This window comes from Vulpes vulpes, chromosome 4 (genome assembly GCF_048418805.1).
Source record: "Vulpes vulpes isolate BD-2025 chromosome 4, VulVul3, whole genome shotgun sequence".
In the NCBI taxonomy this organism is placed as follows: Eukaryota; Metazoa; Chordata; class Mammalia; order Carnivora; family Canidae; genus Vulpes; species Vulpes vulpes.
The window spans coordinates 25,981,808-26,053,896 of NC_132783.1; the positions used below are offsets into that span (position 1 = coordinate 25,981,808).

Consider the following 72,089-nt stretch of genomic DNA (forward strand, 5'->3'; position numbering starts at 1 on the left):
TCTCCGTCTACACGCTGGCATGATTCAGAAATGTACAGTTCTGTAGTTCTAAATAGCTCACTTGATGCCTAGTTTGATTCTCTGTTCTGAGACTGGTAGTGATTTAGGTTTTCTTAATTGTCCCCATGAGTGTGTCTATGTTCCGGAGTCTTCTGGTGCAGGACAAGTTGTAAAATGGTGAAGTGCCACTTATCTAATTGCTCTGTGTCATTGATGTATATAAATAGGTGCTGAGGTGTCCAAACTGCTCTCTGGTCCTGGGAAAATGGCCTGTGCTCCTATTGCTGAGGCATGTCTTTCACACCCAGTGGCTTTTTATTTCTTCCATACTATTCTGGGACTGATGGAGATACATGTTCCATGTTGAGGTATTAGAAACTCTGCATGGACATAGAGGGCCCCATAGTTCTTAGACATGTCAGCTCACTATTCTGTGAGGATTTTCTGCTTCCATTTGGTTTCCATGCAGGAAATGGTGCAGATATCCCATGTACCTACCAAAGGTTTTAGGCTTTTTTCCCGTGAGATTGCCACCCAAATCTTCTACTCTATGCCATGAATCATTTCTGTTTCCTAGAAAGCTAACACTGTAAAACTCATAAGCAACATGAAGATCCCTTTTCCTCATATTCTCCTCTTGCTTCTATGCCGGGAGGAGGTGATTTAATTGTCTCTTAAGGCAGCTTAAGGTAGGAAGCAGGATGAGGGAAGGAATATCTCAGGTAAAAAAAAAAGTATTTCAAAGATTCTTACTACCCTACTTGGAATACCCTTTTGGAAATGCTGGTGTACAGAACTGAGGATGAAATCCCAGTGAAGGAAAGGATATGTGTTGTAGTGGTGCTGATGTGAATTTTATGATGTGTGGTCTCAAGAAATAATGCCTCCTTCTCTAGAAAACCACATCCTTTGGCGTGGTCCTTTGCACAGTCCTCTCCCACATTAACTCTTGAAAAGTCTCTCTTGCCTCTGGGAACTCTTCCTCCACCATATGAAAGGAGGAGAAGCTACCTTATGGAAGACATGGGGACCAATTGAGAGCCAGCGCCAATACACAGACACCTAGGTTAGCTCGATAGGAGCTGCAGGCTACCTGCAAGTGCACAGGTGACCTCAGCTGAAACCAGAACTGATCAAATGAACTTCCACTGAAGTGTTATGTGAATCATAAACAAAGAAATGGTTGTCTAACCTACTGAGTTATGGAATTATTTTTATTATCCATATAAAAGTATACAACACAACACAGTACACTACAATTCAAAAAGTAGGTCATAGGATATGGTAGGCATTGAAGATAGAGGAGATAAATTGTGGGAAGATTTCTCCAATATCAATATATGGGACCAAGGAAAAAACTTTAAATGGAAATAGCTGGGTCTTGGAAGGGGTTCATTTCTCATTCATTGGAAAAACAGATAAAGAGGAAGTGTCAAGGGTCATTATGGAGTCCAGTCTTCAGTGCCTTACTAAACTGTAGACATGTAGGTGGATGGACCACATGGGGACTTGGTAGCATTCTGCAGTTGTGCTCTTCTGGAAATCACTATCACTCTCACTGGCTTGGATTCAACAGTTTGATATTCTGTCACTGACGACATGAAAAACAAACACTTGTCTTGCACCAGCATATTATCAGACATGGTACTAGACTCATCTTAACTCCTGATGACACGGATTATCCAAAAGCTTCCCTAAACACAATGAGGTTTATGTCGTAAAACGAAGACATGTCAAAAGTATGGAGGGATTGATGATATGTGTCTCCAGGTTCTGAATCTAAACTCCATTTTACAAAAAATGGGGTGTTACCAGTGAGCTGTGATTTGCTAGGCGCCAATACTACTCGCACTAGTCTCAGGGGAACTTCTCCTAGTTCTATGAATTACGTTTTAGAAATGTGTTTTACACCCTTTATGTTATTCAATCTTGACAAGATTTCTAAGATTTAGACATTATTTTTATCCACATTTTAGGCATGAATAAAGTGATACAGAGCTAGAGTAATTGGCCAAAGGTCCTATAGCTGATAAATGGGGGCACTGGAGTTTGTACTATGGAGAGGTTGTGTGACATCAAGTCAAGTCCTTTTCTCTCAATGATGCTGGTTCTTTTCAACTTATTTTAAAGAGCACTGGAATCCTGTGGTGCCTCAAGAGCCACTGATCATAAAGAGGATGGAGCAGGAATAAAAGTCCCATGCTATGGTTTCAACCAGAGCACATTTATATATTATTAGTAGAAATAAATAATTATGCATTATATGCTTACCTACATATATAATACAATATAGATGTGGGATCCATTTAAAATTGTGTTTAAAAAAATCCCCAAACACTGTATCATACCATGCTATCTCCTAATACTGCCAAAAACGTCTTGAAGTTTCTAAGCTTTCGTGGGTCTCCAACAGTGTGAAACCTCCCTTGACCTGCTAGCCAGCCTTTAGAAGAAGGAGCAGCTGGGAATCATTACCCTGGGGATGCTCTGGGCTCCAGAACAGGGCTAAGTATCTGCCATCACCCCTGGCAACCTTGCTGTCTGTGTCTCCCTAAAGCCTATTAAATTATCCACAGTACCTGCAGCCTTCCAATTGTAATGACAACTCTTTGAATTATCTCCCATGAGAGAACTGATGTCTTCGCCAAATATCTTCAGGCAATTTTCATACAAAAATTGTATAAGAGAAGCCTGTAATGCAAAAAGAACACAATGGGGTGCTCTTTTTCATATGGAAGAGTTATAAGTCACATTTTGTTTATAAACCTTGGATCTAACCAAAACTGTGAAAGACTTCTATGAAAAATTCAGAGTTGATAAAAATATATAGAAACCCAATTTCTCTAATAAAATAACATAGAGTGATACTATCCATTGTACTTTGAATACAGATTTTAAAATACTACTAGTCAGTGGGCTAAAGTCCTAATTTGTGGCATAATTTAATAGCTAATATTGTGATACCAAAGGTTACACCTTAAAACTAGGATAGCTTTCAAAGTAATCTACCTTCTGAAAGTTTACTTATTTTGTAAATATTTGCTTCCAGAAAATATTGGGATGTAACTTAGTATAATATATGATTAAAATGTATAAAGCAGAGACAAATTCCTATGAAATCCATTTCTTAAATAGGGCAGAATATTTTTTGGAAAGTGCATATTCCTGTGGATTTTTTTTTCTATGTTTTCTTTTGTTTTGTTTTTGAGTAAAACCTCACAGGGCTGGGGAGAAAACATGTCTGTCTCTCTAACTGAATTCCCTTCTCATGTCTCGCTTTGCCTAAAGCTGGCTCGTGGCATGAGCTTGGGGAAAAGCTGTCATCTTATTAGGCATGTGTGGTTTATTTAGGATGTTCTGGAATATCTCTCTAGTTTCTGTCTGATGTAGCGGAGGCAAAACAGTAGCCAAGTATTTTTCTAAATGAGCCACAACTTGCAGAGCAAAGTCAATGTGTTTGGAGCCATGGGTGCTCATAGAGCCTGAGGCACCTAGGATGTGCCAGTAAGGACCACGGAAGCTGGGGGTTGTTATCATTGTGTCATGAAGAAACCATGGCTTTGCCCAAGGTTACAAGCTCCCGCCTCAAGGATAAGGCTGACATCTGACCTTGGCTTGTCAAATTCTGGAGCCCAGGTCTTTTCTACCATATTACATCATTCTTCTCTCTCTTTTGTTTAGTCAGTCTAGTATTGAATCTCCTGGATGGGAAAGAAGCAACTCAACTGCCCTGCGTTTCCCACTTTAACAACACCCCTTCCCAGATTCCACCAGAGAAGGATAACAAACTCTGCAATTCCAAGGAAGCCTATGAAGATGTGCACTTCTCAGAACTGATCCATCCAATTGACTACTACACATTTCAGGTTCAAAGCATGGATTCTAAACCTCAGGGGACACATATGAGAGCTCTCCCTACCTTTTTTATGAAGTTCTCTTCCAATTCCAAGCTGCCACAATTAGGTGGACAAAGAATGCTTGGGGCTATACACACTGATAAATCATAAGCTGATATCTGGTTGGGTGAGGATTCTTGCTCAATGTTGCGTAGCACTCCGAAAAGGTATCGCAAGACAACCACATTCACATTTGGCAGCTGAGCTAGAAGCCTAAAGTCAGAAAGATGTACTTTTGAATAAGGCAAGTCATTGCACTTAGCAGCTGGAAGTATAGAGATGGAGAGCACAGAACATCTTTCTAGATCTAGTACACAGCCTGCTGTAGCAGAGTTCCAGGCATGAACGTATACAAAAATGTTTTACCGAATTCAATTTCTGAGATAACCCACTCTGTTTAAATCATTGACAAACTGAAGGTTATACCACAGACTGTTGATGCTCTGGCATCTCTTTTAGGCCACTGACTTTTGTTTACCAGTTTCATATATACAGAAGTTGTATAATGGCTAAGGAGTCCACCACGTTAATAAGGTCTGGAGAAGAGCAATAATAGCCATAAGGCATGCCTGTATTCTGAAACTGGCCTCCATGTGTGTGAAGAATTGAAACTATTTGGCATTGAATATTGTTTTAGTGGTCAAAGAGGCCAGAAGGAAGCCAATATTTTCCTAATAGTATATTGGCTGTATTTCTGAGCCATGACCAGAGTACAGTACTTATTGCATCATTACCTCTGGGCTGCATTTATTTTCTCCTCCTCGGTCATTTCGTCAAGAACACCAAGCCATTTTTCGTAGAGTTCCGATGAAAGTAAACTTCCTTCAATATTTTCAAGAAAATCCTTATGTGGATAGAAAAATAAATCAATACATGCAAACAGACACACTCACACAGACGCAGACACACACACACACACACAAATATATAGGTATATATGATACAAAATATATATTGGAAATATCACAGAGAAAACACTTAGTTCAAAACTTCAGTTCAGTCCCTAATTTCTTCCTAGATACCCGAACTGTGACCCACACGGAGTTCACCTCATACTCTCCATTGACTTGCACGTGCAAAAGCAGGTTGTGGATTTTCTCCAACAAAAACGAAAGCATCAAAGCAGAGCCTACGCTTCAGTGGAAAGGAAGACAAAGCTCCCTTCTATCATATGGCACTTACTCTCTTGTGTGCTTTTTTGCAAACTACTACAAAAGCTACTCTCATAATTGCTTCATTCTTCCTTTCCTTAACTATACAAAAGTAGATGGTCTAATGGCAAACTCATGATGTTCCTGTGGATGTATTCATTTCTAGTGTAGACCAATTCTCCAGATAGTTTGACATCATACTATTCAGGCCAAGGTTGCAGAGTCTGTTCCTCCACAAAGATTAGTCAACTTTAAGTAGGGAAAGCTTCAGAAATGTCTAAGAACTCTATGCACACGTGGTCACCATCCTCCTAGGCTGTGCCTATAACACGGAAATAGAAAAGACCCTACTAAACCTTGCTAGAAACATCAATTGCAGGTGTGCACCTTCAAGAGGGCAACACTTATCATGCTATTCGAGTACCTAATGTATCATCATTCTTTCTCCTGTGTCTTGATGCCTATATTTACTGGTGTGTTTTACTGTAGCCCGGTGTAGTAGTGGTCAGGGACTTTTGCTATTTATCATATAGTTGGACAGTAATGGGGGACAAGGAAAGACCACTTGTGACAAGGAAGGACCACATATGACCTTGGTTCTAAGAGTGCCATCATTACTGCCTTCACGTAGTTTTGTTCAGAGCTGTTAGCAAGTGCCAAGCTAGATGGATTAAATTCTTTGTTCTAGTTCTCACTTCTTTTTCCATTACCATTTTAGCAATAGAATGGGATATCTGTGATGTAGCTGTATAATTTCCAAATTAATCTAGTTCTTGAGGCATTCTACTGAATTTTCAGAATACCAAAGTACTTTTGTCTCCTGCACCTACTCCAAAAGTTAGATTTATCAAAAGAGGCATGTAGCTAGAGCTGGTTACCGTGTCATTATAACCTTGGATGGTGGCCTAGACATCACAAATATTAACAAAAGGATACCTAAGATCTGGTGAAAGGAGACACAAATGGCGAAATCCTTCCTCCATGACTTATAAAGTAAAAGGCACTAAGAAACAGGAGACAATGATGGCTAAGAATGATTTGGTCGCCTCACTGAGCCTTTTTGTATTCCTCATAAAGTAAACTTTTGCTTACTATTGTGAACTTCTAGATCTATTCTCAAATTTTTCATGTGATTTTTCTTTTGGAAACTGCCTTCATTAGGAGTGTGGTGAGGTAATCATCAGGAACAGGATGTTTTCTTTGGTAAACGTTATGTGTCAATGTATATTTTGAAATTTCTTATTATTATAGTAGTCACATTAGTACTAGTATTTTGCATGGAGTCACCCGGTGGGAGGTGTGTGGTGAAAACAGAAAGTATCTCTAATGAAAGGGGCTTTTTCCTTCTACAGTATCTTCCTTAAATTTTTATTTCATGAAGTGTTTTCCATCTGACCAGTTCTTAATCAGTTATGCCTATGTTGGTTCTTGGGCAATCATAATGAAAGACACCATCACAGCTTGAGTAACTCATATGTGGATAAAGCTAGAACTTTCCCCACCTTTAAAACACATGCTACCAGAAGATCAGATTCACTGTTCAAGTTCACTCTGTGCCTAGAATTTAGTTTCTCTTTTAGGATTCTGCATGATTTTATACTGGCTGATTATCTGAAGATGCCTTCCATGAGTGGTCCTTTTTGATTGATAAAGGAAAGGATATAATGTAGGAAAAAAAGAAGAGTATATGGCATTTCATATCTCAACCCCAGAGCAAAAGCTTGCTTCCTTTTTGAAAGAGCTAGGCTATTGGATGGTATACAGTTTTAGAGCTGCAGAAGTAAAGTCAATTTAGATTCTTTAGTCAATGTGTCTCTATAGTTTCTACCCAAAATCCACGTTGCAGTCATACACTGAAACTTTTTAATCACTTATTTAAATCAGATTTTTTCATTGAATTTACTTTTAAATCAAGCTTCCGTGATTCAAGGTCTTGTGGAATCCTCACTGGTCTCCTACTTTATCAGTCTTTTTTCTTTATTCCCTTCCATAGACGCACTTCCCCATATCTGGAAATCTTTTCTATACTCATTTCCCATTAGTTGATTCATCTTTAAGTGATTGTATCCTCCAATCCTACTATCTCTATTTCCCTTCCTCTTTAAAAGAAAAGCTCAAATGCTCTCTTATTCTCTGATTACATTCCCTTCATGAGTCTTTCAACCGTCCTTTGCTCTATCTTCATGCCCTCTCCCTGCAGTGTAGAAAGATAATAAGGGCTGGAGTCAGATGGACCAAGGGTTCAGAAACCTACTCTGCTTCTGATCTATTGTGTGACCTGGGGCACATGCGAACTGTACTGAAAACTTTCTAATCCATTTATAATGTGTGGAGGATGACAGTTATAGCTACCCCCTAAAATTGCTGTGATGCAAGGACTGGGGTAGTAGCAAGCATGGAACTAACATGGTTAATTTCTTCACACCTAGGATAACATTCCCAAATCTAGTGCAGGGTTGCAGAGGTCCTGGATACTCCGCAGTTTCCATACCGACAATTCAGTATACCGATTTCAGATAACACAGGCCAAACTCTGTGGCTGTCATTTAACATGCTCTTTTAGAATTAGCAGATTCATATATGCCTCAGGGTGAGTCTTTATGCTTAGGTAAGATGTTTTCAGTTGTTAGATTAAATAGACTCCATTGAAGGAGACCTGAGACTAAGGTGAGTTCAGGAAGACAAGAGCAGAATGTGAAGATGATTCATGCACACAGAGTCCATTTTGACTGATCTGAACAGGCCTACATGGGTCTCTGTGGAAAGAAGTGGAATGGACAAAACGTCGTTCTGTGTATTGGCCTCATGACTCTGTAGGAGGTAAATCAAATGACACTAGCAAAGGTTCTCAGCCAAAGCCAGGTGCTGTCTAATGATTTCTCCATTTGTGGGTAGGTTTGCATGAGGACACTTGGCCTCTCCGAGGTCTCTCTCCTCAGGAAGGCAATAAAAGACCATACTGAGACCTACCAGTATTGGGAAGGGGAAGTTGTCCTTATGAAAGATATCCGTGAGGGAAACTCCAAAGAGCAGTCCTGGTTTTTCAGACAGTGCAGCTCTGCACTGGTTGTTCTGGCAAGTGCCAGCACAGTGGCAAAATGCCAAGTTCGTAAAAGCACGGCTTTCCTTGGTGTTCTGGTCTGAATCTAAGGAAGAAGGGAGATTAGTGTTTTTTTAATTCACTTAGACATATTTTCACCATTGCCATTATACAGCATGTTCATTGTATAGGCTAGAAGAGGGAAACTGAGTCATTTCTTGTGCAGAGCTCTCCACGTTCTGATATTGGCTAACAGCATCCTCATGGCATTGGTGAGTTCTTGCCAATAACATTCAGACTGATGGGTAAACCTGGGACTTGATCAGACTCAAGGTGATTATTTCCTTGGCCATCAGTTACTGCCATTACACTGATGTGGAGGCACTGAAACTGTAGATGTTTGCTTTCTACTGGTGTGATCAGTGGGTTCAGGTATCAGACCTGATTTTATTTTTTTATTTTTTATTTTTTTCTGATTTTAAAAGCTATAAGTTTTTGGTATGCAAATCAAGCTGAGTTTGGTAATCCTGTGCTTTCACAGCCAGGCTCCCCTCAGCCTCAGATTCTCTCCTTGGCTTTCTGAGTGCTCAAGTTTCTACCAACCAAAGGAATTGCCTCTCAGGACACAATCTGCCTGACCCCTACTTCTCTGGTTCCTCTGCTCTGGGCCATCTTCAAGGACGACTTTCTGCAGTCAGGGTCCTTGGGAAGTAGTCATCACATGCTGGCTATGTGGTGGCTGTGTTCTCTTGTCATACCCCACCAACCCACCCATAGATGATGTTTTTGGTTAAATAGGTTTAACATTTACTGCAAAGAGCCTAAGCCACAATGAAGTGTGGAAACACACTTCCTCACACACACACTCAAACATACATGTATATATACACCTACACACAAGTACAAGGCTTGAAAGAAAACATAGAAAATGCAAAACAATAAGAGGTTAGGAATGCATTTATAGACCACCAGTTTCCAGAGATGATTTTCAACTACTCAACATTCCCTATTGAAGGAAGAACTTTCCAAAGAAAAGGAGATCAGCAGTGAAAAGCAGAGTTCAAATTTCTACTGCTCAGCAGTGAATGTTTCCCTTTGAAGATACCTTAACATTGCTTAAATAACCGATTGCTTTAAGAGTCAACAGATGAGCCAAGCTGGGAATCATGGCACTGGGCATGCTCTGGGCTCCAGAACAGGGCTAAGTATCTGCCATGACCCCTGGCAACCTTGCTGCCTGTGTCTCCCTAAAGCCTATTAAATTATCCACAGTACCTGCAGCCTTCTCATTGTAATGACAATTCTTTGAATTCTCTCCCAAGAGAGAAGTGATGTCTTCGCCAAATATCTTCAGACAATTTTCAATCAAAAACTGTATGAGAGAAGCCTGTAATGCAAAAAGAACACAGTGGGGTGCTCTTTTTCATATGGAAGAGTTATAGGTCACATTTTGTTTATAAACCTTGGATCTAACCAAAACTGTGAAAGACTTCTATGAAAAATTCAGAGTTGATAAAAATATATAGAAACCCAAGTTCTCTAATAAGATAACTTAGAGTGATACTTTCCATTGTACTTTGGGTACAGATTTTAAAATACTAGTAGTCAGTGGACTAAACTCCTACTTTGTGGCCTAGTTTAATACCTAACATTGTGATACCAATGGTTTCATCGTTAAAACTAGGACAGCTTTCAAAGTAACCTGCCTTCTTAAACTTTACTTATTGTGTAAAATTTTGCTTCTAGAAAATATTGGGTTGTAACTTAGGATAATATCTCATTAAAATGTGTAAAACATACATGAAATCCTATGAAATCCATTTCTAAAATAGGGAAGAATGTTTTTTGGAAAGTGGATATTCCTGTGGATTTTTCTTTTTTGATGTTTTCTTTTGCTTGGTTTTTGAGTAAAAATCACAGGTCTGGAGAGAAAACATGTCTGTCTGTCTAACCACAGTCCCTACTCATGTCTTGCTTTGCCGAATGCTAGCTCTCAGCATGAGCTTGGGGAAAAGCTGTCATCTTATTAGGTATGTGTGGCTTCATTAGGATGTTTTGTAATATCTCACTAGTTTCTGTCGGATGTAGCAGAGGCAAAACTGTAGCCAAGTATTTTTCTAAAAGAGCCACAACTTGCAGAGCAAGGCCAATGTGTTTGGAGCCATGGGCACTCATAGTGCCCAAGTCACCTAGGATGTGCCAGTAAGAACCACAGGAGCTGGGGTTTGTTACCATGGTGTCATGAGGAAGCCATGGCTTTGCCCAAAGTTCCAATCTCTCTCCTCAAGGATCAGGCTGAGAGTTGAACCTTGGCTTGTCAAACTCCGGAGCCCAGGTCTTTTCTATCATATTATGCCACTCTTCTCTCTCTTTTGTTTAGTCAGTCTAGTATTGAATCTCTTGGATGGGAAAGAAGCAACTCAACTGCTCTGCATTTCGCAATTTAACAACACCCCTTCCCATATTCCACCAGAGTAGGATAAAGAAGTCTGCCATTCCAAGGAAGGCAATGAAGATGTGCACTTTTCAGAACTGTTCCTTCGAATTTACTACTACATATTTCAGACTCAAAGCATGGATTCTAAACCACAGGGGACACATATGAGAGATCTCTCTACCTTCTTAATCAAGTTGTCTTCCAATTCCAAGCTGCAGGAAACGGGTGGACAAAGCAGACTTGGAGCTATACACATTGATAAATCATAAGCTGTCATCTGATTGGATGAGGATTGTTGCTCAATGTTGTAGAGCACGCCGAAAAGGTATCGCAAGAGGACAACATTCGCTTTTGGCAGCTGTGTTAGAAGCCTAAATCAGAAAGATGCACTTTTGAATAAGGCAAGTCATTGCACTTAGCAGCTTGAAGTATAGAGACGGAGAGCAGAGAACATCTCTCTAGATCCAGTATACAACCTGCTGTAGCAGAGTTCCAGGCATTAACGTATAGAAATATGTTTTACCGAATTCAATTTCTGAGCTAACTCTCTCTGGTTAAATGTTTGACAAACTGAAGGTTATACCACAGGCTGTTGATGCTCTGGCATCTCTCTTAGGCCACTGACTTTTGTCTACCAGTTTCATATATAAGAGAAGTTGTACAATGGCTAAGGAGTCTACTTAATAAGGTCAGGAGAAGTACAATAATAGCCATAAGGCATGCCTGTATTCTGAAACTGGCCTCCATGGGTGAGAAGAATTGAAACCATTTGGCATTGTATGTTCTCATTGATTTGGGGAATATAAATAATAGTGAAAGGGAATATAAGGGAAGGTAGAAGAAATGTGTGGGAAATATCAGAAAGGGAGATAGAACATAAAGACTCTTAACTCTGGGAAATGAACTAGGGGTGATGGAAGGGGAGGAGGGTGGGGGGTAGGGGTGAATGGGTGACGGGCACTGAGGGGGGCACTTGATGGGATGAGCACTGGGTGTTATTCTGTATGTTGGCAAATTGAACACAAATAAATAACAATTAAATATATTATTAAAAAAAGAAACCATTTGGCATTGAATGTTATTTTAGTGGTCAAAGTGGCAAGAAGGAAGCCAATATTTTCCTAATAGTATATTGGCTGTATTTCTGAGCCATGACCAGAGTAGAGTAATTATTGCATCATTACCTCCGGGCTGCATTTATTTTTTCCTTCTCAGTGACTTCGTCAAGAACACAAAGCCATTTTTCGTAGAGGTCCGATGAAAGTAAACTTCCTTCGATATTTTCAAGAAAATCCTTATGTGGATAAAAAAACACACACACACACACAAATATACACAGAAACACACACACACACACATATGTATATTTAATACAAAATATATATTGGAAATATCACAGAGAAAACACTTAGGTGAAAACTTCAGTTGATTCCTACTTCCTTCATAGATACCCAAACTGTGACCCACATGGGGCTCAGCTCTGACTCTCCATTGACTTGCACGTGCAAAAGCAGGTGTGTGGCTTTTCTCTGACAAAAATGAAAGCATCAAAGCAGAGCATAGCCTTCAGTGGAAAGGAAGACAAAGCTCCCTTCTATCATAGGGCACTTGCTCTTTTGTGTGCTTTTCTGCAAACTACTACAAAAGCTACTCTCATAATTGCATCATTCTTCCTTTCCTGAACTATACAAAAGTAGAGAATCTAATGGCAAACTCATGATGTATTCATTTCTAGTGTAGGATGTATCCATTTCTAGTGTAGGTCAATTCTCCAGATAGTTTGACATGATACTATTCAGGCCAAGGTTGCAGATTCTGTTCCTCCACAAAGATTAGTCAACTTTAGGTAGGGAAAGCTTCAGAAATGTCTAAGAACTCTATGCACACGTGGTCACCATCTTCCTAGCCTGTGCCTATAACACGGGAATAGAAAAGACCCTACTAAGTCTTGCTAGAAACATCAATTCCATGTGTGCACCTTCAAGAGGGCAACACTTACCATGGTATTCAAGTACCTAATGGATTATCATTCTTTTCCTTGTGTCTTGAAGCCTATATATATATTTGCTGTGTGTTTTACTCTAGCCCAGTGTAGTAGTGGTCAGAGACTATTGGTATCTTTTGTGTAGTTAAACAGTAATGGGGGATAAGGAAAGACCAAATGTGGCAAGGAAGGACCACATATGACCTTGATTCTAAGAGTGTCATCATTACTGCCTTCACATAGTTTTGTTCAGAGCTGTTAGCAAGTGCCAAGCTAGATGGATTAAATTCTTTGTTCTAGTTCTCACTTCTTTCTCCATTCCCATTTTAGCAATAGAATGGGATATCTGTGATGTAGCTGTATAATTTCCAAATTAATCTAGTTCTTGAGTCCTTCTACTGAATTTTCAGAATACAAAAGTACTTTTGTCTCTTGCACCTACTCCAAAAGTTAGATTTATCAAAACAGGCATGTATCTAGAGCTGGTTACCATGTCGTTATAACCTTGGATGGTGGGATAGACATCTCAGACATTAACTAAAGGATGCCTAGGATGTGGTGAAAGGAGACACAAATGGCGAAATCCTTCCTCCATGACTTATAAAGTAAAAGGCACTAAGAAACAGGAGACAATGCGACAATGATAGTTAAGAATGATTGGTTGCCTCACTGAGCCTTTTTTAGATTCCTCATAAAATAAACATTTGCTTACTATTGTGAACTTCCATACCTATCTTCAAATGTTTAATATGATTTTTCTTTTGGAAACTGCCTTCATTAGGAGTGTGGTGAAGAAGTCATCAAAAGCAGGATGTTTGCTTTGGTAAACATTATGTATGTATCAGTGTATATTTTGAAATTTCTTATTATTACTAGTAATCATATTAGTATTAGTATTTTGCATGGAGTCTTCAGGGGCGTGGTGTGTGGTGAAAACAGAAAGTATTTCTAATGTATTGGGCTTTTAACTCCTACAGTAGATTCCTTAAATTTTGAATTCATGAAGTGTTTTCCGAATTGAGAAGTTCTCAATCAGTTCTGCCCATGTCGCTCCTTGGGCAATCATAATGAAAGACACCAATCACAGCTTGACTTACTCATGTGCGGATAAAGTTAGAACTTTCCCCACCTTTAAAACAAATGCTACCACATGAACAGATTTGCTGTAATGCCTCACTCTGTCTCCAGAATTTAGTTTCTTCCTTAGGATTCTGCATGCCTTTATACTACCTGGTTTTCTGAATATGCCTTCCGTGAGTGGTCCTTTCTCATTGATAAAGGACAGCATATCCTGAGAGAAAAAAAGAAGAGTATATGGCATTTCATATCCCAAGCCCAGAGTAAAAGCTTGCTACCTTTTTGAAAGAGCTAGGCGATGTGATGGTATACGGTGTTAGAGCTGGAAGGACTAAAGTCAATTTAGATTCTTTAATCAATGTCTCCCTATAGTTTCTACCCAAAATCCACCTGACAGTCATACGCTGAAACATTGTAATCACTTATTTTAATCAGATTTTTTTCTCATTGAATTTACCCTTTTAAATCGAACTCCCGTGTTTCAAGGCCTTGTGGAATCCTCGCCTGATTCCTTGTGGAATCAGTCTTGATTCCTTATTCCCTTACATAGATGCACTTCCCCAAGTATGGAAATCCTTTTGCCATACTCATTTCCCATTTGTTGATTCTTCTTTAAGTGATTGTATCCTCCATTGCAACTATCTCTATTTCCCTTCTTCCTTAAAAAAAAAAAAAGCTCAAATGCTCTCTTCTTATTAACTGATTACATTTCCTTCATGAGTCTTTCACTGTCCTTTGCTCTATCTTCATGTCCTCTCCCTGCAGTGTAGAAAGATAATAAGGGCTAGAGTCTGATAGACCAAGGGATTGGAAACGTATTATGCTTCTGATCATTTGTGTGACCTGGGGCAAATGTGAACTGTACTGAAAGCTTTCAAATTCATTTGTAAAGTGTGGAGGATGATAGTTCTAGCTACCCCCTAAAATGGATGTGATGCAAGGACTGGGGTAGTAGCAAGCATGGAACTAACGTGGTCAATTTCTTCACACCTAGGATAACATTCCCAAATCTAGTGCAGGGTTGCAGAGGTCCTGGGTACTCAGGAAATTTCCACACTGACAATTCAGTACACCGATTTGAGATAACAAGGGCAAACTCTGTGGCTGTCATTTAACATCCTCTTTTAGAATTAGCAGATTCTTATATGCCTCAGGATGAGTCTTTATGCTTAGGTAAGATGTTTTCAGTTGTTAGATTAAGTAGACTCCGTTGAAGGAGACCTGAGACTACTGTGAGTTCAGGAAGACAACAGCAGAATGTGAAGATGATTCATGCACACAGAGTCCATTTTGACTGATCTGAACAGGCCTACATGGGTCTCAGTGGAAACAAGTGGAAGGGACAAAACGTTGTTCTGCTGTATTGGCCAAATGACTCTGCAGTAGGTAAATCAAATGACACTAGCAAAGCTTCTCAGCCAAAGCGAAGGACTGTCTAATGATTTATCCATTTGAGGGTTGGTTTGCATGAGAACACTTGGCCCCTCCGAGGTCCTTCTCCTCAGGAAGGTAAAAAAAAAAAAAAAAAAAAGACCAAACTGAGACCTACCAGTATGGGTAAGGGCAAGATGTCCTTATCAAAGATATCCGTAAGGGAAACTCCAAAGAGCTGTCCTGGTTTTTCAGACAGCACAGCTGTGCACTGGTTGTTCTGGGATGGGCCAATGTGCTGGCAAGGGGCCGACTCTCTGAAAGCAGTGCTTTTCATCGTCTTCTGGTCTGAATCTAAGGAAGAATGGAGATTAGTGTGTTTTAATTCACTTAGCCTTATTTTCACCATTGCCATTATACAGCATGTTCATTGTAGGGGCTAGAAGAGGGAAACTGAGTCATTTATTGTGTAAAACTCTCCATGTTCTAATGTGGCTAAGAGGGTCCTCATGGCATTGATGAGTTCTTGCTCCTATCGTTCAGACTGATGGTTCAACCTTGGGACTTGATCAGATTGAAGGTCAGAATTTCCTGCCATCAGTTACTGTCTTTGCAATGCAACAGGAGACACTGAACATGTAGACGTTTGTTTTCTACTGGAGTGATCAGTGGGTTCAGCTGTCAGATATGATTTTAAAAGCCAGAAGGATTTGTATGCAAATCAGGCTGAGATTAGTAATCCTCTGGTTTCAAATCCAGTCTGAGACCAGAACTGCTCAGATGAGTCTCCACTGAAGTGTTATGTGAATCGTAACCAAAGAAATGGTTGTCTAACCTACTGAGCAATGGAATGATTTTTATTATCCATATAAAAGTATACAACACAACACAGTACAATACAATTCAAAAAGTAGGTCATAGGATATGGTAGGCAGTGAAAAGGGGAGATAATTTGTGGAAGATTCCTCAATATGAATATATGGGACCAAGGAAAAAACTTTAAATGGAAATAGCTGGGTCTTGGAAGGGGTTCATTCCTCATTCATTGGAAAAACAGAAAAAGAAGTGTCAAGGGTCATTATGGAGATTCCAGTCTTCAGTGCCTTACTAAACTGTAGACATGTAGGTGGATGGACCACATGGGGACTTGGTAGCATTCTGCAGTTGTGCTCTTCTGGAAATCACTATCACTCTCACTGGCTTGGATTCAACAGTTTGATTTTCTGTCACTGACGACATGAAAAACAAACACTTGTCTTGCACCAGCATATTCTCAGACATGGTACTAGACTCATCTTAATTCCTGATGACACGGATTATCCAAAAGCTTCCCTCAACACAATGAGGTATATGTCGTAAAACGAAGACATGTCAAAAGTATGGAGGGATTGATGATATGTGTCTCCAGGTTCTGAATCTAAACTCCAATTTACAAAAAATGGGGTGTTGCCAGGGAGCTGTGATTTGCTAGGCTCCAATAATACTTGCACTAGGCTCAGAGGAACTTCTCCTAGTTCTATTAATTGTGTTTTAGAAACGTTTTTACATCCTTTATGTTATTGAATCTTGACAACACTTCTAAGATTTAGGCATTATTTTTATACACATTTTAGGCATGAATAAAGTGATACCGAGCTAGAGTAATTGGTCAAAGGTCATGTAGATGATAAATGGGGGCACTGGAGTTTGTACTCTGGAGAGGTTGTTTGACATCAAGTCCAGTCCTTTTCTCTCAATGATGCTGGTTATTTTCAACTCATTTTAAAGAGCACTGGAATCCTGTGGTGCCTCAAGAGCCATTGATCAAAAAGAGAATGGAGCAGGAATTAAAGCCCCGTGCTATGGTTTCAACCAGAGCACATTTATATATTATAAGTAGAAATAAATAATTATGCATTATATGCTTACCCACATATAAAATATAATATAGATGCGGGATCCATTTAAAATTGTGTTTAAAAATATCCCCAAACACTGTATCATACCATGCTATCTCCTAATACTGCCAAAACGTCTTGAAGTTTCTATGCTTTCGTGGGTCTCCAACAGTGTGAAACCTCCCTTGACCTGCTAGCCAGCCTTCAGAAGAAGGAGCAGCTGGGAATCATTGCCCTGGGCATGCTCTGGGCTCCAGAACAGGGCTAAGTATCTGCCATGACCCCTGGCAACCTTGCTGCCTGTGTCTCCCTAAAGCCTATTAAATTATCCACAGTACCTGCAGCCTTCCCATTGTTATGACAACTCTTTGAATTCTCTCCCAAGAGAGAAGTGATGTCTTCGCCAAATATCTTCAGGCAATTTTCGATCAAAAACTGTATGAGAGAAGCCTGTAATGCAAAAAGAACACAGTGGGGTGCTCTTTTTCATATGGAAGAGTTATAGGTCACATTTTGTTTATAAACCTTGGATCTAACCAAAACTGTGAAAGACTTCTATGAAAAATTCAGAGTTGATAAAAATATATAGAAACCCAAGTTCTCTAATAAATAACATAGAGTGATGCTTTCCATTGTACTTTGAGTACAGATTTTAAAATACTACTAGACAGAGGGCTAAACTCCTACTTTGTGGCCTAATTTAATACCTAACATTGTGATACCAAAGGTTACATCTTTAAAACTAGGATAGTTTTCAAAGTAACCCACTTTCTAAAAGTTTACTTATTTTCTAAAATTTTGCTTCCAGAAAATATTGGGTTGTAACTTAGGAAAATAACTGATTTAGATGTATAAAGCAGTGACAAAATCCTATGATATCCATTTCTTAAATATGGACAAATATTTTTTGGAAAGTGGATATTCCTGTGGATTTTTTTTGAAGTTTTCTTTTGTTTTGTTTTTGAGTAAAAACTCACAGGGCTGGGGAGAAAACATGTTTGTCTAGCCGCAGTCCCTTCTCATGTCTTACTTTGAATAATGCTGGCTCTTGGCATGAGCTTGGGGAAGCTGTCATCTTATTAGGTATGTGTGGCTTCATCAGGATGTTTTGGAATATCTCACTAGTTTCTGTCTGATGTAGCGGAGGCAAAAGAGTAGTCAAGTGTTTTTCTAAATGAGCCACAACTTGCAGAGCAAAGCTATGTGTTTGGAGCCATGGGTGCTCTTAGTGCCCAAGCCACCTAGGATGTGCCAGTAACGACCACAGGAACTGGGGGTTGTTACCATTGTGTCATGAGGAAACCATGTCTTTGCACAAGGTTACAAGCTCTCCCTCAAGGATCAGGCTGAGATTTGAACCTTGGCTTGTCAAACTCTGGAGCCCAGGTCTTTTCTACCATATTACATCACTCCTCTCTCTTTTGTTTAGTCAGTCTAGTATTGAATCTCCTGGATGGGAAATAAGTGACTCAACTGCTCTGCGTTTCCCACGTTAAGACCCCTTCCCATATTCCACCAGAGAAGCATAACAAACCTGCCATTCCAAGAAAGCCTAGGAAGATGTGCACTTTTCAGAACTGATCCATCCAATTTACTACTACACATTTCAGATTCAAAGCCTGGATTATAAACCCGAGGGGACACATATGAGAGCTCTCCCTACCTTTTTTTTGAAGTTCTCTTCCAATTCCAACCTGCAGGAATTAGGTGGACAAAGAAGGCTTGGGGCTATACACACTGATAATTCATAAGCTGTCATCTGATTGGATGAGGATTGTTGCTCAATGTTGTAGAGCACTCCGAAAAGGTATCGCAAGAGAACAACGTTCACTTTTGGCAGCTGGGCTAGAAGCCTGAAGTCAGAAAGATGCACTTTTAAATAAGGCAAGTCACTGCACTTAGCAGCTGGAAGTATAGAGATGGAGAGCAGAGAACATCTTTCTAGATCTAGTATACAGCCTGCTGTAGCAGAGTTCCAGGCATGAACGTATACAAAAATGTTTTACCGAATTCAATTTCTGAGCTAACCCACTCCGTTTAAATGTTTGACAAACTTTAGGTTATGCCACTGGCTGTTGATGCACTGGCATCTCTTTGGCCACTGACTTTTGTCTACCAGTTTCATATATTCAGAAGTTATACAATGACTAATGAGTCAATGTTAATAAGGTCAGGAGAAGTACAATAATAGCCATAAGGCATGTCTGTATTCTGAAACTGCCCTCCATGGGTGACAAGAATTGAAACTATGTGGCATTGAATGTTATTTTAGTGGTCAAAGTGGCAAGAAGTAAACCAATATATTCCTAATAGTATATTGGCTGTATTTCTGAGCCATGACCAGAGTAGAGTAATTATTGCATCATTACCTCTGGGCTGCATTTATTTTTTTCTTCTCTGTCACTTCGTCAAGAACACGAAGCCATTTTTCATAGAGGTCCGATGAAAGTAAACTGCCTTCAATATTTTCAAGAAAATCCTTATGTGGATAAAAGAAAAATACACACAGACACACTCACATATACAAAATATATATTGGAAATATTACAGAGAAAACACTTAGTTGCAAACTTCAGTTCAGTCTTACTTCCGTCATAGATACCCAAACTGTGACCCACATGGAACTCTGCTCTGATTCTCCATTGACTTGTACGTGCAAAAGCAGGTGTGTGGATTTTCTCCAACAAACATGAAAGCATCAAAGCAGAGCCTAGGCTTCAGTGTAAATGAGGACAAAGCTCCCTTGTATCATATAGCACTTACTCTTTTGTGTGCTTTTCTGCAAACTACTACATAAGCTACTCTCATAATTGTATCATTCTTCCTTTCCTGAACTATACAAAAGTAGAGAGTCTAATGGCAAACTCGTGATGGTCCTGAGGATGTATTCATTTCTAGTGTAGGCCAATTCTCCAGATAGTTTGGCATGATACTATTCAGGCCAAGGTTGCAGAGTCTGATTCTCCACAAAGATTAGTCAACTTTAAGTAGGGAAAGCTTCAGGAATGTCTAAGAACTCTATGCACACGTGGTCACCATCTTCCTAGTCTGTGCCTATAACACGGGAATAGAAAAGACCCTATTAAACCTTGCTAGAAACATCAATTCCATGTGTGCACCTTCAAGAGGGCAACACTTATCATGCTATTCGAGTACCTAATGTATCATCATTCTTTCCCCTGTCTCTTGATGCCTATATATATATTTAGTGGTGTGTTTTACTGGACCTCAGTGTAGTAGTGGTCAGGGACTATTGGTATCTTTCATATAGTTGAACAGAAATGAGGGACAAGAAAAGACCAAATGTGACAAGGAAGGACCACATATGACCTTGATTGTAAGAGTGTCATCATTACTGCCTTAACTTAGTTTTGTTGAGAGCTGATAGCAAGTGCCAAGGTAGATGGATTAAATTCTCTATTCTAGTTCTCACTTCTTTCTCCATTCCCATTTTAGCAATAGAATGGGATATCTGTGATGTAGCTTCATAATTTCCAAATTAATATAGTTCTTGAGTTGATCTATTGAATTTTCAGAATTCCAATCTACTTTTGTCTGTTGCACCTACTCCAAAAGTTAGGTTTATCAAAACTGGCATGTAGCAAGAGCTGGCTAACATGTCGTTATAACCTTGGATGGTGGGCTAGACATCACAAATATTAACTAAAGGATGCCTAGGATGTGGTGAAAGGAGACACAAATGGCAAAATCATTCCTCCATGACTTATAAAGTAAAAGGCATCAAGAAACAGGAGACAATGCGACAATGATGGTTAAGAATGATTTGGTCACCTCACTGAGCCTTTTTGGATTCCTCATAAAGGAAACATTTGCTTACTATTGTGAAATTCCCTACCTATTCTCAAATTTTTCGTATGATTTTTCTTTTGGAAACTGCCTTCATTAGGATCGTGGTGAGGATGTCATCCAAAGCAGGATGTTTGCTTTGGTAAATATTATGTATGTGTGAGTGTATATTTTGAAATTTCTTAGTATTAATAGTATCATATTAGTATTAGTATTTTGCATGGAGTCCTCAGGTAGGCTGTTTGTGGTGAAAACAGAAAGTATTTCTAATGTATGGGGCTTTTAACTCCTACAGTAGCTTCCTTAAATTTGATTTCATGAAGTGTTTTCCAGTTTGACAAGTTCTTAATCAGTTATGCCTATGTTGGTTCCTGGGCAATCATAATGAAAGACACCATCACAGCTTCAGTTACCCATGTGTGGTAAAGCTAGAACTTTCCCCACCTTTAAAACACATGCTACCACATGAACAGATTTGCTGTAACAGTTAACTCTGTCCCCAGAATTTAGTTTCTCTTTTAGGATTCTGCAGGATTTTATACAGGCTGATTTTCTGAAGATGCCTTCCAGGAGTGGTCCTTTCCGATTGATCACGGAAAGCATATCCTGTAGGAAAAAAAGAAGAGCATATACATTTTGTATCCCAAGCCCAGAGCAGAAGCTTGCTTCCTTTTAGAAAGAGCTAGGCTATTGGATGGTGTACGGTTTTAGAGCTGGAAGGACTAAAGTCAATTTAGATTCTTTAGTCAATGTCTCTCTATAGTTTCTACCCAAAAATCCACTGTACAGTCATACACTGAAACATTGTAATCACTTATTTTAATCAGCTTTTTCATTGAATTTGCCCTTTTAAATCAAACTTCTGTGTTTCAAGGCCTTTGTGGAATCCTCGCCTGTCTCCTACTTTACCAGTCTTGGCTCCTTATTCTCTTACATAGATGCTCTTCCCCCAGTATGGAAATCTTTTTGCCATACTCATTTCCCATTTGTTGATTCCTCTTTAAGTGATTGTATCCTCCATTCCAACTGTCTCTATTTCCCTTCTTCCTTAAAAAAAAAAAAAAGCTCAAAAGCTCTCTTCTTATTATCTGATTACATTTCCTTCATGAGTCTTTCACTGTCCTTTGCTCTATCTTCATGTCCCCTCCCTGCAGTGTAGAAAGATAATAAGGGCTGGAGTGCAATAGACCAAGGGATCGGAAACCTATTATGCTTCTGATCATTTGTGTGACCTGGGGCAAATGTGAACTATACTGAAAGCTTATTCATTTGTAAAGTATGGAGGATGATAGTTCTAGCTACCCCCTAAAATTTATGTGATGCAAGGACGGGGTAGTAGCAAGCATGGAACTAACGTGGTTAATTTCTTCACACCTAGGATAACATTCCCAAATCTAGTGTAGGGTTGCAGAGGTCCTGGGTACTCAGGAAATTTCCACACTGACAATTCAGTACACCGATTTGAGATAACAAGGGCAAACTCTGTGGCTGTCATTTAACATCCTCTTTTAGAATTAGCAGATTCATATATGCCTCAGGATGAGTCTTTATGCTTAGGTAAGATGTTTTCAGTTGTTAGATTAAGTAGACTCCGTTGAAGGAGACCTGAGACTACTGTGAGTTCAGGAAGACAACAGCAGAATGTGAAGATGATTCATGCACACAGAGTCCATTTTGACTGATCTGAACAGGCCTACATGGGTCTCGGTGGAAACAAGTGGAATAGGCAAAACGTTGTTCTGCTGTATTGGCCAAATGACTCTTCAGTAGGTAAATCAAATGACACTAGCAAAGCTTCTCAGCCAAAGCCAGGGACTGTCTAATGATTTCTCCATTTGAGGGTAGGTTTGCATGAGAACACTTTGCCTCTCCAAGGTCCCTCTCCTCAGGAAGGTAAAAAAAAGACCAAACTGAGACCTACCAGTATTGGGAAGGGCAAGTTGTCCTTATCACATATATTTGTGAGTGAAACCCCAAAGAGCTGTTGTGGTATTGCCGATGGTGCAACTCTGCACTGGTTTTTCTGGCAAGTGCCAGAGCGCCGCCAAAAGGCCCAGTCTCTGAAAGCAGTGCTTTTCATGGTCTGGCCTGAATCTAAGGAAGAAGGGAGATTAGTGTATTTTAATTCACTTAGCATTATTTTCACCATTGCCATTTTGCAGCGTGTTCGTTGTAGTGGCTAGAAGAGTGAAACTGAGTCATTTGTTGTGTAGAACTCTCCACGTCCTGATGTTGGCTAACAGCATCCTCATGGCATTGATAAGTTCTTGGTCATATCCTTCAGACTGATGGTTAAACCTAGAGACTGGATCAGACTCAAGGTGAGTACTCCCTGTGTCATCAGTTACTGCCAGTTACAAGGCATCAGGAGGCACTGAACCTGTAGATGTGTTTTCTACTGGAGTGATCAGTGGGTTCAGGTGTCAGATCTGATTTTAAAAGCTAGAAGGATTTGGTATGCAAATCAGGCTGAGTTTGGTAATCCTCTGCTTTCACAGCCAGTCTCCCCTCAGCCCCAGATTTCCTCTTTGGTTTCTGAGTGCTCAAGTTTCTACCATCCAAAGGATCTGCTTCTCAGGACACAATCTGCCTGAGCCCTACTTCTATGTTCCTCTGCTCTGGGCCATCTTCAAGGATGACTTGCTGCAGTCAGGGTCCTTGGGATGTTGTCATTACATGCTGGCTATGTGGTGGCTGTGTTTTCTTGTCATATCCCACTAACCCACCCAGAGATGATGTTTTTGGTTAAATAGGTTTAACATTTACTGAAAGGAGCCTAAACCATAATGAAGTGTGGAAACCTACTTCCTCACACACACACTCAAACATATATGTAAATATACATCTACACACAAGTCCCAGGCTTGAAAGAAATCATAGAAGCGAAAAAAACAATGAGAGGTTATGAATGCACTTATAGAGGTTATGAATGCATATATATATTATATATATATACGAAGGCACCAGTTTCCAGAGATGATTTTTAATTACTCAACATTCCCTATGAAGGAAGAGCTTTCCAAAGAAAAGGTGACCAGCAGTGAAAAGCTGAGTTCAAAGTTTCTAGTGCTCAGCTGTGAATGTTTTCCTTTGAAGATTCCTTAACATTGCTTAAATAACTGATTTTTGAAGAGTCCAGAGATGAGCCAAGGTTTCGAAGGATAAGCACATGAGGAACATTTCACCAAATAACCTTGAACACCCGGCCACTTGGCTTTTCTGGGATGTAGTGAGTGCATCACCACCTCCACTCATGTGGGTGCCAGCACTGCACCAGAAGCATCCTGGTCCTGCCACTTATGAAGCTCAGCATTTTAAAGCTTCGGTTTGCTCAACTTTAACATAAATGATGCTACCTACAACTCGTTAAACTAAATATATGATATACTACTCAGCACAAGGCATGGCTCAGGGCAGCCTTGAAAGTGCTCTGAGGGTATAGAGAAAGACAGGAGTTAAAGGTCTTCCCAAAAGATTTAAAACAAGGAAACAACCTTCATAGAAATGAGTTGGGTCTTGATGTCAGACTTTTGAATTTTTCTAAGCTTGATTTTGGGTAGTTTTTGCATTCTTTCCTATACTGTTCCTCCTCATTGATGACAATAAGCTCACCCAGAAAGAATAAACTGTGTGTCTGAATTGTGTTTAAGCATGGAGACATGAGCCAAGGGAAGGCACTTGAAGAAAAGCAAGCGGCTCACCTCTCCCTTGCTTGTTCTGGGCTGGGTGCCTGGGCTTCAGTATGAAATGGATTTGCATCTCTGTGATCTTCTGCTCCAGAAGGAGGGACTCCTGAGTTGGGGAAGGAGAGATGGAGTCCTCTGCTTCCTTTGGCAGTGCTTTAGTAGATGGAAGATGGCTCATTTTAATTCCATAGGGATGTTCATGTCCTGTATGGAAAGAAACCTGAATATTTAGGATGATGGTGATGGCTGTCATCAAACTACCTGAGTGTAAGCATCACCCTATTTGTATATGTTGGTATTCTTGTCATCAAGAAAAAATTTGTATATGTTGGTATTTTTGTCATCAAACCAAACCTGAGTGTAAGCATCACCCTATTTGTATATGTTGGTATTTTTCTGGGACTTCTAGATAAAGAAGGCTGTGCCTCCTCAGTGAGCATCATATGCACCCTTGTGGGAACACCTTACAGAAAGCGTGTGCCCAAGGGAAAGATTTTAAGAAGAGAAAACAATTTAAAGCATGTTACTTTGCTTGAAATACATATATTCATGAGTGCAATAAACAATGCTGACTTTTGCTGGGTAACTATCTGAGAATGTTGAAGGTTTTCTAGTTTGTGCCTTGACACTAACTACATCTATACATCTTAGGCAAATTACTTGACCCCGTCGAGCCTTACACTAATTCTTTGAAATGCTTGTCCACACACAAACTTATCAGAGTGAATATATTAATAAGCATTGGTGGTTAATATTCTTATTTTTTACTTTTATTTTTTGGTTAATAAATTTTTAAATATTTGGAGTATATATATAAAGAATTGCTATCTTCACTATTCTCTCCAACAGAATGTCAGTCGAACAGATTTTGTGTTCATTTCCTTTTGTCAATTCTCCAGCCAGAGCTACTCTAGAGTAGTGGGATGGGTTGCCCTTATGCTTTATGGTTCCCTTCCACTGCTGCCCTCCCTCTATGGGGTGTCCTGCCAGGCAATGATCAGAAGGAAGGGTGTGCAGAGTGGGAAACCCAGAAGCAAACTGTAAAACGATGGTTAGAGAATAGAAAACCACACCCAGAGCTATCCAGAATTGCCTGCCAAGTGATTTGTTTTGCTCTTTTATGCTTTAAATTGTTTTTCCTCTCTAGAGAATTCTCAAAGACCCTATGAAATGATATGGATTTCATTTTTTAAGAATAGAATGAAAATTCTCATTCTGTCATTCCAGATTTATTACTGAATGTACCTAAAGGAGCTTTTGCTGTTCTTTTCATCCGTCATGAATGCAATGTTCACAAGAATCACAGGGACGTCGCTCCATTAAGGAAAAAGAAGCTTCTATGACAGCAATACAACCAAACCAAGATAACCAGGAGTTAATCCACAATTGAGAATTGAGAGTATGTTTTAAAAAATGCATTTTTGAATGCTGTAATGGATCATCATGAACGACAGGCTCTTCAGATTCCTTAGAGCTGCGTTCGTGTGTGAAGCTATTCAAATTCTCAAAAGTTACCATCTACATCATTTTATCTAAATTAATGCACTTTATTGAAACATATATAAGTATTTAACTTTTTTCCTTTTTACTGCTAACCAACTATTTTTTTAGATTTTATTTATTTATTCATGAGAAACAGAGAGAGAGAAAGAGGCAGAGACACAGGCAGAGGGAGAAGCAGGCTCCATGCAGGGAGCCCAACGTGGGAGTCGATCCCAGCTCTCCAGGATCCCACCCTGGGCTGAAGGCAGCGCTGAACCACTGAGCCGCCAGGGCTGCCCCTGTCCAACTTTTACAAAGATGTCAACATTAATTCAAAACAGGAAGTGGTACTGAGGGGTTTTGTTCTCAGTGATGAGCTTTGTGACTCTATAGTCTAAGACTGGGAATATATATTTTGCAGAAAGAAATTGGTTGTTTTTTAAAAAAAGGAAATTGGTTGTTTAGATTTCCAGATTATTTGAAAAAGAGTTATAGCTTCACAGGTTTATTAAAAGGATAAAAAAATTTCATGTAAGAAGGAATGCTTTAAGATTTCTAGAAGAGATTATTGTCACCATTACCATCCATTACTATACTTCAAGGCCTGCTACCAATCCTGTCTTCTTTTTCTTTTTTTTTAAACCCTTCCATTACTGGAAACATTAAACAATTTTGCTAATCCAAAGATTTTTTTTTCAGAGAACTTGTGCTAATAACTATTTTAGAAGAGGTGCAATCTGTTTATCAATAACCTTAAGAACAATGATGGAAAAAACCTGAGAAACAGCAAAGTGCAGGCGATTTCATCAGTGAAGATGAGAGGAGTTTAAATGTGATTATCTCATTTTCCTTATGATGCAGAGAAAACTGGGCACAGGGCAGGGGTGTTAAATACATATCTGTACCTGGATTCAGAGACATAACTGGATTTTAGAGAATTCTCACAAATAGAGGCTTCTTAGCAGTTAGGAACTAGAATTCAAAATTGACATATGAAAAATAAATGTATGGGAAAAATTCCAATCCATTTTGCTTTCATACCTAATGAGTAAATAAGTAAGTAAATAGTAAATAATCACACTTTTTCAAGACAGCTCTGTTTGTCAGGTAAAAAGAAGTAGAAACAAAAATTTACATTTCTCTCCCTCACTAAATCATAGCTGCTGAATGAAGAGATGTTATCAATGCCTGGGCAACAGTACCTGGTAATTCTTTATTAAACATGTGAGTGAATATTGCATGTGATTTTCACTTTTAAGGATTTTGAAGCTTAAGAAAGAACAACCATTATTTTGAAACTTAGAGTTACAATTTTGAACCTAATCAATCCCATCTTAGATTTTTCCCTGACACTTACCAATTAGTGGAAGTTTTTCCTTGCCAGAACTCGCCCACAGCTGGAAGTCGTTCTCAGAGCCCTTGGAAACAAAAAGAACTAGGTGTCAAAACATATCTTTCACAGTACTTGAAGAACACATTTCCTTAGCATATCTGTGTTTCCAAAAAGAAAGAATTGGGGCCAGGATAAATGGTATTTGGTCCATGGAGGTAGCTATAGTAGTTGTTAACTAGTTCCCCTCACAGCTTCCAATAGACTGTCCCAGATTCTTGTAATTTTTGATAAAGACCGGGAAACCACAGTACAGCCAGCCCCTCACTTTGTGGGTGGCCCATGGTGTAAGAAATGAGATTTGTGTCCCTTTACTATGGAGTAAAAGTCTCATCTCAGAGTCCTCTCTTCTGCTGTCTCTAGACTCCTTGGATAGCGTTGGCCTTTGTCTCCAAATGTCCCTGCCCAGAGATGCATGTTGTCCAGAGAGCCATATACTCTGCTATGACTAATCCTGAGCAAAGTAACTTGAGAGGCATCAATAGCTCAGCAGCCCTGAGCCAAAGGAGACAAATGCCCAAGAGACATTGAGGAGATAGTGGACGGAAGTCTGCCACTGGCTTTGGGGCAGGCAAACTCCACTTTAGGGAGAGAAAGGATGAGGACTCTAGGCAGCATGTCAGATGCAGAAAATGATTACTCCCAGCACAATTATTGCCCAGTAATACTGAAAATCCCAATTGTTTGAAACAAACAATTCTAAATTATAAAGATTGCTGAACTATTTTAAAGAGTCTTCCTGGAGACGAAAGCAAAAAAACGTTTGAAATGGAATTATTGGTAATAGTTATCATGTGCCCTTGACTCCTGATTAAAAATCATGGCCTTCACCTTATGAAGGAATGTCATAGGTATGGGCACAGACACAGATACACACACACACACACACACACACACACACACAGCTAAATCTGCTCAAGATTGTGTTGCAAATAAGAAGTAAGAGCTAATAAGGTAGGGTAGGGTTTGGAAATGCCATGCTGGAATCCTTTAAATCAGGTATACATAAAGCCAAATAAGCCCAGTTCTTCATTAAAATAGAAATTCTTTGCCTAGTGACATTGATCGCTTTAAGTAAAGAAAATCACAAACATGAAATAAAATGAGTTAAATCATTAGTCAATCTCCCCACCTTCATCCCTCAAACCACTCACTCTCTTTTCCAGGATTTAATTCTTACTTAGGGTTTCTATATCATACAGGTTAGAAACGTATGTAAAGATGTGCTTTAGTCAGTACATATAAATTCAATTTTATTTTGGATGTATTATTAAATGTTGTTTGTACAGAAATCATTGATTTCTTCTGCCAAATTCTCGTTGCTCTGAAATTTTAAAGGCCTTTATTATACCATTGGCTCAGATAGAATTTACAAACAATCTTATGATTATGTCACATCACATTTACAGAGGATTTTGGATAAGAAGCTGTGCTTTCCCAGTGCTCCCTTTGGTTCTCTCCATCTATCACTGTCCCTCTTTTTTCCCTTATAAAACCTCATCCTCAAATATCTTTCTCTTTCATAAAAAGAGATCAGCCCCAGATCCATGGTCTTATTCAGAACTTGTCTTTGTCTTTACCAGTTGCTAAAGGGTATGAGCTGCTTCATCCTCAGGATCTGCATCAAAAGGAGGTAGCTTGTAGCCATGTAGTCTTTATGTCAAAATGTACAACAGAACATGTAATTTAGGATTCATTAAACGGATTGAGTCCTTCCTTGTGTGATAACTAGGGTCAATAGGGATGGAGACGTATCAGAATTGAAAACACAGAAAGAAGAGTCCAATAGAGGAGGAAATATTTAGAAATTTAGAAACAACAATAAAAAAGAAACTTAGAAACATCTTTATTGTCTGTATTTAAAATATATACAGTAAACTGCATATTGTTATTAGCACTCTAAAATTATAGTCCAATTTTAGGCTATAACTTTGAATTTGCAGAAAATTTCAAATGGGAATATAAGAATAGCACTCATGTATAAGCTAATACTATAGCTTCGCTGCCTTCAATTTCTAAAGTTGGAAGGAAAAATATGAGTATGTTATCCACAATAATCAGCTGTCTTATGATGGGAGGTGCACAACACCTACACACACACACACACACACACACACACTCACAAAACTCAAAAGTCAAAGTTGGTTCGTAAACTAAAAATAGATAGTAGGCAACTTACGGTTATTCCCAGCATTGTTAGTAACATGTTGATAGTGTCATTTGCTGTGTCGGAATTTGTCACTGTTACAGTTACGGACTGTAAAAAATAAATAAGAAAAATTGCTACAATTTTTTTAAAATTTAAAGCATGTGACCAAATAATTGTCAAATTATTATCCATACTCCAAAAGTAAAGCTTGTTTCCAGGTAATGACAAAGTAAAGCACGTGTAGAACACGAACCCTTAATTATAATTTCATTTTTTTATATAACATGAAGCTAGTAGGAAACATGTCAGTAAAACATATATTTCCCTCCAAGAATTTGTGGCATACAAAATACAGCAGCTGAAGCAAGGAAGAGAAAAATTGAGAATTCTAAGAGGGCACATGGGGTGACCCTCAGCTCCATAAGGCTATTTCCAAAATGGTGGGAGGGGGATAGTATTAAAGGAAGGCACTAGATACTTTCCTCTCTTACTGAGTTGTGTTTGTATAGTATGGCTTAGTTCCTTTGTTTGTTTGTTTCTGGTTTTTTTTTTTTTTTTGGCTTAGTTCCTTTGTAATTACATAGTCGGTTTCAGTAAAATCAGATAAGAACTGGCTATGAAAGACACTTTTTAAAAACTACTATTTAGTCCATATTTTCTTTGTCAGGCATCATGGTTAACTAAGACTTCCATTGTTGCAATCTCTTAAGACTGATGAATCTAGGAAATGAGACTGGAAATGTTAGAAGTTGATGTTCCATTCACAACTCTGCCAGCGAGTAGGTACTTCTAATAGCTCTCTATCAGACCATACATTGAGAAACTGCTCCATACAACTAGGAAAAGTTTAAAGAAAATTTTCTGAAAGGGGTTAATAGCAATCTGAGATGGATCTATAAGACTATCTGAATTACAAACTATCTATCTGAATTACAAAAATTACGAAAGTCATATAAGAGAATATGTAACCAGAACATTTACTATGCATACAGTTTTTATAACATGTTTAGGCAATGGGGCCTGTGTCCTTCGGGAAACAGTGCATAAAGAAGAAACAGCACAAGTGGACACCCACAGGCCTTGAAAATATTAAAAGCAAAGTTAAAAGAAACTCTTTCATAAATCACTCCTTGTCCTTTCATTGTATTTTTCTTCTTATGAATTGAATGCAATTGCTTGATATCACAGATGGTCCCAAAGTAATTCAATAATCATTCAAATAGCAATTCAAATAGTAATTTAAGGGATGTATGTATATTTTCCTGCATGTTGTAGGTTCTCCCAACAGACAAATTCCATTAGATAGAACTCTCTCTAAACAAATAACTTCAGAAAAATAAACTATTTTTTGAAATAATTCAAAAGAAAAAGAAAACTTAGGTTATGTTCATGAGTCAAAACTGTTACTTAATATATGAAGAACCAGGAAAATGAGATCAATTTTCAAGAGCTGAAGCCACACCTGAGATGATCTCGATGCTTAGACTATTAGCCAAACACAGCTATTACAATAATGCTCAATGATACAAATGAAAATATGTTCACGTTAAACAAAAATAGAGGCATCATAGTATAGAAATAAGAAGTATTAATGACTTTTCCTTATTTGAGAGGAAAAATATTTAACATAGAAATTTTTATCGGAAAAATATTTTTATTTATTTATTTTTTTTGAAAAATATTTTTAAAAAATTTATTGACTAGGCTACATTGCATAATGGAGATGATGAAAAGAAGTCAGTGATTTGAAAATAGATACTAGAAATTATCCAGTGTGAAGAAGAAAAGGGGGGAAAAGATTGAAAAAAAATTACAGAGCCTGAGGGATCTCTGAACAATGTGAAAGTGTCTGATATGGAAAGAATGGAACTGTCAGGAGGAGAGAAAGAGAAATAATGAGGAAGGAAATATTTGATGAAATAATGATTAAAATTTCCCAAATTTGGTGAAGACATAAATTTACAAATTCAAGAAATTCAGAATATGTCAAATAGGACAGATTCAAAGACAACCATGCTTAGGAACTTCATAGCCACTCTGCTAAAAACCAAAAATAAAGAGAAAACTTGAAAGCAGCTAGAGAAAAAAATGAGAAATCACCTACTGAGGATTAATGTTTAATCACAGACTACTCATCAGAAAGCATCAAGACCAAAAGACTGGAACATCTCTAAAGGACTAAAAGGAAAAAAATTTGCAAACAAAATTCTACACCCCCAAAAATATCCTTCAAGAGTCAGTGTGAAATAAAGCCATATTCAGATAAAAGAAATTAAGTAAATCTGTTTGCAGCAGTTCTGCACAGGGAATGCTAAGAATCATCTTTCTAGGATGAAGTGAAACAGTGCAGTGGGAAACTTGGATCTTTAAGAATGGGTGAAGAACATCAGAAATGTTTATTTCACCAAAACTATACCTCAATAAAGTTGATTTTTAAAAATCTCAAGGTAATTTTCCAAGGAAAGTTCTGAATGTAAACCACTGCCACAATTGATATCAAAGGCAGAGACAAGAATGTGCTCTGCTGCTAGAGAATTCTCTCTCCTTCATGCAGTGCATCTAGCTGGCACTTAACAACAGATCAAACTATTTGCATGGCTTTTGCTTTAGCCAGGAATACCTTTTTTGTTCCACCTTCAAATGCTGTTTTGTGTGATCTAGAGCTACTTCGAACTATAACAACAACCACAAAAAATACCATTTAAAGATACCCAAAGTATCTTGTTCATCACTGTAAATGTCTTGGTTACTGTACTACAATTTCAGAAATCAAATTTTACACACAAAACTGGGCCAATTGGTTTGATTTTTTCCTCCCCACAGTATAAAGAAATTGAAATAGAAATATGCTGATCCCTTAAAAGTGTCATCCCTCTTAGTTCAATTCAATCCTGATATTCCTTGGAACAAAAGACTTTTTGAAACTCCTCTGCATTTGACATAACTACTCAATAAAACACCTGATCCTTAAGTGGATCCTGTACTAGAAAGGAGACATTATTGAGGTCAACTGACAAAATGAGAATGGGAATGGCAGAGTAAAGTATTACGCCAAGGTTAAATTCACTAAAGGTGATAACTGTAGAATATCTTTATTCTTAAGAAATACTTAGGTTTAAGGAAAAAGGGCTATAGTATATGTATGACCCTCAAACATATGTATACACATACATGTAATAGACACAGAGAAAGAAAATAAATGATAAAGCAAATGGAATAAAGTGTTACCAATAGATGAATCTGGATAAAGAGTATACGGGGTGTTTTTTGTATTACTTTTATATTTACAACTTTTCTCTGAGTTTATAGTTATACTAAATAAAATATCTGGAGGGGAAAAAGGACTGTGGAGACAATCCAGACCATTCTGTATGTAAGTGGTGGCCCTTGGAAAAAATGATGGTTCCTTCTAAATCACTGTATTACAAGCCACTATAAGCAATTAGAAGGATCCAGAGAAATGTCATAGACACATAACATCCAATACTCTTTCCTTGCTTAAGCACTGTAGTATGTATTCCTCTTGCTTCATGTTACCTAGGACACAGTTTTTAGGTCTATAAAGAAGTACATGGAGAGGGGGAAAATACATTTTTCCTCATGGCACTTTTCTAAATATTCTCTCTCTCTTCCTACCTTTTGCTCTCTCCTTCCTCTCTCCCCAACTCACTGCTTCCTCCCTCTCTGTGTCTCCACCTCTATCCCATTTTTTCATTCAGTCAGAATTAGGAACTCAGAATTTAATTGTTGGTCTTAAAAATACTTACACAGGCACAGTTCTTGATGTTCTCAGTGAAGATTTTGAGGGGAATGCTTTTTGGCTGCTCCTTCTCTTTGGCTAGCATGATGTACCTAATCCAATTCGATAGTAACCCAAAAGAGAGTAGGATAAATTACCTTACTTTCAAATCAATTTATGTTGATCATATTTTCAACATACTTCGTTATTTTTAAATGCATATAAATAAGCTCAGCAAAAAAAAAAATTGGGGGTTGGAAGGAAACATGCAAAAATATTTCAGGAAAATAAGCTGTGACTAGGAAAACAATAGATCACTCTTGTCATGTGAGATTTGACCAGCAGATCCAGGCACCAAAGCTTTCCTGCCTAGACCGGAGGGCATACTAGCACCTTCAAATGTAGGAATGAGAAGTTGCTTTGAGCATTACTTGGTAGGGTAAACTGCACTTATGGAAATTTAATATATGTTTTGAGAATAATGTTAGCTATAATCATGAGGTTGGAAAGTGGGGGAAGATGAGAGTAATAACCAGAATTTCATAAAAAAAAATAAGCAATATATGGATGTAAAGGAGAGCAGGTTATTTGTAGTAATGGGCAGGGTACAATTAAATAAGAAATCATTGGAGGATAGTGTAACAATTCGTACTAAGGGGAGGGAACATAGTTTGGGGGCACTGCTTTGAAGAGATCTACATTTTTTTCATCATGGGTTAAAGACTTATAATATTACACTGACAAAATACCTTTGAAGGTAAGAACGCCATTTTTCCTTTTGTTCTGAAGAGCTGCAATTTAAAAAATGAGAAGAAAAAAATTGAGGAACGTACGATACTCCTACTAACATATTAAGATCACCACTCCAGACTAAAAATATGAGCAGCCAGTTGTTAAGGGATGTGGATGTGTAAATTGTACTCCCCTTAGAGTGGTTTTGATGGACTCCACTCTTCTGTGAGTGGTATTAAAGCAATGGGAAGTAGATCCTAAAGAGGGAGAAAAGTTTATTTCAAATCTGAAAACTTAATTGTGACTATGTGATGCAAGCTATGAGATCACGGGCATGTTGTTAACCACTCTGATATTTAGTTTCCAGAACTGGAAAGGGGTTAAATTATAGCTCAGAGTGTTCCTGCAGCTGCAAGGGCTATTCAGATATAAAGAATATTACCATTCAAATTAAATCACATTTAAGAAATTTAGCAATTTGATGGAACTGTCTTGGCTCAGAAACAAGAATATCTTTTTTGGAAAAAAACACCTGTTATAGTTTTATTTCCTTATGCATATGGCAGATTGTAATATGTTAAATTAGTTCCTAAAAACCTTATTCTTCATCACTGTGATCTTCTGAGAAAGATCAATCCCCTGACGCAAAATTACTAAAGATTAATATTTTCTCTGCTAAAATTTTCACAGCATTTAATATCCAAAGTTGCAAATGTCTTAAGGCTCATTCACACGTGGACTTATCACTTACCAGCATTCTTTTTTATTGTGGTAAATTACACATAAAAGAAAATTGACCATTAGTGACCTTTACTATATTCATCGTTCTGTGCAACGATCGTGACTGAACATGTTTATCACCCCAAAGCAAACATGTGTCTATTAAGCAGTCACTCTCCCTTCCCTCCTGTCCCTAGCTCCTGTACCACATTTTGTATATTGTTGATAAAAACTTGGTTTCTTCTTTCTTTCTTTCTTTCTTTCTTTCTTTCTTTCTTTCTTTCTTTCTTTCTTTTGGGACAACTACAACAGAGTGAGGTTCAAGGTCTCCTCTCCAAGATCCTGCCCTCTGATTCCCAGGAGGTATCTGCATGTTTAAATCACCGGAATAGATTTCTTGAGCAAGTACTATTAAAGGGTCCCATTAAATTTGAGAAATTGCTTTTACACTCCCAAGTTAATTCCCTTAACAACAGTATGTAATTATACAAATAAATTGATCATGCCATTGAATACTAGGTTGCCTGAATTGCTGTGTACAGATTATCTTAGTTGGTAACGATCTGAAACAAAATATGATTCCATTGAGGCACTAAACTCAGATTATTCATTTGATTCCATTGAGTAGAGTTTAGTTGTGTAAGACACATTCTTAGGCTGACATGAGGATGGGAATGTGGCTCTCGACCCTGGATATCCTGAGCAGACACCTCTGAGTTTACAGGGATCATGCCACACTTGCATCTCTGTTTGAAACATCCACACCCCAAGCCTCATTCCTGTTTTACGCAGTTGCACTTAACACACTGCTTTCTTCTCCTCACCCCACTCCACCAAAATCTCGCAGGTCATCATAAAGGTAAGACAACAAAATTTGAAAAACCATTGATCAAAACCGAAGGAAATTACTCCAGTAGTTCCCACTATACATTATCTACTTGTTTCCTTGTGGATATAAGCACCTTCTTACGCAGAGTACAAGGCAAAACAAGTGTCATGGGAGGTCAAGAAGTGAGTCACCAGCTTGGTAGACAATAGATTACAATGTTATCCTTTTCAAGCCATGTAGATACAGGACACCAAGGCATCGGTCTTACCTGAAGGTGGCCACGAAGTTCACCGTGGGCCAGCCCAACACAAAGGACCTCCCAGAACGGATGTTGGCATCTCCCACTGTATCCATGCAGTTGGCAATCCACATGGTGTTCAGTGGTATTTTCTTTTTTATCTTAAAGTTTTTCTTATACCTAGAAAGATCCCAAACAAGACCTCTGTTAGTTCATTTCAAAAATGTTATGGGAGCAGCTGTGCTCTTTAGAGACCAGTTCTCACTGCTCCAGGGCAAATCATGTCTCCCGCATCTCTATTACCCTCTGTGCACACACAGAAAATGGTTAGATGGGCCTTTGCAATGTGTGTGTTGAGCAAACTCTGGCTTGGAAACCTGAAAACACTTCCTCTAAAGGCAGCAAATAGCCATATTTTTGAATGGTGAGTATTGAGTAACCACTGTATATTTTAGAGCTTTGTAGGAAAACCATTCATTCATTTTCTATTGCTGGATTTGTTACTTATTACAGATAATTTTTATGGCTAATATTGCAGTTAATTATTCATTTATGACTTGCATACTTCAAAAAGTGTTTGAGGGGCTGAAGAAAGGTACCTGATACATGACTTATAAAAACAGTTATATGCTTTTTTTTTTTTCTTAAGAGAGACAAACCAGGGGCACCTGGGTGGCTCTGTCAGTTAAGCATCCAACTCTTGGTTTTGGCTTGGGCCACGACCTCAGGCTCTTGAGATCATGCCCCTGTGTAGGGCTCCCCATTCAATGAGTCGGATTCCTCGCTCCCTCTGCCCTGCCCCCCACTCATGTTTACTCTCTCTCTAAAATAAATAAATAAATAAATAGATAGATAAATAAATAAATAAATAATCTTTTCAAGAGTGTGAGGAAGACAGATGAAATCGAAACAAAAACATAAGCTTGGAACAGAAAGATTTAAAAGTTACTTTCATCGTTAATTTACAAAATATTTTCTAGCCTTTGAAGCATAGGTTATTTTCAATTTCCCTTCTTAAAATTTTGTCCATACCATTTTCCCTTAGATTCTGGCTAAAACAAAAAAATTGTTAGCCTACAGACTGAGCCCAACTGAAAAATCATCCATCCATCCATCCATCCATCTGTCCATCAATCAATCCAAGATCAGTGGTCCGGAGGTCTTATATGTAAGTCATGGATACTTCCCGTTTCTCTGAGGAATAAGAAGGGGTGAAATGGGTTTTTGATAATTTCTACCTAATCCTCTTTGACCTCAAAGATGAAAACCACCATTGATTTATTTTGGCTGATTAATTGATTAATTTGGTTAATTCATAACTTTGACTCGCAGGTGGGCTTGAGATTTAAATAGTTACAAGTCCTATAAGGAATGCCTGGGGAACTTGGATCCTCCACTCTGGAACTCCTTACTATTCAGAAACACACGTGGAAAACACTGAACTAAACTGAGATGAAAGCCACCTCATGTGCAAAAATCCCTATGGCTCCACTGATTCATGGAACAATTAGAGCTAAACTCTTCAGTGGGATTTATGAAATAAAAAAAATCTTTTAGGAAGCCCACTTGAAGGATAATCTAGATTCAAACTTAGGACACAATGAATATAAATATGATGGATACCAACATCTTTCCACATTTTTTTATTTCAACATTACACCCAAGTGCCTGTATCTCTGTGCTTGAAGATTTTTATGGAACATAGTCAATTAACAGATAAAATCATTTTTCTAGATAGTAATTCCAAAGGCATTGTCATGTCAAAAATATATGGCCAAGGGGAATGATAGACAGGTATCTGCTTGTTCTTACACATTTTTTTCTTTCTAATATAGGTATCTGTGTATATACAGACCCCTAAGATCCTGTGTGGAAACTTCCAAATACATTGACCTGGAAAAATCCATCCAATAACCTTAGTTCAATAAGGCACCAGGATTAGTTGAACCAAGGAATTTTCCTAGAGCCCAGTGTGTGGTTTCTACTCTCCTACAACGTTTTGAACACTTATCATATGCCAAGCTCTGTTCTAAATATTTTATAAATATAAATATAAAAAATTTAATCCTCAAGCAACTACACTAGATGGTCTCTATTAGCTCCATTTTACAAATAAGGAAACTCACAGAAAGTTTAAATAAATTGTCAAATGCAGGAGACAGGGTTTGAACCCAGACAGCCTAACTCCTAAGCCCATGTTTGTAACCACTTGACCGTGAAGTAACCTTTTCATCTTTCCTACCCTCATCCTCATTTCTGTCCCCAGAGCCATCAGGCTTTCTCGTGGGATTTACACTGGGAGTGAGAGGATAAATCTCAAGGCATTATATCAATAAAACCAGTTGCTAGCTTGGAAATATTTACAACGTGTACAACAAAGTTTTATACTTCAATAGATTCTTCTAATGTCTTACTGTGTTTCTTTACTCTCAATCACTGACCCAATTGGATTATCTCAGCAGAAATTAGAAAGTGTTAATCTACTGTAAACTGACTCAAGAAGAAGAGGAGGAGAACTGCAGTTTTTATTTCTAAAAATAGTCATTTATTATAGTTGTATTAACATGATGTCCTTCTTGCTTTCCACTACCTTAATCTTTATGCCAGAAGGTAAGCCCCAGTGAACTGTGGAGTTTTGCAGTATTCTAGGGAGATTTCCTCTGTTCTAAGATAGAGGCATTCTCTTACAAATGTTGGGAGAAGGGGTCATAGTCTATTCTGTAACTATTCGTCATTTCACCGACAGTGAGTTAATAGTCATCTTCATCTTTTGACCAAATTAAATTCATTTTTTATTTCATTTCTACATTCCTTAATAACTAATGATGAGGAATGTGATGTATAAAAAGGGTGTGATCTAAGTTCAGTCCCTTTTTCTAAATTATTCACGGGTCTCTACTAGTACAAATATCTTAATATTTTATCAAATAGATACTATTCTCTCTTTCTTAAAGATTTCATTTATTTATTCATGAGAGACACACACAGAGAGAGAAGGCAAAGACATAGGCAGAGGGAAAAGCAGGCTCCCTCTGGGGATCCTGGTGGGGGACTTGATCCCAGGACCCCGGGATCATGACCTAAGCCAAAGGCAGACACTCAACCACTGAGTCACCCAAGGGCCCCAAGTAGATACTGTTCTTAAAAATAAAATAATTTTTATTTCAATTTTTAAAGTACTTTAAAGTACTTTAATTTTTAAAGTAATTTTTATTTGAAAAATAACTTATTTAGCATTCTAATGAATATCAAAAGTGATAAGGAAGGTTCCATTTGACTTCAATTCTTGCAAACACAACTTTCTAGTGTAGGAAAGAAGTGACAAAAATCCCCAAACAATTTTCACTATTATTAACATCTTGTACAACTAGAGAAATAGAATTTCTTTGTGAAGAAACAAACATTTAATTCCCCTCATTGTTACACACAAGCCAAAATTCACTAATTCTGACCGAAAAATTGGTAGAAATTAATCAACTATTTATTCAATTTCTGTTAAATTCTGTAGTGTCAACCTAAAGATGAGAGAGTCTCCAGCTGAAGCCTGAGGGTGAGCTGAGGTAAAATGGAACCTGGGTCACCCTACCCCCTTTTTATTGCTAATTGGAAAAATTAGGCACTAAACTCAGATTATTCATTTGAATAGATTGATTGAGGGTATTGATTCCTCCATGTAAGACCAAGGCATGACAGGGATTAAATATGTTGGTTATTTCAGGGGCTATTTCTTTTTAGTTTTTCCTTCTAGAAAAAAAGGTAAATTTTTTCATATTAACAGTGATCATAAATATACCCAAATATTTATTATGGGAATGATCTCATAGTAGTTTTCTAAAGATTGTGGCAGGCATTAAGTGCTGCCTGCTACTGCTATGGATGAAATGGTGTCTCCCTCCCACTGCTTTCCTGCCTTCTTACCATAAAGCCCTCTCTGCCAATATCATCATGTTTGGAGATAGAGCTTTTGAAGGTAATTAAGTTTAAATGGGATCATCAAGGTAAGGTCCTAATCCAGTAAGATGGATGGTCTTGTGAGAAGTGGGAGAGATCTGTATGTGTGTACATACATGCATTGAGGTAATGCCTTGGGGCACACAGTGAGAAGGCAGCCACGTGCAAGCAGAAAAAGAGCTCTCACCAGAACCTGACCATGATGATATCTCGAACTCGGAATTCTAAAATCTGTGTTCTCTCTATATCAAAGACCTTGGCTTAAATATGAAACTCAAATGCCTGTGATCACTTACATTTTCTAATATTACCAATGTATAATATAAAGTATATAAGATAAACTTTTGGGAACCGAGTCCCTTTCAAAGAACATTAACAAATAAATTGATAAAGATTTTGTCATATAAAAACCCTTGAGTAGACATAAGGACATATCTCAAAAGCAATATGTGAAAGATGAAAAATGTTCAACTTGTTTTGTCTTAATGAACTATTCGAAATAAAAATTCAGCCCTTCAATAGAGGCAACTCTCTAGTGGAAAAACAACACTATCTTTATATAAAAATCTTTTTAGCAGAATATCGTAGGCTCTGTAAAACCCGCTGAGAGGTAGGCAGCACCCAGGAGAAGAAATAGCTCTGGTAAGAAAAGGAAAGTCTTCTCCTCTCCCTAAAGGCTATAATACTTACAAAGATGAAAAAAAAAAAAAAGAACATATTCCCCTTACAAATTGAATATGAGTGGTCTGCAAGGTCCTAACAACCAGGAAATGAGTTTGCTATTTGTTAGCATGTCTCTTGGGCTAAGGATGGAAGGGTACAACATGGTATGTGAGGAAGAACATGGCCTTGTGATGAAGGCAGGCCTGGGTAGGAATCTCTTGCATGGTTTCCCTATGTATGACTGGACCATTTCTGAGACTTCCTCTGTCCCCATTTTCATCTCTGCAGCCTGTTGATGATAAAAAATATGGGCCTTGGAGTGCTGTGAGAAAAATTTTCTTTATGCATGAGAGATACACAGAGAAAGGCAGAGACATAGGCAGAGGGTGAAGCAGGCTCCCTGTGGGGAACCTGATGTGGGACACGATCCCAGGACCCAGGGATCACGACCTGAGCCAAAGGCAGATGCTCAATCACTGAGAAACCCAGGTGGGTGAGGCATCTGTGATGTTCCTAGTGTGGTTCCCAGCATGCATCCCGCATATTTTGGTCTCCCATACTCACTTTGGTTAAATAAAGAGAATGGTAACTAGTCTGCATTTTTAAAATAATGACATGGGCCTCTATCAAGAGGAAGAGAGTCTTTCATATGGACCTCATGCCAAGGCCTGGACATTCTTTTTCTCTTTGGCCTCCTTATGACATCACCACCCTCGAAGTTACATCTATGGGCAATTTCCCTAGTCTCAAATATATTTTACTACTATCTTTGCCTCTGATTTTTTGATAGCTATATTTCCTTCATTTTTCAATTCGCTAAGCGTTCTGATCTATTTGTTACCAAGCAGACTGGAGTTAGTTGTTCACTCAATGTAAAGGAAGGGTTGCTTTCAATAGTGAAAGAATCTAGGTGTTCATGGAATGTTGTATGAAATTCAGGAAAAAAGAGAGAATAGAAATGGTAGCACCACATAGTGAATAAAAGCCTGTGCTTTGAAATAAATAGACCTGATTTCAAATGTAGACTCTGTCCATTACTAATATGGTAACCTGGGCAGATCCATTAGACCTCTGAGCATCAAGGTTCTCCAATATAAAAATACTCCCATCTCACAGGGTCGTTGTAAGGTTGGACAAAATTAGGTACATAAAGTTTTTTAGCATAGTATCTGACATGTAGTAAGCCCCTGATAAATTACTATTAATGTAACTCAGATGAGTATAGCATTTTGCAAAATTATTACTAGCATGTCTTACCTATGACATGGCATAACTGGGATCTAGGGTGAAAGCAGTAAAAAAAAGAGGGAGTTAGTTTTTTCGCAAGACCATAGCTTCTTGATAATTTGTTTGTGGGAGTGTTCTTTGTCTTCCATGTTTTGTGAATAATGCAAACAGAGATGGAGTAAGTAAACAGGTGACCTTCCATGAACTGCTCCCAGACGTTTATTGAGCAATCATCATGTTCTAGACTGGATATTCGATGCATTTGTGTTCAGGGTTGAGAGGAAAGTGCACACAGTCGATTCTTTCTCCTAGATTCCATCTATCTGCTCCATGTTTTTTTTTTTTAAGATTTATGTATTTATTCATGAGAAACACAGAGAGGAGAGAGAGAAGTAGAGACACAGGCAGAGAGAGAAGCAGACTCCCTGCAGAGAGCCTGATGTGGGACTCAATCCTGGGTCTCCAGGATCACGCCCTGAGCTAAAGGCAAAGATAAACCCCTGAGCCACCCGGGTTAACCTGCTCCATCTTTCCTTTTTACTAAACTGCTAAGATAGAGCCCTGATACCATCCATCAGGACTATGGCCTCCCCTAACTACTCTCCCTGCTTCCACTCTTGCTTACCCATCCATCTATTATCTAGCAACAGTCAGAAAAATTTGCTAGAAATATAAATCAGATTTGGTCAGTCCCCTAGTTAAAAATCCTTTGGCAAAATATTTCCACTTTTTTACCATGGCCTGTGAAGACCCTGTGTGACTAGACCCCTGAGCATAGTATCATATCTGATAGCATGGCCTATGCTCTGGGCTCTAGTCAAATCAGGCTTCCCTGAGCCCCTCTCTCTGAGGGGTCAGATTGTACCCACGTAGGCCTGCAAGTCCCTCAGCCTCGACGGCTCAGGCACATTGTCTGGGAATGTGGCTGCTTCTCTTCTCATAGATTTGGTTTTAATGCTCCACCTCAGAGAAGCCCTCCTAGACTATTCCTCTCTAACACGTTCCCACCCTCTCCGCACAGCCCCCTATCCACCTTCTATCAGCAGCACTAATCATTATCATTCCCCCTCTTATTTTGCCATTTGTAAGTCCCAGGCAGGAGAGACATTGGCCTGTCACATTGGCAATTGTATTTGCTGCAGGGACATGACACAAAACAAGACCTCCAGAAGTACTCATGGAATGAAGGATTCAAGCATTGGCAAACACAAAAGGGAAAAAATGTAATGTTTTCGTATAGTAAGGGTTAATGGGAATGCAATTTTTTGGAGAATCACAAGAGCACGAAACATGGTACACCTACTTGGTATTAGACATCAGTAATAAATCGCTGTACAAGAAAAGCTGCCACTTCTTCCTCCTCCAGCCTTTCTTGAGCTCAACGGGACCATGGATGAGCAGGGTATGAGTGGCACCCTCAGATGATGTAGTGCTTTCGCTGTGGGTGTCCACCTCCACAGACGAGCTCTTCCTACAACACATCAAACACAGAGCAGCTAGTTACTGGTCAAATACACAATATAGTTTAATGCCAAGTTTCAAGGTTCACACAACACTAAAATGTAGTCTCAACCCCCAAAGCAGAGCTCCAGAGCTCAGAATCAGGGATTCCTGAGTTACCGAAAGCTATAGAAAGTGGTGAGGTCACTTGGGAAACTGATGCAGAGGGAGGACAGTTTCAAGGACAAAGCCCTTGGGCCTGCCAATACTTAGAGATGTGGTGGAGAAAGAAGCAAAGCTCATTGTGAGCCATTAGGTAGGCAAAAGCCAAGAAGCCAAAGGTAGAGCACATTACAAGAAGGTGAATGAACAACAACAATAAACAGGACAACTTGTGGCCTAATATAAAATAAAACAACGTGTGAAGAATCAATTACAAATTGCTTTTATGTTAAGATAAAATGAAGATAACTGAAGATCCTGGAAGTTGACCCCCATCTTATCTAATTCAATATTCAAAATTGGGGTAAAAATTCTCAAAGATCAGCAAAAATATTGGAAACCTCAGAAAGTTTCTGAACACAAGAGTTTAGCTATTCCTTGGCTGAGCTCTGACAGGAATTCCTGGTCAAAATAGGTACTAAAACAACACAATTGAACAGAATGTAAAAATTCTTTCATAACTAGGACAGGTATTTTCATAGACCCACTGAAAATTCTGTCTCATGGAGAGAGAGAGTTGGCTCTCTCGTGGAGCCAAGAAAGTGTCTCCGCCTCCCCCAAGGATGTATAAAGCCTGCTCCCTTCTGCTCAGCAGCACTGAATCTTAAGAACAGGAGCAGCTTTTCAGGAAGCTGGTGCTGAAGTGACTACTTAGTTTCTATGTATTAGAGGAAACAAAAGAAAACAACAGTTCCTGTTATTGCCGGTCTGTTTGGATGATCAGAAATAGTGTATCAGAAGACTACCTCATGCGCTGAAGCCTTGAATGACCACCTGTGAGCTCAGCATGCTTTCTGATTGACGGGAACATCCTTTTCTCTTCAATTCGTGGGACGGGAAATCAAGGGAGTCTACAGCACTTGGCAGAGTACTGTCAACTGCTTGAAGCCTCAAGATTCTGCAGCGGTCCGCGGTCACTGCCATTATGATGTCACAGATTCAAAGCTCATGCTGTAACTGCCAAACTGACATACTGGTTTCCTTTTCTTGGCCTCCAAGTTTTGATTTTTTAAAAGTAATCATTTTATTTTGAGATAACTGTAGATTCGTTTGCAGCTATAAGAAATAACACAGGGAGATGACATCAGTTTTTTTTTTACAGATGGAGTCTTCCAGAGACACTTCCATCACCACAAGGGTCCTTCCTATTCCCCATTTACAACCACACAAATTTCTTTCCCCCTCCACCACCTCCTTAATCCCGGGCAATCACAAAATCTGTTCTCCATGTGTAAAAGGTTGCCATGTCAAGAATGTTATACAGATGGGATCACATAGTTTATGACATTTGGGGATTTGCTTTTTCCCATTTGGTGTAACTGGAGATTCATCTAGATGGCTGCAAGGATTCACAGTTCATTTCTTGGTGTCCCTTAGTAGTACATTATGATATGGATGTATCACAGTTTGCGTAACTACCTGTTGAAGGAGTTCGAAGTGTCTGCAGGTTTTGGCTGTCACTAATAAAGCTACTATAAACATCTGTGTACAGGTTTTTGTGTCAGTGTGAAGTCTTCACTTCTCTGGGCTAAATGCCCAGGACGGGAAGAGCCAGGTCATATGCTAGCTATTTTGTTGTTGTTGTTGTTGTTGTTGTTGTTTTTATAGTTTTTTCTTAGGAACTGTCCAACTGGTTTCCAGAATGGCTGTGCCATTTCACATTCTCCCCAGTACTGTATGAGTCGTTCAGTTTCCCCCCATCCACACGAGCATTTGGTGTTGTCATTTTTTATTTTAGCTATTCTGATAGCTGTGTAGTGTGATATCTCACTGTGGATTTCACTTGCATTTCCCAAATGGTTAGTGATACTAACCATTGATTTGCCACCTGGACATCTCCTTCAGTGTCCAAGCACCTACAGGAGCCTGTTAAAAACATGTTACATGAAGACAGTGTTCCCTTTCCACTAGGAAACTGATGATTTTACAGATGATGAGGCTCCTGCGCATACAGGTTGGGCTCTGAATCCAAGCAGCCGTGACGTAACATGAAGGATTCAAATCCAGCTGACTCAGGAGGTCACGCAGCTTCCTGTGAGGACCCCCCACCCCCACTCTTCCCACATGGACAGTGTCTTTCTTTGACAACTGTGGAGGACTGAAATTTGATCCTACAGACAAAGTTTGTGGTTTCTCTTACAGGCTCCTGTAACAGGCATGTGAAAACCTATCTTTTATGCCCCACTAGACTCTAGGGACCTCAAGGAAGGAGTCTATGTCTGCTTTATCATTAAATTCTCACAAACATTGACGCATCAGAGGAATCAAAAAATTCTGTATTGAACAAGTGAATGAAATAGTTTTCTGGCAGGGATGGACAGGGGAAAAGGCATGACATAAAATAGTCTTTGTCTTATTTACTTTATTCATTCAACGGATAGTGTTTGAACCTGTACTAGGAGAAAGGCACTTGATAGGTCTGGGCAACAGGGAGCCAGGCCCAAGTCTCACAAAACCAGGATTTAAGTGAGGAGGGGGGAAGACAGATATTAAACAGAGAATGCCATCAAGAACTGCCTAACACAGCCTCTGGGAAGTACTGCAGAGGAAAATTAAAGAGTGAGATGAGAAATTTAGAGAGGGCCTTGACACCTGATTTCAATTATGGAGAGGAAGACTTCTTTGACGAGCTCATTTGAAATGACCTTTAAAGAATGACTTGGGACTACACAGAAGAGAGAAAGAGGAAGAAAGGGGCAAGGGAGGGAAGATACATTTGTCAGTTGAAGGGACAGAATGTGACTAACTGATGTTTCAGAAACATGGAAGACTTTGCTGGATTGGAGACACAGGCAGAAGGTACAGGAGAGTGAAATCGGCCTGTAAATTAGGTAGAGGTGAGAGCACAAGTCCTGGTAGTCCTTTTAGACTTTATTAAGGCTTCTCATCTTAAAACCAAACTAACACAGAAGTGGCATGTAGATAGTGGCCTCCAGGCTTCAAACCACTTTTATTAAATTTTTATTATTTATTTTTTTAAATAAGTTGATTTTTTATTGGTGTTCAATTTACCAACATACAGAATAACTATTTTATGTATTTGAGAGAGAGAGAGAGAGAAAGAGACAGTGCATGGGCACAAGAGGGGGAGCAGAGAAAGAAAGAGAGAGAGAGAGAGAGAGAGAGAGAGAGAGAAGCACAAATGGTGCTGAGTATGGAGTCTGACCTGGGGCTCTCTCTCATGATCCTGAGATCATAACCCTGAGCGGAAATCAAGAGTCAGAAACTTAACCAAGTAAGCCACCAGGCGCCCCTTCTCACCACTTTTAAAGGACAAGTGCTAGTCTGGCCATGCTTGACTGTATTCAGAACCATGGAGGCTCATTGGGCAACACTTTCTGGCCTCCCATCAAGCACCTGTCAAAATCTATTTCAGGTAAAAAATAATCTATTTCAGGTAAAAAAATATAGGCAGATTTCTCTCTGCACCTTCCCCAATTCTCAGAATATGTCCCATTCTCTGCGTCTCCCTTCAGAGAGGTTAGAGATTTAGAGGCCAGGAAAACTTCTCTCCTTTTAGAATCTCGTCCTGTTGATCAATTCTGATATGCATCAGACTCACTTGGGAGGCTTTTCAGGCACTCATTCTGAAACTGCCTCCCCCAGAGCTTCTGATTCATCAGATATGGAAAAAGCTCTTTGAGTGATTCTTACATGTAACCAGGATGGTGAGTCACTGGTTTTAAGGAATTAATTGAGAAAGATAGTTTTTGATAGCATCTTCTCCTTGTAGTAAAGCAAAGGAGAGAAAAGTTTGCCTGAGAAAGCTAAAGGGAGCTTTCTTTTACCATGTCACAGTTACCTTTGCAGTAATAAAGCTTAATTTCTTCCATAATACCATTGTGATTTATTTTAATTTGATGAATGAGCTCTAAAGAGAATAATAATGATGGGGTCTGTTTTCTTTTTTCAAGACTTTATTTATGTATTTATTCATGAGAGACACAGAATGAGAGAGAGAGAGAGAGAGGCAGAGACACAGGCAGAGGGAGAAGCAGGCTCCATGCAGGGAGCCTGACGTGGGACTCCATCCTGGGTCTCCAGGATCATGCCCTGGGCTGAAGGCAGCGCTAAACAACTGAGCCACCTGGGCTGCCCGGGTCTGTTTTCATCTATTTCACCGAACACCTATGTTTTCACCCTAAATATCAAATAGAAGAGATACTGTAAGGTGATCTTTATGCCCATAATACCGTATTATTGATCTATTGTCCATTTTTGTCAATACCATACTGTTTTGATTATTACAGCTTTGTAATATATCTTGTAATCTGGGACTGTGATACCTCCAGTTTTTTTCTTTTTCAAGATTGCTTTGGCTATTTGGGGTCTTTTGTGGTTCCATACATCCTTACGAATTACTTGTTTTAGTTCTGCGAAAAATACTATTAGTACTTTGATAGGGATTCCATCAAATCTGTAGATCATTTTGAGTATGGAACATTTTATTAATACTTGTTCTCTCATCAATAAGCATGGAATATTTTTCCATTTGTGTTGTCTTCAATTTTTTTCACCAATGTTTTATAGTTTTTCAGTGTGTATATATATATATAGGTCTTTCACTTCCTTGTTTAAGCTTATTTCTAGGTATCTTATTATTTTTGGTACAATTGTTAATGGGACTGTTTCTTAATTTCTTTTTTTGCTCTTCATTATTAGTGTATAGAAATGCAGTGGATTTCTGTATATTGGTTTGTATCCTGTGACTTTCCTGAACTCATTTATCAGTTCTAGTCCGTTTCTGGTAGAATCCTGAGGGTTTTCTACATATAGTATCATGGCACTTGCAAATAGTGAAAGTTTTACATCTTCCTTACCCATTTGGATGCCATTTATTGCTTTTTCTTGTCTGATTGCTGGGGCTAGGACTTCCAGTACTATGCTAAATAAAAGTAGTGAGAGTGGAAATCCTTGTTTTGTTCTTGACCTTGGGGAAAAGCTCTCACTTTTTCACCATTGAGTATGACATTAGCTGTAGTTTTTCACATATGGTCTTCATTCTGTTGAGGTATGTTCCCTCTAAACCTACTTTGTTGAGTTTGTATCATGAATGGATGTTGTACTTTTAAATGCTTTTCTGCACCTATTAAAATGATCATCGTTTTTACCCTTCTCTTGTTGATGAGATGTATTATGTTAATGGATTTGTGAATATTGAATCACATTTGCATACTAAGAATAAATCCCACTTGATCATGGTAAATGACTTTTTTAATGTATTGGTGGATTTGGTTGGCTAATACTTTGTTGAGGATTTTTGCATGTATGTTAATCAGAGATATTGGCCTGTAGTTCTCTCTCTCTCTCTCTCTCTTTCTCTCTCTCTCTCTCTCTGTAGTGTCTTCATCTGGTTTTGATATCAGGGTAATGCTGCCTTCACAGAATACATAGAAGCTTTCATTCTTTGTTTTTTGAAGTAGTTTGAGAAAAGTAGGTGTTAACTCTTCTTTATATGTTTGGTAAAAAAAAATTTTAAGTATTTTATTTATTTATCCATGACAGAAAAAGACAGAGGCAGAGACAGAGGCAGAAGGAGAAGCAAGATCTACTCAAGGAGCCCGATGTAGGCCTCAATCCCAGGACTCTAGGATCACAACCTAAAGGCAGATGATCAACTGTTGAACCACCCAGGCGTCCCTACATGTTTGCTGAAATTTACCTATGAAGCCATCTGGTCCTGTACTTTTGTTTTCTTGGGAGTTTTTTTATTACTGATTTGATTTCACTGCTGATAATCAGTCTTTCAAATTTTGTATTTTTTCCCAACTCAGCATTGAGACGTTATATGTTTCTAGGAATTTATCCATTTCTTCTAGGTTGCCCAATGACTTTGCATATAATTTTTTCATAATATTCTCTTAAAATCCTTTATATTTTTGTGGTATTGTTTGTTATTTCTCCTCTTTCATTTCTTTTTTTAAATAAATTTATTTTTATTGGTGTTCAATTTGCCAACATACAGAATAACACCCAGTGCTCATCCTGTCAAGTGCCCCCCTCAGTGCCCACCACCGAGTCACCCCCACCCCCCGACCACCTCCCCTTCCACCACCCCTATTCATTTCCCAGGGTTAGGAGTCTTCATGTTCTGCCTCCCTTTCTGATATTTCCTACCCATTTCTACTCCGTTCCATCCTAGTCCCTTTCACTGTTATTTATATTCCCCAAATGAATGAGACCATACAATGTTTGTCCTTCTCCAATTGACTTATTTCACTCAGCATAATACCCTCCAGTTCCATCCACGTCGAAGCAAATGGTGGGTATCTGTCATTTCTAATGGCTGAGTAGTATTCCATTGTATATATAAACCACATCTTCTTTATCCATTCATCTTTCGATGGACACCGAGGCTCCTTCCACAGTTTGGCTATTGTGGACATTGCTGCTAGAAACATCGGGGTGCAGGTGTCCCGGCATTTCATTCCATCTGCATCTTTGAGGTAAATCCCAGCAGCGCAATTGCTGGGTCGTAGGGCAGGTCTATTTTTAACTCTTTGAGGAACCTCCACACAGTTTTCCAGAGTGGCTTCACCATTTCACATTCCCACCAACAGTGTAAGAGGGTTCCCCTTTCTCCTCATCCTCTCCAACATTTGTGGTTTCCTGCCTTGTTAATTTTCCCCATTCTCACTGGTGTGAGGTGGTATCTCACTGTGGTTTTGATTGTATTTCCCTGATGGCGAGTGATGCAGAGCATTTTCTCATGTGCTTGTTGGCCATGTCTATCTCTTCCTCTGTGAGAATTCTCAGGTTGTACTACAAAGCTGTGGTCATCAAGACAGTGTGGTACTGGCACAAAAACAGACACATAGATCAATGGAACAGAATAGAGAATCTAGAAGTGGACCCTCAACTTTATGTTCAACTAATATTCGATAAAGGAGGAAAGACTATCCACTGGAAGAAAGACAGTCTCTTCAATTAATGGTGCTGGGAAAATTGGACATCCACAAGCAGAAGAATGAAACTAGACCAATCTCTTGTACCATACACAAAGATAAACTCAAAATGAATGAAAGATCTAAATGTGAGACAAGATTCCATCAAAATCCTAGAGGAGAACACAGGCAACACCCTTTTTGAACTCGGCCACAGTGGCTTCTTGCAAGATACATCCACGAAGGCAAAAGAAACAAAAGCAGAAATGAACTGTTGGGACTTCATCAAGATAAGAAGCTTTTGCACAGCAAAGGATACAGTCAACAAAACTAAAAGACAACCTACAGAGTGGGAAAAGATATTTGCAAATGACGTATCAGATAATGACAGGAAATTTGCATCAGCTCTCAATGTGGGTAGGAGACTCCTGATACTTTACAGAACCAGATCTTAGGTTTTAGACAGGCTGGGAGTAAGAGTCAGGACTGTGAAAGTCTAATGATTCCCCTCCTAATGTCCAGTGGTTCACATCTCTTTGATAGATACCAGGCTATGAATTTGTGGCTAAACATTTCCACTGCCTTCTAAGCTTGATACCCATCCTGGATCAGTATTATGAGTAATTTCTATCCTGATTCTGGCACTCTGGATTTTCGACTACCACTAATTGATCTCTATAAAGAGGGAAAAAAGGGAAGCCCAGGCCTTGGCAGTTGAGTGTTCACGCCACTACCCTTTGCTGCCCTCTACTGACCATATCTGGAAATTACTTTTAACCTTCCAGGTCCTTGTCCCAAAGCAGATAGAGATACTGCAGTGAGTGAAACCAGGCACACAAAATTTGAGATGCACCAAAAAACTAAGTAAAGAAGATATGATATTTTAATGTAATATTTTTAGAAGTCAATTTTCAAAAAATACATGATGAACAAAATACCGAAATGTACCCTAAAACAGTACTACTAGCTTATATGTACAAAGACCCTGCCATCCATTTTTCATTCAAGAAAAAGGTCTAATACCACAGTGGAAAATCATGCTACCAGCGCTGATGAACCTTTTTCATCACTCGCATATTTGGGAAAAAGACCCAGAAAATTTAGAATAAACCAAAAAAAAAAAAAAAAAAAAGGTGCAAGTGGAACAGATATTATAACAGTAGACTCCTGAGAAAAACAAGAGAACGGAAAAAAAAATTAAGAAAACAAAACCAACAAACATCTTTAGAGTCAAGAAGCCAAAAAAGAGGTGGCTACAAAATAAGAACAAAGGCAGATAAATATTTCTTGTATATTAAAGGTATCATCGACCAAATTGAATAGAAAGTCTTGAAGATTGAGTTCAAGGAATCCTATTTGACCTTGACACTTGGAACATTCATCTTTCAGTTTTCCTGACCTAAGGTTACCCTATTTTTTCCTCAATAACTAGACCTATTTAGTCCTTCAGTAAGGAGAAAATTAATCATTGGAATAACAGAAAAGCTATTTTAATTGGTAGAATCAACATACAAACAAAGCTTGGAAGACAACAAGTGTAAAAGAGAATCTGACTAATATTAACACTGATAATATGAAATACTGGAAGTCTGAATATTAAAGCAGCAGAGAGATATGGAAGATAATGTCACAGATTTTTCTCACCTATTTATTTATATAGCAAGAAATCAATTATATACCGTGTAAAATTGATGTAACAAAATAGAGTTTAAATATACTCTTTAAAATGATAATCACCAGAAATATCAAAGCAATGTAACTGGAAAAATGTAGACATGGATGGATCAAAGAAATAAGTTTCTCATCTTCCAATAGATGCTATCTAATGTTGATAAACAAGATAAAAGGAGAAATCAAGTATTAACACATATTTCAGGGGTACTGTGATAACCACCAGGAGAACAGAAAGTACTTAAAAACAGGGAGCTGGAAATAAGTCGGGGAACAAGTTCAGGCTGAGAATTTACTTTTCTCTTGGTATCATTCTCTACTGCTTGATTTTTAAAACATGTGTATGTATTAAATTTAAGTTTAAAAGTTAGAAGAAACAAAACCAACTCGACTTTTTGCAGCTGCAGCTCTTGGCACCACTTCCTTCCCATCTGCAATCTCTCTCCTCACACCAGTAGTCCAATCCTATGGAGGCAGGAAGGAATAAGAGACTAGAAAAGTTCCTGTCCTGGGGATCCCTGGGTGGTGCAGCGGTTTAGCGCCTGCCATTGGCCCTGGGCATGATCCTGGAGACCTGGGATCGAGTCCCACGTCGGGCTCCCAGTGCACGGAGCCTGCTTCTCCCTCTGCCTGTGTCTGCCTCTCTCTCTCTCTCTCTCTCTCTCCCTCTCTCTCATAAATAAATAAAAATTTTTAAAAAGCTTCTAAAAAAAAGTTTCTGTCCTGAATTTAAGTTTTTTGGAATATTTTTGTTTTGTGCTTGGGTTCTATCTTTTCAATGTGCAACTCTTTGGAATACTAACTTTTGACTACTTTAATCTGTGATATCTAGATCCTCTTTAAAGTTTTGCTAAACTTTGTTATCCTTCTTTTACTTCTTGACAAAAGACTAATCTTGACTCATTGCCTCTTACTGTGATCACAGTATTTTATTTTCTTAGAATCTTGATTCTATCCAACTACTGCTTTGCCTGGCCGAACTCAACCTGCCTAGGTAGGAATGAAACATCTATGGAAGAGAGATGACAATTATCATTTTCAGAAAAAATAAAACTTCATATACTAGTAAAACATAGCACTAAGGGAGTAGGATGATGTTCATTATCCCATTCCTCATGCATTTTAAGAGGAGAGTGTACTTCCCTGTCCTAGAGAGAACAGACTTGGGAGAATGTGACAGGAGAAATTCTCTCTAGACTTGTGGTCTCACAATCTTGTACCAAAGTAGCCAAAACACGAGACACAAGACACAAGGAAATGAAGAAACCAGAATACCTATCTACATTTTTGAAGAAGGCAATAATGTCTCAAATGTCACTCTCTGAGAGAAAGTAGGTAATATATATGGGAGACCACTGCACACATCACCAAAACAAAACAACAGCAAAAGCAAAGGAATACCTATATTAAACATGGGGAAGCACAACTATTGATGGGCACTTTCTGCTCAGTCATACAGATTCACAGGCCATGGATTCAGTGCTGGTGCAGCTGGCTGGCTTGCCACCGGACCTAGACCAGGTCCTCGCTGTCTCCAGCATAGGTGCTACTAAGTTATCTGCTGTGCTCCGATAGCAGTATCAGATGACATTACATAGTCACTTAATTGGGGTACCACAGTTTTGTTTGTGACAACTTCTATAGTGGACAGTTTCTTTTGTGACTGCTGACCCCTTGGAGACTAGAACTAATTAGAGATTTGAAGCAACTTTGAAGAGGCTGAAGAAGCTATACTCATTCCTGTGAAATCCCAGGACACAGCTGCAGCTATAGGAACCTCGGCTCTAAGTAAAAGCCTCTGGCTTACACTGAGCCAATTGTATAAAATGGAGAGTGAGAGCATTTGGACTTTAAATAAAAGCTCCATGAGCTTTTCCTTGCAAGGGGATTTAGTTTGTGGGGAAGTTGAGTAACAAAAATCAGTTTCATATTGTTCAAATTTGGGACATTTTCATATTGATATAGTTCTCTGTATTCATTTCATAAAATCTGGTGAGCTATTTTGGACAACATGACTGGGCATAATTAGTGATAAGAAATAGAATTAGAGAGTGAACTTTCAGCTTAGTACTATCTGACTCATGGTGCTAGTCTTTTACGGGCAAAAAGCAAAATGCCCTTCAAGAAGTCCCAGAAGGACTCTGTGTAGGGAGAAGCAGACATGGGGTCTGTGTGAGCACAGCAGCACTGTGAGCATGCACCACTCGGCTGAGAGGGACAGCTGCCTGGTCCCCTTCTGATGCCTGAGTACAAAGGGTTATGACATTGTTTCTCAGCCTTCCATCATGCGTACACCGCCTTCATGACTTTTCTACAAATACATGTTTTTAAGTATTCAGCATGGACTTTACAATCTTTGCTCAGGGTAATATGTGTTAAAACATGTTAGGAAAAAAAAAACAGGTATCTTTCTGACTACAGATGAAAATGCATACATAATTAATAAAACTGAAAAAAAAATGCCTGGGAGTATGCCTACTTAAAACAACTCACATGATGCCAGTGGAATCCACAATGTAATATATTTAAAAAATTAAAAAGCTGGCAAGCATTAGGAGGGATGCGTGTTATTCCCCTCTTCAGGATTCGACTCCAATCCTGATGACACAACATGGTGTTGGAGAAGAGATTTGGGGTCGCTCTCTTCACTTTCTCACACCATCCCAAGCAACGTAGAGCAGACCTTTTTAAGACCTATAGAAGCTGTGTAGAGCTTTTGTACTTAAAGAGTTTCTTGGTCCCCTATTGGAGTGGGCTTGAGTGAGGACAACTGCAGTTGTCTGGCCATCCCATGGCTTGTTTATGGAGATGCAGTAGCAAACCCTGTTTTTGCATGACGTCTAAGCCTCTACCCAGCTTTACTAGGGAACCCTATAATTTGGATGATAACATACATTTCAATTGCCTGCTGTGTCCCCTTTCTCGAACTGGTTCCAACCCGTAAAGAAGCCCAAATTCCAACACAGCATGTAGTTACATAAACAAGTGAAAGAATGAGAGAAGAAAACATTGATGGAAGAAAATGCATGCTGCTATTATACAGCAAAAATACTATGTATATATAAACATTTAATGATAGCTTATTTTGAAAAAGTGTTTTTTAAAAAATGAATGCAACTCAATACTCAAATAGTGTTGAGTTCTCCTTCCCCAACTTGCAGGTACAGTCATGTAGTATTCCAGTCTTTCTGGCTGAGTCCCTGCAGCTGGAGCAGGGCACCTTCCGCTGTTGCCGAGTTTCTGAAAAACAATGAGAAAGAATATTGGTTTAGGGTCAGGCCTGGGGCTAGATCCTGGATGTCTGAAGTTCAGCAAATTACCTGGCCTTCCTGAGTCTCAGGTTTTATACGTGTAAAATGGGAATAACCCCTCTAGATTTGCTGTGAGGATTAAGTAATAATGCATGTGAGTCAGTGACACTGCCGTTCAGAAAGAAATTCAGATCCATGTCTAGGTATCCACTGGGTATGTCCATAACTAGATAGTTTTGGAAGAGGTTTGAGATCTTTCCCTTGCATGGATAGTGGAGTATGTGTGGTCGTGCCTATAATCAGAGGCTTTTGTTAGCACAGATAAAATGCCAAAACAATAAAGATTTTGATGTCATGTGTTCCTTTGTGCAAACAAGCTTGCCTAGCAAAATGGTGCAGATAAACACAGATGAATGGAATTTATACAAATAAATTAAAATTATGTTTCTCTAGTATAAAAATAGATCAAATGGTAAGAGCACAAAAATAGGTGAAATGGTAACATAAACTGACTTTTGTAATCAGATCGTCAACTCTTGACATTTTCCTCTCTAAGCTTTTTCTGATAGTTTTGTTGCTAAGGCTACCATGTTTTTGCCAGATTGGAAGAGGACTGTCAACTCTAATGAAGATTAAGTAGATTTCCCAACGAGATTTTTTAAAAATAAACATCAGTTAATGCTGCTGGCTTTCAAAGCCATATTCATGAAGAATGGAAAGATCTTTAAAGAGTTGCTCTTAGAGACTCCTAAATCTGGGAAATGAACAAGGGGTAGTGGAAGGGGAGGTGGGTGGGGGGATGGGGTGACTAGGTGACGGGCACTGAGGGGGACACTTGAAGGCATGAGGACTGGGTGTTATGCTCTATGTTGGCAAATTGAACTCCAGTAAAAAATAAATAAAAAATAAATAAAAAACAAAGATCTGCTCTAAGAAGGTGTAACTAATAAAATTTGAAATTTAGCAGCATTTCTATTCCATAGTTATTCCAACACACAAGTTTTTATCATGGTTACATTGTACAAAAATAACTTAAAACAGAGCTTTACATATTTAATAAAAAGATGAAGATATTATTATTTACAACTTTAGCCAAAAATTAATTCCCTAAAGAGTAAAAGGTTATTTAATGAACAATTCTTTTGACTGGTTGGGAAAGTGTTGCACAACGGTTCACAAATTCACACTTGATTTATTCTTTGAACGATATAGATAACTTACAGGATTCAGTCCTCTGTCTTTTGGTTCCTGCCATTAATTGGTTAAAGTCATCTGAGGACAGTGTAATTACAACGCTCCCAAAGAAACCTGGAGTTTTGTAAATACAGTAAATGGAAAGTAATGTGTTATGGACATTCAATTGCTAAAAGGATGTAAAAGGGTAGGAGCCATTAGGAAAGGTGAATACACACTTCTCTTGATGTGCTTGCTGAGGAGCCAAATGAGCTTCTTGATCATGGACAGAAGAGACCACCTAAAGTTTAAAAAATGTAGAGCTGTTTGTGTGTCCATTGATCCTGCAATTCTACTTGTGCACTAAAGCAGGAAAATTAAATGAAAAATTACCTAGCCAATACACGTGCTGTGTTTTCTTCCTCTGATGTCTTTATATCTTTGTAGCCAGAAATCCCAATGTTAATTTCGAATAGGAAAGGCTGAATACTAAAGTTAAAAGTTCACCTTAATTTGAATATTGTAGCATTAGTGACATCTGATGGAAAACGAGTTACAGGGTAGCATTATTTAGGTATCCTGATCTTTCTATCACTTTCATCAGATTTTCGCACAGCCCTCTCCCCACGTCCATGGGAAGAGTGTACTTTCTGGCCCCATTGAAGTTTGGCTTAGCCTTAAGACTTACCTGCATCAGTGGAATATGGGCAAAAATGTCAGTGTGAAAGTTCTGAAGATAAGCTTTAGGAGTCCTGGTGAGCCATTGCCCCTTCAATAATAGAAGGAGACACGTGCCCTGCAGATTTGCAGGGGCAAAGAAGAAGACAAGCACTCCAGATAACCCACAGACTACACGGGAAAAAATTGTTATTCTATGGTTGTTTGTGCAAAAGCCAATTAATACATGAGACTATTACACACCTCTGTGTGAATTCCCATGGAAGCTTGACTCCTCTCTCCAATTGATGACACTGGGAGAAGAATCCTGGAGACGTGTGGTTCAGTCCCTTCTGGGGCTCTATTTCAGACCCGGATAGGCCCAGTCGGAACATGTTTCCATTCCTCTACCTATGGTAAGCAAAACTGAGTCAAGAGTCCAGGGCAGGCCCATTAGGTTCTCTTAGAATCTTGGGTTCACTGTATAACATGGTGTGGAAGTCATGTAGGGCTTTTTTTTTTCTTCCAAACATTTATTTAAATTTTAATTAACATATAGTGTAATATTGGTTTCAGGAGTATAATTTAGTGATTCATCACTTACATATAATACCCACTGTTCATAGGTCATTTGCAATTCTTACATCTGTTGATTTAAATATCTTCCTCTTAAGGTGGACTTCAAGGTATAGGAAAAGAGGGCAGGACAAGTTTAGATGGAGCCATAGGCTAAAGCTTTTCCGGTTGAGCTTTGCCAATAAAGCTTGTAGCTTGGCTCCCACTCAACTCTAATATATGTACTAGTAGGAGTCAGTAGTGGTATAAGCCACGAAGTATAAGTGGTAATATTAGGACTTTTTAATTTGGCGAATAAAAACAACTGACAGAAATTTAAGTATTGTCCGTGATCTATTAAGAAAGTTGCTACTGGTGAATATTTTTCAGGGAATGACCACATTATTTCTGGTTATTTAGCAGAGGCATTTAGTGTTTCCTAAAGCAGTTACTGCTTTCTAAAAAGAATTTCAAACTTTTGTCCCAAAAGTAGGACCAGATTTTTTAACTCTTCATATTTTTACTGAACTTCCAGTTCTGCTTTCCGTCTCAACCTAATGTTTCATGTTTAGGGGTTACAAACAGCACAGAATTTAAATGCTTTAATCTTACTAGTGTCCACTTTGTAACATACCTCATGTTTGGAAAACCAGACTCTTGACCACACCTTAATTCAACATCATTTTCCTTTCTGCAGAACTGCTTTTCTTATTCAGGAAAAGGACATATGTGGGTGGACCTCAATTAGATAGCTTCAACAATTCTCCAGGCAATGGGCTTTCACAATAGCATTCACTATACCTGTCATCAAATACTGGCACTTATTTGTCTTGCAATGAGAGAATTGCCTTTTATTCTTAACAAGCAGGCAACTGGATCAAAGAGATTAGATTACTCAGGTGAAAAAACAAATACATAATGAGATAAACCTGTGTAGTAACTGCCTGGAAGCTTGCCATCTATTTTCCTCTCCATATCTCAAGCTTCAGAAAGACCAAGACTTTGTTTCATTCATCCTAATACTTGGAACTTTAACAGGTGCTCACTTTGTCATTTCTGAATGAGTGATACAGGCTATGTGTTTTTACTTTATAGTGAAGGTTAATGAGTTAATTCATATAAAAAGCTTAGAACGGTGTCTGATACTAAGCACTTAATTACAAAACAAGGTAACATTTAGAATAGAGATTAGAAAAGATGTCAGAAGTTTGCCTTAAACTGACCCTTAAAAAATAAGGAAAACTAGGCTGGCAATAAAGCTAAGAGGATAGAAAAGTTCTCCAGTCCACTATATGCTAAAATGAATTAATTCCAAATGACATGTATTATTTTATACAGAGAATGATGCTTATTTTAAGTCTAAGGTTATAAGATTAAAGGGATATAATCAAAGCTTGTTCGTTAAATTGAAAGTACCTCCAGATTTATTCAAGTTGGTATCCTTAGGCCTCAGTAGGCACAAGATATTATTTGCTATACTGAATCCATTCTATTATATGTGTTAATACCACACCAATATAAACATATTTAAGACAAATTTTAAACATACATATTTAACTTTATTTCATCATCATTTAAAGCTTGATTTTATAAAACAAAAAAATTAAGAGTTCTGTATCACAGGAATTTAAACAGTGGCAATACACATAGCTTTGTAGGTTCGAGTTCTACAACAAATCAAAATCAAATAATTGGAAGTGTTTTCAATATGGAAAATATACAAATGAAATAAATGGCAGAGACCTATTATGAGCAATGTTTCATTACTTGCAGGTTGTCATTAGATAATTTCAGAATCTAAACAAAGACTCTCAATATTCATACTTCTGTTGCTGTATTTTACATTTAATATCTCCCTACCTATAATCCAGAGGCAAAGTCCTTGACCAAAAGGTCTGATTTAAGAAGGCATTTAGTTTTATGGCAAAAGTTATCCATCTACAGTTACCACTTTCAAGGAATTGACAACAATGCTGATGTGATCTGCTAGTTCCCTTTTGAACAATGTGCAATAATTTATGCCAACCCTGTATCAAGTCATACAGGTAACAAAAAATGGGACAATTATGCACAGTTCAATAGATGTATAATGTTAAGTTTCCCCAGTCTAAAAATTAACCAGTGATACAAAATTTATCAACTATAGTTGACTTGGTTTCAGGAAAACCGCATCTGAGAACTACAAGTACATCACTGTCCTAATCTCATCCTCAGTCACTGGTCGGAATTTTATAGGCCACCATGCTATTTACTTTGTGGATAGTAGTAGTAAATGAATGAAGACAGACTTCCTCAGAATTGGTAATAAACTGTGGTCCCGACTCTTCCCATTATTCAAGGACAACCAAATCTTTGTATAAATCAGTAGGTCAAATGAACCTAAATTGGGGATAAGATCATTAAAGTACAATTATTTTTTGAAAGGTACAAGTATCCTTCCTGTCTCCCTCACATGTGAGCCACCTATCATGTCAGAAAAGCTAGTTTGGCTTGATCTCTAATCAGTTATATTAGCTAATTGCTTTTCTTCAATGGAAATTTTAGTACAGAAAATACTGTACTCCTTTTTACTTAATGAAAAACTCGATTGTTTTTTTTTCTTCAAAGAGAAAAGCCATTAAAGATATTTGCAGAAAGTATATAATTGATCACGAGACAGCATGAATCTAAGCCAGAGAAAAAGAACATCTTGGTTTTGTGACCGCTGTATCCCAATGCCCAGAACCATGGAAGGCATACAGTAGGCATTTAGGGTATATCTGATGAATGAAGGAGTAACTAAGCCAGAAAAGAAAGACACAGTTATACCTGTCTAAGTCTTAATTATATACAAGGAAATGTGTATAAAATAAAAGTAATGGAAGAAATTACGTCAAAATATTCAGGAGTACTGAATGAAAACTTTCATTCTTTCCCTATTCGGCACTTGTAAATAAAACACAACCAGCATCGCTTTAGATTCATGACGTTTTTCTCACTTATATACCATGACATGGATAATTAAGAAAAAACTCAACAAAACTGTTAATTCTTAAAGTAATAGCTTAATCTTTCCACAACAAATCTGAACCATCATGAAGTCATATAATACTTACAAGAGACTTCCAACAGCGGCAGAAACGTCACGGTAGCTGTGATCTGTCGGATTACGGAGAGGATCTCATCCTGGATGGCCTTCTGAGACTTTCCTCTGGGTGTGCTACTGAAGAAACCAAATGAGTTGATTCATTTTAAGTTTTAACAAGTTATTTAAAACACTGGTAAGATTATTTGTTTGATTAAATGCTTCAAAACTCAAATTAAGGAATGCATTCAAAAGGAGTTTTTAAAAAACAATTATAATTTCACTTATTATTCCAGTGATTAAGGCTGATCTTAGTATCAGGTCATTAAATAACAGATGACCAGAAAACCTGCCAAGTGCTTCAAGTCAGGAAACATTCAGCATATTGTAAAATAAAGATAACAATTAGTATCTAAGATCTTTAATTGGCATAATCATTTTGGCATTTTTAGGAATACATAAATGTCTAATTCTGTAGTGCTTCAAAGAAGATGTTATATCAAGTTGTTTTTATTATTAAACATTTTCCAGGGGAGGGGCAAGATGGCGGAAGAGTAGGGTCCCCAAATCACCTGTCCCCACCAATTACCTAGATAATCTTGAAATCATCCTGAAAATCTATGAATTCGGCCTGAGATTTAGAGAGAGAACAGCTGGAATGCTACAGTGAGAAGAGTTCGCACTTCTATCAAGGTAGGAAGACGGGGAAAAAAGAAATAAAGAAACAAAAGGCATCCAAGGGGGAGGGGCCCCGCAAGGAGCCAGGCGAAGGCCAGGGCGAGTGTCCCCAGGACAGGAGAGCCCAGGCCCAGAGAAGCAGGAGCTTCACCAATCTTCCTGGGCAGAAAGGCCTCGCAGGGAGTTGGAGCAGGACCCCAGAAAGGCGGGGATGCCCGCAGGCTCCGTGGGACACTACCAGAGCAACTGCGCCCCGGGGAGAGTGTGCTGAGCTCCATAAAAGGGCTGCAGCGCAGACACAGCTCGACCCGGGAGCAGCTCACAGGGGCTAGGGCCACAGTTCCGCAGAGAGGCGGCTGTGTGGTGGGAGCACAAATCCAACAGCACAGGCCCAGGAGCACAGGGCGCCAGGGACACAGCCCAGGATCCGGCCTCCTCCCGGGACAGGCAGAGACCAGGAGGGTCCAGGATGGGAAGGACGCTCCTGCCCCAAGTTGAGCAGATCAGCGGCCCCGACCCCGGAGCATCCAGGCCCCAGCAGATGGAGAGCTCCGTAGTTACTTCAGGAGCTGACTCCAGGGCTCCAGAGCAGGCCGCTGCCACTGCAGGTGTTTCTTCTGGGGCCTCAAGGGGTAAACAAGCCCCTCTGAGCCCTGCACCAGGCAGGGGGTAGAGCAGCTCCCCCAAGCGCTAACACCTGAAAATCAGCACAACAAGCCCGTCCCCCAGAGACCAACTAGACGGACAAGTTCCAGGGGAAGTCAAGGGACTTAAAGTATACAGAATCAGAAGATACTTCCCTGTGTTTTTGTTTGTTTGTTTGTTTGTTTGTTTGTTTTTTTGTTTTTGTTTTTGTTTTTGTTTTGCTTTTTGAATTTTATTTGTTTCCCTTGGCCTTTTTTTCCCTTCTTTTTCTTTATCTTTTTCCTCTTTTTTTCTTCCTTTTTTCGTTTTTCTTTTTCTCTTTTCTTTCCTCCTTTCTCTCTTCTCAATTTCTCCTTTTCCCAATACACCTTGTTTTTGGCCACTCTGCACTGAGCAAAATGACTAGAAGGAAAACCTCACCTCAAAAGAAAGAATCAGAAACAGTCCTCTCTCCCACAGAGTTACAAAATCTGGATTAGAATTCAATGTCAGAAAGCCAATTCAGAAGCACTATTATACAGCTACTGGTGGCTCTAGAAAAAAGCATAAATGACTCAAGAGACTTCATGACTGCAGAATTTAGACCTAATCAGGGAGAAATTAAAAATCAATTGAATGAGATGCAATCCAAACTAGAAGTCCTCACGACGAGGATTCAGAGCTGGAAGAACGAGTGGGTGACATAGAAGACAACAAAGAGGGAAACAGAGGAAAAAAGAGACAAACAATTAAAAGACCATGAAGATAGATAAACGGAAATAAACGACAGCCTGAGGAAGAAAAACCTACGTATAATTGGGGTTCCCGAGGGCGCCGAAAGGGACAGAGGGCCAGAATATGTATTTTAACCAATCATAGCTGAAAACTTTCCTAATCTGGGAAGGGAAACAGGCATTCAAATCCAGGAGATAGAGAGATAGAGAGATCTCCCCCTAAAATCAATAAGAACAGTTCAACACCTCGACACTTAATAGTTAAGCTTGCAAATTCCAAAGATAAAGAGAAGATCCTTAAAGCAGCAAGAGACAAGAAATCCCTGACTATTATGGGGAAGAGTATTAGGGTTACAGCAGACCTCTCTACAGAGACCTGGCAGGCCAGAAACGGCTGGCAGGATATATTCAGGGTCCTAAATGAGAAGAACATGCAACCAAGAATACTTTATCCGGCAAGGATCTCATTCAGAATAGAAGGAGAGATAAAGAGCTTCCAAGACAGGCAGGCACTGAGAGAATATGTGACTTCCAAACCAGCTCTGCAAGAAATTTTAAGGGGGACTCTTAAAATTCCCCTTTAAGAAGAAGTTCAGTGGAACAATCCACAAAACAAGGACTGAATAGATATCATGATGACACTAAACTCCTATCTTTCAATAGTAACTCTGAACGTGAATGGGCTTAATGACCCCATCAAAAGGCACAGGGTTTCAGACTGGATAAAAAAGCAGGACCCACCTATTTGCTGTCTACAAGAGACTCAGACAGAAAGACACCTACAACCTGAAAATAAAAGGTTGGAGAACCATGTACTACTCAAAGGGTCCTCAAAAGAAAGCAGGGGTAGCCATCCTTATATCAGATAAACTAAAGTTTTTCCCAAAGACGGTAGTGAGAGTTGAAGAGGGACACTATATCATACTTAAAGGATCTATCCAAGAAGAGGACTTAACAATCCTCAATATATATGCCCCGAATGTGGGAGCTGACAAAACTATCAATTAATAACATAAATTAAGACATATTTAGATAATAATATACTTGGTGACTTCGATTTAAGGCTTTCTCCACTGGATAGGTCATCTAAGCACAACATCTCCAAAGAAACAAGAGCTTTAAATGATACACTGGACCAGATGGATTTCACAGATATCTACAGAACTTTACATCCAAACTCAACTGAATACACATTCTTCTCAAGTGCACATGGAACTTTCTCCAGAATAGACCACATACTGGGTCACAAATCGGGTCTGAACCAATACCAAAAGATTGGGATCGTCCCCTGTATAATCTCAGACCATAATGCCTTGAAATTAGAACTAAATCACAACAAGAAGTTTGCAAGGACCTCAAACACGTGGAGGTTAAGGACCATCCTGCTAAAAGATGAAAAGGTCAACCAGGAAATTAAGGAAGAATTAAAAAGATTCATGGAACCTAATGAGAATGAAGATACAATCGTTCAAAATCTTTGGGATGCAGCAAAAGCAGTCCTGAGGGGGAAATACATCACAATACAAGCATCCATTCAAAAACTGGAAGGAATTCAAATACAAAAGCTAACCTTACACATAAAGGAGCTAGAGAAAAAACAGCGAATAGATCCTACACCCAGCAGAAGAGAGTTAATAAAGATTCGAGCAGAACTCAATGAAATTGAGAACAAAAGAACTGTGGAACAGATCAACAAAACCAGGAGTTGGTTCTATGAAAGAATTAATTAAGATAGATAAACTATTAGCTAGACCTATTAAAAAGAAGAGAGAGAAGACTCAAATTAATAAAATCATGAATGAGAAAGGAGAGATCACTACCAAAACCAAGGAATTAGAAACGATTTTAAAAACATATTATGAACAGCTATACGCCAATAAATTAGGCAAACTGGAACAAATGGACGCATTCCTGGGAAGCCACAAACTACCAAAACTGGAACAGGAAGAAATAGAAAACCTAAACAGGCCAATAACCAGGGAGGAAATTGAAGCAGTCATCAAAAACCTCCAAAGACACAAAAGTCCAGGGCCAGATGGCTTCCCAGGGGAATTCTATCAAATGTTTAAAGAAGAAACCATACCGGGGATCCCTGGGTGGCGCAGCGGTTTGGCGCCTGCCTTTGGCCCAGGGCGCGATCCTGGAGACCCGGGATCGAATCCCACATCAGGCTCCCGGTTCATGGAGCCTGCTTCTCCCTCCGCCTGTGTCTCTGCCTCTCTCTCTCTCTCTGTGACTATCATAAATAAATAAAAAATTTAAAAAAAGATTAAAAAAAAGATTAAAAAAAAAAAAAAAAGAAACCATACCTATTCTACTAAAGCTGTTTGATAGAAAGAGATGGAGTACTTCCAAATTCGTTCTATGTGGCCAGCATCACCTTAATTCCAAAAGCAGACAAAGATCCCACCAAAAAGGAGAGTTCCAGACCAATATCCGTGATGAACATGGAAGCAAAAATTCTCAACAAGATACTAGCCAATAGGATCCAACAGCACATTAAGAAAATTATTCACCATGACCAAGTAGGATTTTTCCCCGGGACAGAAGGCTGATTCAACATTCATAAAACAATCAATGTGTTTCATCATATCAGCAAGAGAAAAACCAAGAACCATATGATACTCTCATTAGATGCAGAGAAAGCATTTGACAAAATACAGCGTCTATTCCTGATCAAAACTCTTCAGAGTGTAGGAATAGAGGAAACAGTCCTCAACATCTTAAAAGCCATCTACGAAAAGCCCACGGCAAATATAATTCTCAATGGGGAAGCACTGGGAGCCTTTCCCCTAAGATCCGGAACAAGACAGGGATGTCCACTCTCACCACTGCTATTCAACATAGTACTGGAAGTCCTAGCCTCAGCAGTCAGACAACAAAAAGGCATTAAAGACATTCAAATTGGCAAAGAAGAAGTCAAACTCTCCCTCTTCGCCAATGACATGATACCCTACGTAGAAAAACCAAAAGCCTCCACCCCAAGGTTGCTAGAACTCATACAGCAATTTGGTAGTGTGGCAGGATACAAAATCAATGCCCAGAATTCAGTGGCATTTCTATACACTAACAATGAGACTAAATAAGGAGAAATTAAGGAGTCAATCCCATTTACAATTGCACCCAAAAGCATAAGATACCTAGGAAGAAACCTAACCAAAGAGGTAAAAGATCTATACCCTAAAAACTATAGAACACTTCTGAAAGAAATTGAGGAAGACACAAAGAGATGGAAAAATAGTCCATGCTCATGGATTGGCAGAATTAATATTGTGAAAATGTCAATGGTACCAGGGCAATTTACACGTTTAATGCAATCCCTATCAAAATACCATGGACGTTCTTCAGAGAGTTAGAATAAATTATATTAAGATTTGTGTGGAATCAGAAAAGACCTCATATGGCCAGGGGAATTTTAAAAAAGAAAACCATAGCGGGGGGCATCACAATGCCAGATTTCAGTTTGTACTACAAAGCTGTGGTCATCAGGACAGTGTGGTACCGGCACAAAAACAGACACATAGATCAATGGAACAGAATAGAGAACCCAGAAGTGGACCCTGAACGTTATGGTCAACTAATATTCGATAAAGGAGGAAAGACTATCCATTGGAAGAAAGCCAGTCTCTTCAATAAATGGTGTTGGGAAAATTGGACATCCACATGCAGAAGAATGAAACTAGACCACTCTCTTGCACCACACACAAAGATAAACTCAAAATGGATGAAAGATCTAAATGTGAGGCAAGATTCCTTCAAAATCCTAGAGGACAACATAGGCAACACCCTTTTTTTTAACTCAGCCACGGTAACTCCTTGCAAGATACATCCACGAAGGCAAAAGAAACAAAAGCAAAAGTGAACTATTGGGACTTCATCAAGATAAGAAGCTTTTGCACAGCAAAGGATACAGTCAACAAAACTAAAAGACAAGCTACAGATGGGAGAAGATATTTGCAAATGACGTATCAGATAAAGGGCTAGCATCCAAGATCTGTAAAGAACTTCTTAAACTCAACACCAAAGAAACAAACAATCCAATCATGAAATGGGCAAAAGACATGAACAGAAATCTCACAGAGGAAGACCTGGACATGGCCAACATGCACATGAGAAAATGCTCCGCATCACTTGCCATCAGGGAAGTACAAATCAAAACCACAATGAGATACCACCTCACACCAGTGAGAATGGGGAAAATTAACAAGGCAGGAATCCACAAATATTGGAGAGGATGTGGAGAAAAGGGAACCCTCTTACACTGTTGGTGGGAATGTGAACTGGTGCAGCCACTCTGGAAAACTGTGTGGAGGTTCCTCAAAGAGTTAAAAATAGAGCTGCCCTATGACCCAGCAATTGCACTGCTGGGGATTTACCCCAAAAATTCAGATGCAATGAAATGCCGGGACACCTGCACCCCAATGTTTCTAGCAGCGATATCCACAATAGCTAATCTGTGGAAGGAGCCTTGGTGTCCATCGAAAGATGAATGGATAAAGATGTGGTTTATGTATACAATGGAATATTACTCCGCCAATAGAAATGACAAACACCCACCATTTGCTTCAACGTGGATTGAAGTGGAGGGTATTATGCTGAGTGAAGTAAGTCAATCGGAGAAGGATAAACATTATATGTTCTCATTCATTTGGGGAATATAGATAAGAGTGAAAGGGAATATAAGGGAAGGGTCAATAAATGTGTGGGAAATATCAGAAAGGGAGACAGAACTTACCTACTCCTAACTCTGGGAAACGAACTAGGGGCGGTGGAATGGGAGGAGGGCGGGGGGGCGTGACTGGGTGGTGGGCACTGAGGGGGGCACTTGACGGTATGAGCACTGGGTGTTATTCTGTATGTTGGTAAATTGAACACCAATAAAAATAAATTATTTAAAATAATAAAATAAACATTTTCTAAAATAGACCAAAGGCTTCAGGAACAAAGTACATTTCATTATGAGAGAGAGTTCTGAGTTTACAGGTAAGCATGCCTTGGACAATGCTAAGAATTAGCATATAATGAGGGGGCATTTCCCATCCAGAGGATCTAAGAACTTCAGTTCAGAGTGTCTTAGGAAATTCATAGCATTAAATGAAATACAGTAGAGCTGCATATCAAGCTAGGAGAACGTCTAGGATAATACTTCATGGTTAAAAGTACCTTGACACAATCCATTAAATGGGCCACCTAATACATCCTAATACACCTAATACATAGCTTACATATAGCACCATAAATACTAACGGTTGAAATTCATGGATTTTAGACTAAGGGCAGTTATGTTAAAAGTACACAAGTCCATAATAGGCATGACTCTTTTGTGAGCACAGTTTGTGAGTCTTATTCTTCTCCAAAGGAGATCTAACATAATTAGAAACAAACTACCTTATACGAAGCTAGTTCAATATAGTTAGAACTCATTTAGTCAAGAAAACAAGTTTTGGGAAAAAAATCATGAAAATGGAAGCAGTTTAATTCATACTTACCTGTCATCTTTTGCAGTCTTGTCGCACTCAATATCAACCTGCCACCTTTCAAGGACTTCACTGCTTTCATTATTTGAGATGAATACCACCAGTTTCTGAACTGAACACTTGTATAACCAATCTGCAATATAGAACAAGGCATCTGTTTTGATTCACTGCATTACAAAGTAACTCTTCCCAGGTCTCACTTTCTACCCTTAGCAAATCCTACCACTGGTATTTTGGAACTCCTCCAACCTGTACAGAAAACTTGCCTCACGATAACCTAGCTCCCGTTTTCCAATTCTCAGTATCCATAGCAGATGTAGTTATTACTGAATGCTAAGCACAGAGTAGTGAACATGCAGTATACTGTAATCCAAGGTAAATTGCAGAAGATGAGCATTAATCTAATCATTACAGCAATGAATGTAAATTTTTAATTGTAATAAGTGCTAAGAAGGTGCAGTATGTGATCCAATGAGAGAATATAGGAAAATTTGACTCAGGGAATTCTCACTTGACTTCAGTTCTACTAGTAAATACCATTAAATATGCAAAAGGTTACAGAAAAGGGTACAGGTCTAAAATACTGGAAAGCAAAAAGTATCTGACCAGAGGAATGAAAGGGTAATACAGATACAGTTAAGAAAGGGAGAATGGGGGATCCCTGGGTGGCGCAGCAGTTTGGCGCCTGCCTTTGGTCCGGGGCGCGATCCTGGAGACCCGGGATCAGATCCCACATCAGGCTCCCCGTGCATGGAGCCTGCTTCTCCCTCTGCCTGTGTCTCTGCCTCTCTCTCTCTGTGTGACTATCATAAATAAAAAATAAATAAATAAAAAATTTAAGAATTATTAGATATGCCACAAAAAGCCAAAACAGAAAAAAAATCATTTGGATTTCATCAAAATTAATAACTTTAAAAAAAAAAAAAGAAAGGGAGAATGAACAAGGTCGGTTTGTGCAAGATACATAGGGGTCAGACCACACAAGGTCACATGGGCTAAATTAAAGAACTTATACTTCAAGAACCAGGGAAGTCATTACTGTGTCTGAAGCAGGGTGTGATGTGATTAAACTTATATTTCAGAACTATCCTTTTGGCTGTGATGTGTGGAAAGTAGAGTGGAAGTAAAGAGAGGATCTAGGGATGCTAATTGATTAGTAATTCAAGCAAGAGGTACTGAAGGCTTATAGAAGGATAAATTGGGAGAGATGGATCAGTATAGGTAGAGTGAAGAGATTTCGTGGTTAAAATTGTTAAGATTTATTGGATACTTATGAGACTAAGGAAGAGGAAATACTCAGGGATAGTTCCCAACTTTCTGGTTTATACCACTGGTTGGAAGGTTGATCCATTCATTGAGAGAAAGAGAATGGGAATGAGACATGATGCTTACAATTTTATAAGGTTCTATTTTTCTTCTTTTTTAAAGATTTTATTTATTTATTCATGACAGAGAGAGAGAGAGGCATAGAGAGAGAGGCAGAGACACAGGCAGAGGGAGAAGCAGGCTCCATGCAGGGAGCCTGATGTGGGACTCGATCCCAGGTCTCCAGGATCATGCCCTGGGCTGAAGGCAGTGCTAAACTGCTGAGCCATCCAGGCTGCCCTAAGGTTTTATTTCTAAGTAATCTCCACACCCAATGTGGGGCTGGAACTTACAACCCAAGATCAAGAGTTGCATGCTCTACTGACTGAGCCAGCCAGGACCCCCTTAAATTTAGTTTTCAAGTATCACTAGGATAGCCACATGTGGATATCAAGGGAGCCACTTACTATATGAGCAAAGAGAAGACTTGGGTTGGATGTATGTTTGTGAATCAACTACACAAAGATTGTTAGTAAAGTTATGTATGTGTCAGAAGTCATCTTAGAGATTATAATAAGGGGGCCTCATAATGAGCCCTGAATTAATCTTGGAACTTGGGATAATATACTCAAGAATACACAGTTGTTGTTTTCTTTCAAGAGACACAAACAATCTTGTAATATTTAGGACTTGTGGGCCCCCTAGGTCTCTTGCGTAGTCTTTTAAAAACTAGCCTTTCAAAATCTGAAAACACTCAGTTTGCAGGTAGTACAAAAATAGGCCACTTGTTGGATATGTGCCCTCAGGCTTGCCGACCCCTCGACAAAAAACAACCTTTTCTCAATTTTGCTCTGAAAAGGAAGAGATTGGGTAGTCACTTAAAGATCTGGGGTGGGTGGACATTTTTTTCTTTTAAAACTGAAGACAAATGAAACCAATGAAAATATCTCAAAAGAAAGAAGTCAGAAATACCAGAGAAGAACTAGGGTAGAGTCCTTAAGAAGGCTAGAGGGATGGGGATTCAAAGAGATTGAACAATTTGCCTCTAAGAAGAGCAATTCCTCCATTCTAACTAAAATAAAAGGGACAAATTAAATAGGAAGGTGTACATACAACCGAGGTGAAATGTCATCAGTGTAGTCTTAAAGGAGACAACCTAAAAGCCAGTAACTTAGGCAGGGTTTGCTTCTTCATCAAATTAAGGTGACATAGATTCTTAGTTACTTCTATGTTGCAGGCTAAGTAATCTGAGTATCGCCCTGGGTGATTTAGCCCTGAAGATGATAAAAATATAATTAATAGAATTTTAAAAATAAAGCCTCTTGAAACAATATATATATATATATATATATATATATATATATATATATATATGACTTAGGAATAAAAAAATACTATAATGTTTTTTTTTGTTTTTGTTTTTTGGAACTAGCTTTGGAAGGTCAAATGAGGAGCCAGGGAGAAACATCCTATAACACAGAAAAATTAGAAGTGAGAATCCTAAGTAGAGAAAAACATGGGGGAAAAAGAGACAGAATAGATGGAGAACAAGTATTCAGGAATTTCTTGAGCTACGGAAAAACAAGGAGTGTTCAGATAGAAACGGCTAACTTACAGGCAGGATTTTAACAAAGACAAATGAAGAAAGTAAGACATTAAAATACTTTATTGGGTACTCTATTAGTAGTATTTTTTTAAGTTTAGTTCCCAGGCTGGATCCAATTTCATTTTCTTTTATCTTAAAATAATGACGGTTTTAAACTCTAGGCAGCTATAGAAAATATGTCATGTAAAAATATATAGTGGATTTCTCTCCAATAATAAACATCATCATAGTTATGTAAAATTCCAACTTGTTCCACCTGGCTACACGAACTGCAAAAATCACTTCAAAAAGAGTTGATAGAGATTGTTTTGTGAAGCCAGATCAGATTCCTAACATCAACGTATTTAACCCACTCAAAATGTGGTAGGGAAGAGTGGAGTTTCTTTCACTTTATTATTTCCTTCCTTCCGAAGGAGAATCGCTATATTTGAGATTGCAGTGTTTTACACCTCTTTGTATAGAGCTGAAAAATGAACACCAAGATGCCAGAAAGTAGGGTCCAAGAAGGCCTGCGAAACTCAAATTGGTTTTCAACAATTAAATACCTTTCACTTGTTCCACTACATTACTGAGTTATTTTATGAGCTCAGGATCTGTTGTTATAAGCAAGGTGAATCCGTATTTCTGCACTCTGGTAGAGGTTTCAGGTGGCCACGCTGATATAAAATGCTGTTGATGCCAAATGCTGAAAACAAAAGGAATGTCAAAGTTATTTCCACTTTGTAACTCTGGAAAATAAAACCTATTTAGATGTGGCTTCGGTTTCATTCATGGCATCAAACTGAAAAAGCCTAAATGTGCGTTTGTGGGTGTCTCGCTGAAAGCAGAGTAGGTGAAAAGTGCCACTGAAAATCCTTAAAAATGTTGCTTCTAAATCAAAAGAACACGATACGTGCTTTTATGCGGAAATAAAAATGCCAAACTGCATTAACCTAGCGTCAAAGTAGAACTACAAGCTCACGGTAATGCAAGCCCCAATTCAGGTTATGTGATCACAGGGTGTCCAAATAGGCTTTTGTGTCTGGATTAGCAATTGACTGATTAACCGGTCCAATGCTCCAGAGCAAGCCTCTCCCTCACTTCTCCCTCCTCTTCTCCTGCCAGAGTCTATTAGAGGGTGCAAACATGGCCTGGTCCAGGACAGAGTTTCCTAAATCCAGTCCATCGCCCTCAGTGCTGGAATCAAAGCTTGGTGGATGGGCTGTGCAAAATGTACTGGGGCTCCACCCGCTCGGGGCGGTGCCGGCCGGCCGGGCTGGGAAGCCTGTGGGATCCGCAGTTTAAAGCAAGGCTGCTGGGAGG

General features: G+C 38.8%; 1 protein-coding gene across 1 annotated transcript; it reads right to left on the bottom strand.

Moving 5' to 3' along the window:
- Positions 1-18,457: 18,457 nt before the first annotated feature.
- LOC140598736 (rho GTPase-activating protein 20-like) lies at positions 18,458-60,498 on the bottom strand. The gene is made up of 15 exons (XM_072757265.1): positions 60,395-60,498; positions 57,009-57,155; positions 54,789-54,903; positions 43,855-44,164; positions 42,750-42,917; positions 35,636-35,785; positions 33,836-33,877; positions 33,115-33,199; positions 29,378-29,455; positions 27,166-27,226; positions 24,342-24,530; positions 22,562-22,734; positions 21,085-21,246; positions 19,203-19,312; positions 18,458-18,686 (listed from the first exon to the last, which is right to left on the bottom strand). The coding sequence occupies exons 4-15, from the start codon at positions 43,917-43,919 to the stop codon at positions 18,458-18,460; spliced, it is 1,512 nt and encodes a 503-aa protein (XP_072613366.1). The 5' UTR covers positions 43,920-44,164; positions 54,789-54,903; positions 57,009-57,155; positions 60,395-60,498.
- Between the last annotated feature and the right edge of the window lie 11,591 nt (positions 60,499-72,089).

Bases quoted from the DNA above. Each gene is read 5' to 3' on its own strand.
- LOC140598736 (XM_072757265.1), bottom strand. From the start codon at position 43,919: ATGTTCCCGTCAATCAGAAAGCATGCTGAGCTCACAGGTGGTCATTCA. The intron at 33,878-35,635 runs GTAAGACCGATG...TTTAAATTGCAG, and splicing joins AACTTCGTGGCCACCTTCAG to CTCTTCAGAACAAAAGGAAA. The intron at 27,227-29,377 runs GTAAGTTGCCTA...TTTGTTTCCAAG, and splicing joins TAACAATGCTGGGAATAACC to GGCTCTGAGAACGACTTCCA.